The sequence below is a fragment of the Blennius ocellaris genome (genome assembly GCF_963422515.1).
Source record: "Blennius ocellaris genome assembly, chromosome: 19".
Lineage (NCBI taxonomy): Eukaryota > Metazoa > Chordata > Actinopteri > Blenniiformes > Blenniidae > Blennius > Blennius ocellaris.
In genome coordinates, this window is record NC_137668.1 from 23,242,984 (window position 1) to 23,309,390 (window position 66,407).

Below are 66,407 nucleotides of genomic sequence, written 5' to 3' on the forward strand. Positions count from 1 at the left end.
AGAAAAAAAAAAAAAAAAAAAGAAAGTTGTCCAGCTCACCCGCTCCGCCTGTGTCTGATGGCCTGGTTGTCCCTGATGGTCTGGTTGCTGGACAGGAGGTCTGGATGCTGCCCGTCGATCACTTCCAAGTAATTTCTGCTGCTCATTTCCACCTCCTTCGCCTTCTCCTCGAAGAGGACCTGACTGCTCAGCTTGTTGAACACGATGGTGTTCATCTTTGGCTCCAACAAGTCCACTGATTTCCCTCACGCGTAAAAAAAAATAAAAATATTTAAAAATAAAAAATAAAAAAAAGTACAAAAATAAATAAATAAAAAAAGATAGAGGAGGTTGAAAAAATAAAATCTCCAGGGATTTATCACAGTGTCCACCCGTCTCACCTGTGGGAGAAATGGGAATGTGTTACAAAGGACGTTTTATATATAGAATATCAATAAACCCCCCCCCCAAACAAAATGGACCTTTGGTCCGAGAGGATCCGCAGAGGAGAAAAATGTCAACAACTTTCATTCCTGGAGAATGAAAGAGCCACGACTTGGTCCTTGAAAACACGCAAAGAGTCGCAGATAACTGATAATTTCACCGTGATCTGTGGAATTAGTTTCTCTCTCTCTCTCTCTCTCTCTCGCTCTCTCTCTCTCTCTCTCTCTCTCACACACACACACACACACACACACACACACACACACACACACACACACACACACACACACACACACACACACACACACACACACACACACACACACACACACTCAGCCTGCAGGGTGACTGCAGCCGCAGCGCACCGTGCGTAACGGCGCTGTTGTGATGCGTCATTAGAGCGCAAACATCTCCATATCACAACAAAGGTTTACTTTCCCCCCACTCTCTCTCCAAAAGTGGTGCAGATGTGTGGCAGAAGTGAGCAAAAAATAAATAAAAAAAATTCCGATAGGTGCGTGAAAAACTTTCACTTTACTTGTGCGCAATAATTGCAAATCTTTATTCTCGTCTCATTTGTCTTTGTCGCTGAATTCCATTTAACGCAAATAAACTCGATTTTGCATAAACAAGAGACATCGGCGTGACTTTTTTTTTTTTTATTCCACGCTCCAGTAGAATTGAAGTGCGGATCAACCTTGAATATTCCTCCTCTGCTCTTCACTGACGCTTTATTCTAGTCGGTTGCTTTCACCAGCTTTTCTGGTGCGAAAACAAACAAGCCTGCAAAAAAAAAAAAGGCTCCAGAAAAAAAAAAAGTGACATGTTGTTTTTATTCCTGCCTGATTTTCACCTTCAATTTCGGACTCCCTCAATATTGAAGCTGTCACGGAGGGAAAAGGACGCACCGCGATGTGGTGCCATCTGCAGCGAGTTGGTGCAAAAAATAAAAAAAATAGAAAAATAAAAAAAAAAGAGCGATCAAGACAAGTAAACCCACGTTTTTTTCCCTGTTCTATTCCTCATTTTCTGTGTCAGATTAATGAGTCATGCAAACTCCCGTTCATTCAAAGCCCGACGTGTAATTCTTTCGGTAGAATCGTCCAGCGAGAGGAGAGAAAACGCGCAGCGGGCCGGTTTTACCTGTCGCGGGTCCCTCCTGCGTCTCTCTGCTGTGTGCAACGATAATCCCGTTTCCAGTGGCCCATTCCCTGCTCACATGTTCCCCTCCCGAGATCCAGAGCGCAAACCGCACGCGCCGCCGTCTCCTCCTCCGCTTTTATGCGGCGGCCGGCGCGGCGCCGCCCGGGACTCTGAATATCGCACCCTGCTCGTGTTTCCTAGCACGCGGCCCGAGCCTGCGAACATAGCGTGGATGGTTTACACCGGTTCCGGGGCGCCACGGGCAGGAGAGGGGAGGAGAGGGGAGGAGAGGGGGGGGGGGGGGAGAGGGGGGGGGGGAAGGCAGCGGGCTGCAGGGAAGTAGGCTGTCTGAGGCGGAGGGAGGCTGCAGGGAGGCTCGAGACCGACACCGGGTCACTAAACACCATATTTACTCTCTCGTTTACACAATGAAACAATAAAAACAATAAATATATAGTTCCAGATCAGAAACAATTAGATTACAGAGCATCTTCCTCCTCTGACACCAGTTTCTAGATCATCTTCATCACATTAACATTAGATTATAGAGCATCTTCCTCTTGTAACGTCTAGATTATAGAGCATCTTCCTCCTCTGACGTCAGTTTCTAGATCATCTTCATCACATTAACTTCCAGATTATAGAGCATCTTCCTCCTCTAACATCAGATTACAGAGCATCGTCCTCTAACATTAGATTATAGAGCATCTTCCTCCTCTAACATCAGATTACAGAGCATCTTCCTCCTCTAACATCAGTTTCTAGATCATCTTCATCACATTAACATCAGATTATAGAGCATCTTCCTCTTGTAACTTCTAGATTATAGAGCATCTTCCTCTTGTAACGTCTAGACTATAGAGCATCTTCCTCTTGTAACTTCTAGATTATAGAGCATCTTCCCCCTCTAACACCAGATTATAGAGCATCTTCCTCCTCTAACATCCAGATTATAGAACATTTCATCCCCAAAACATCCAGATTATAGAACATTTCCTCCCCAAAAACATCCAAGATTATAGAGCATCTTCCTCCTCGAACACCAGATTATAGAGCACCTTCCTCCTCTAACACCAGATTATAGAGCATCTTCCTCCTCTAACACCAGATTATAGAGCACCTTCCTCCTCTAACACCAGATTATAGAGCATCTTCCTCCTCTAACACCAGATTATAGAGCATCTTCCAGTTTCCCAATCCCTCCCAGTACAACACCCTGATGGACTGCGACGACCTCTGACCTCAGCTGACATGAGAAGAGGAGACAGTTGTTTACAAGAGAGCAGAAAATCGAACTCCTCCGCTGAACTGGACTCACAGTTTTACCCTGAAAGACAAAACTTGGATGAAAGAGTTGGACGGCCTCAGCAGAAAATAAACATTGGATTAAGACGAGGCGGTCTACACTTGTTCCAACCTCAAACCCCCCCCCCGCCCCTAACTGACTCTAATTACATCCTCAGAACTTCACTGCTAATTAAACCTGGTGTCTAAAACGAGGCCGTGAACATCGTCGTATACGTGTGATGTAAGGACGTTAAACTGCTTTGTCTGACGGCGGCCGTCCCTTTGATCTCTTATTTCGCCGGCGAGCATCGCGATGCTGGAAAAGCTCTCCGAACCCACTTAAACAATTACTAGACCTCAGTGGATAAATATACAAAGTTAGGACATTTGTGTTTGGTGGGCTATTTCTTTGTTGTCTGAACGTTTTTCTGGCAACTCGTGTAATTCTGCTGGAAACACTGTTTCAGTTCCTTCTTACATTTTGCTGCTTCATTTGTAGGGAACATGCATTTTTTTTTTTTGTTTCCCCGCCGTGCTCGGTTCTGATTACCAGAGTAAACACTGGGGTATCGAACAAACGGACGAGGGAGACGAGAAGAAAGGACCGAACACACTGCAAAAAGTCAAATCTACTCAAGATAATGTCTTAAATTTAGTGAAAAATGACCAATAAGTCATTTTTTTGCTTGAAACTAAATTGTCCGCTAAGATTCTTATTCTAGTTTTAAGATGATTATTACTTTATTTTCTTTTTAGCTAGACTGGTCTTGGCGTTGAGTATTAAAAACGTGTTATAAGTACTGTTTAAAACAAGCATTTTTCTAGTTTTAAGATCAATCAAAGGACCTGAACTAACATTTAATAAGCCCAATCTTCTTATTTTAAGATTTGAAAATAATAACACATGAAAACAAACCTTGTTTTCTCTTGACGCTGGGTCATATGGGGCTAGAATTATTTTTGAAAATCTTGTCAAGTAAAATTTTCTTGTTCTGTTGGAAGATCATTTTGCTTATTTTAAGTATTAATTTTCTTGTTTTAGTATTTATTTTTTTTCCGGAGGAATTTTTGCAGTGAATCTGCAAGAAGTTAAACGACGAAGTGCGTCGCTTTAAAGTCACCGGTGCTACAGTTTTTAAAAACTGTTCACACGAGCCACTGAAAATGCAACTTTTTGAAAACGCTCCGACTCGGGTCTCCGTGGAAACGAGGCAAAACGAAACTTTTGGAAAACACCGCTACTTGCACGTGTGCACCGCGGCCGTAGCAACTCGTTCTGCACATGCTCAGTAGACGTTTGTCTGGGTACTCAAAAAAACAAAACAAAACGAAAAAACAGCGCCACCTGGTGGCCTGGCATGTTAACTACACCGTTTTCAGAACTTCTTGTTGTTTCCCTATAAACGGACATTCTTTTCACAACGTTGTCGTGTAAAAGCAAAACTTTTCTGAAATGAAAACTTCCACATTTTATTTTATTTTTTGTTGTTTCGTTTTTTTTTTTCGTCATTCAACTGTACACCAGGCACAAATCGTGCGATTAGATTTGTAAAAGTAGAACAAAACAAAACAAAAACACAGTTAAAATCATTCAACACTCAAATATTTTGAGAAACGAAACTACAGGTCGTAGTCGAGTATCTTTAGTATATAGATTTCTGTTCGTAAATAAGCCATTAGATGAATTCTTTTGTTCTAAAGTGTAAGCTTAAAAAAAAACGATGCGTTTTTCTTGAAACGCCTCAAATTGTCGTTTAGCGGCCGTGAAGTAGACAAATGAGCCAAAAAGCAGAAATTTAAGCCTTTTATATAAACGACCAACTTACACATAACAGTGAATAACTCTTATAAAATGCTATTGTTTACTTCTGCGGCTAATGGTAAAGCTAGTCATTGAGGAAGAAAAACAGAGCGAGCGCTGCAGCTAACCTAAAACTGTAGGATTGTAAAAAAAAAAAAAAAAACGTAGCACCTGCTGAAATAGCGCTCCAGCATTGTAAATGTCCTCTTAATGAAATAATTATCTGTGGGCGTTGAGCTTTATGGTTGCAGGAGTGTAAACATCCAGACGGGAACGTCGTCACTCCGGGGTATTTGGTTGTGTTTTGTTTTTTTTTGTTTTTTTTACAGTCTGCGTTAAAAGCCGCTGTCTGCTGCAGACGCACTTTACAGTCCCGTAAACCTGTTGTTGACGCTCGTAAAGGGAGCGGCTCCACCGCTACATCGTCCTGTATCTGATGTCTTCATCTACGACGGGACGATATCGACCCAGAGAGAGAGAGAGAGAGAGAGAGAGAGAGAGAGAGAGAGAGAGAGAGAGAGAGAGAGAGAAAACACCAAAAAGAAAAAAGAAAAAGGGGTAAAGACACTACAGACTTATGGAGGCGGAGTCACTAAAATGCTCCCATTAACGTTCTTGCGTCGGCACATCTTTTCGAAAATGTCCTTACTCCATGTAAATAAGGGAAAACGCACGTTTTTGAATACGACTCCCATGGTGGAACTTTTCGAAAATGTTCTTACTGCATGTAAATGAGAGAAAATGCTACTTTTTGAATATGACTTGGGAAGTGGAACTTTTCAGAAACGTTCTTACTCCATGTGAATAAGGGGAAACACACATTTTTGAATACGACTCCCATGGTGGAACTTTTCGAAAATGTTCTTACTGCATGTAAATGAGAGAAAATGCTACTTTTTGAATATGACTTGGGAAGAGGAACTTTTCAGAAACGTTCTTACTCCATGTGAATAAGGGGAAACACACATTTTTGAATACGACTCCCATGGTGGAACTTTTCGAAAATGTTCTTACTGAATGTAAATGAGAGAAAATGCTACTTTTTGAATACCACTCTCATAGTGGAACTTTTCAGAAACGTTCTTACTCCATGTAAATAAGGGAAAATGCAACTTTTTGAATACGACTCCCATAGTGGAACTTTTCGAAAATGTTCTTACTGCATGTAAATGAGAGAAAATGCTACTTTTTGAATATGACTTGGGAAGAGGAACTTTTCAGAAACGTTCTTACTCCATGTGAATAAGGGGAAACACACATTTTTGAATACGACTCCCATGGTGGAACTTTTCGAAAATGTTCTTACTGAATGTAAATGAGAGAAAATGCTACTTTTTGAATACCACTCTCATAGTGGAACTTTTCAGAAACGTTCTTACTCCATGTAAATAAGGGAAAATGCAACTTTTTGAATACGACTCCCATAGTGGAACTTTTCGAAAATGTTCTTACTGCATGTAAATGAGAGAAAATGCAACTTTTTGAATACCACTCTCATAGTGGAACTTTTCACAAACGTTCTTGCTCCATGTAAATAAGGGAAAATGCAACTTTTTGAATATGACTTGTGAAGTGGAATTTTTCAATAACGTTCTTACGCCATATAAATAAGGGAAAATGCAACTTTTTGAATATGACTTGTGAAGTGGAACTTTTCAGAAATGTTCTTACGCCATGTGAATAAGGGAAAACGCAACGAGCAAGAGTATATAGACTGTATATAGCTGATCACCGCTGATGCACCCTCTCATTGACTTCCATTATAAACCTGTCACGTTGTGGCACCGTGACTCACTCGCCCTGAGGCACCCCGGCGGCCGGTTCCTCTGGGGTTTATCCAAGCCGGTGATTGGAGGGGACGTGACTAAGCAGCGGGAGCCGTATGGAGGGTGAGGGCCCTGTGTAATTATTGTTTATTTGTGCTTATTTTCATTTAACGGGGGAAGTTAACTTTCACTAACAGCTTGAGCAAACATGCCGTTGAAGGGCCCCGGTCATGTGACTTTAATTAAGGTCAAGTCGGGTTTATTTGCTCAGGAGCCACACAATGTGTAAGTTGGACTCCTTCGCCTCCTCTGACCTTCTCCGTCTTATTTAAACCTCCACATGACCGTCGCCGGGGAAACACAGGGGCTTGTCACTAATGATGCCGCTAAAGCCTTAATTAGTAATGCATTAATTAGTAACGCATTACTACTATCTCCAAACCAGTGATCAGATTAAAGTTACTTATCCAAGTGACTGTGTGTTAATACTGTAGCGTTACCATTGCAGCGTTACTCGTGTAGCGTTACCATTGTAGCGTTACTAGTGTAGCGTTACCATTGCAGCGTTACTCGTGTAGCGTTACCATTGTCGCGTTACTAGTGTAGCGTTACCATTGCAGCGTTACTCGTGTAGCGTTACCATTGTCGCGTTACTAGTGTAGCGTTACCATTGTAGCGTTACCATTGTAGCGTTACTAGTGTAGCGCTACCATTGTAACCTTACTATTGGAGACTTACCATTGTACATTGTAGCCTTATCATTGTAGTGTTACTATTGTAGCGTTACTAGTGTAGCGTTACCATTGTAGCCTTACTATTGGAGACTTACCATTGTACATTCTAGCCTTACCATTGTAGCGTTACCATTGTAGCGTTACTAGTGTAGCGTTACCATTGTAGCATTACTAGTGTAGCGTTACCATTGTAGCATTACTAGTGTAGCGTTACCATTGTAGCGTTACCATTGTAGCGTTACCATTGGAGACTTACCATTGTACATTGTAGCATTACCATTTTAGCCTTACCATTGTAGCCTTACCATTGTAGCATTACCATTGTAGCATTAGCATTGTAGCGTTACTATTGTAGCGTTACTATTGTAGCATTACCATTGTAGCATTACTACTGTAGCGTTACCGTTGTAACGTTATGATTGTAGCATTACCATTGTAGCATTACTATTGTAGCATTACTGTAGCGTTATTATTGCAGTATCGACTGAGTGCAACAACTCGCCAGCAGCTTGATTGCAGCCGATTCCCAGAACAACCTTGACGCTTCGCGCCGTTTTCCCCTTTTAACTGACGAAGCCGAGTCGATAACGCCGGCCTTGTTAGAAAGTGAAAATCTCCCGACCTTCGGACTCGCGAGCGGTGAAAAACGAAAGCGACTAAATCAATTGTGTTTGTTCTAAACACTCCAGAAGTCTTGAGATCTCTCTCAACATCTGGAGCTCAGTCTTCTCTCCGGACCGTGAAGGAAACGTTAGTTTAACGTTCCTTCCAAGACAATTTAAAGTGCATGTCATACGTCAGTGTAATTTTTCTTTTTGTGTGTGTGTGTGTAGGGGGGGAGGGGGTGGGGGGGTTCTGGACCGGCTTCAAATCTCTTGTTTTATATACAAACGTCACTCTATCTTGTATTGTTTTATATCACTTCAGTTCATTTGTACGTGGGTTTGGTCCGGGGGGGCTGCCAGAGCCGAGGTTTTTTTATTTCCTTTGCACTCATAACATTTGTTTTTCGCCTTAAAACTTCCAGTTTTCACTCAGATCCTTTTACGGAAAACACGCGACGCGTTCAGGCAGTAGAATTGCAACACTTTTCTACGTACCTTTTTTTTTTAGTGTCTTTTAAGCCAAGGGGCGTGAATAAGAAACCGTGAATCGAGCCGGGAACACCCTGTTTGAGGCGCGGCGTCCGTCATCGCTAACGTACTGAAGGATCCGACTGCGAAAAGGCGGCAATTACATGAAATCAGTGTTAACTTAATGTCAACACCTCGCACCATTACAAACCAAATTATTTTTTTTTTATTTTTTTTTTTTAACTCCCGCACACATAATCTGGCCCCTCATGCGAGGTGATGTTTTCACTCCAGACGGGGGGAACTTTAATTGCTCCATGTAAACCAGGTTGGAATTACATAGTGTGGCGACTTGTGAAAGCCACAGACGCAGTCGGCTTCAGTGGAAAGTGTGACGGATGAGAAAATTTGCAGGTTGTTTAAAAAGAAAAAAAAAGAAAAAAAAGAAAAAATGGCCCAATTGCTGTCTTCAGAGGAGGTTTTTTTTAAACATTTGGGACACTAATCAGTGAGGTGAGGCGTGTGCCGTCCACACGTCTGCTCAAAGTAATCCGGAGTCAAACCCAACGGCCATTATGAGTCTTTAAAATGTGTTACTGCCACTTGGCACACCCGATACTCTTCTGTAACATTTTTTGAAAAGTTCCACCTTGCAAATCGTATTCAAAAAGTTGTGTTTTCTCTTATTCACATGGAGTAAGAACATTTCGGAAAAGTTCCACTTCACAAGTCATATTCAAAAAGTTGTGTTTTCCCTTATTTACATAGCATAAGAACATTTCTGAAAAGTTCCACCTCACGAGTCGTAATTCAAAAAGTTAGACATTTTTGAAAAGTTCCACTATGAGAGTTGTATTTAAAAAGTTGCATTTTCCCTCACTTACATGCAGTAAGAACATTTTCAAAAAGATCCACCTCGTGAGTTGTATTAAAAAAGTTGCATTTTCTCTCATTTACATGCAGTAAGAACATTTTCGAAAAGTTCCACTATGGGAGTCGTATTCAAAAAGTTGCATTTTGCCTTTTCCCTTATTTATATGGAGTAAGAACGTTTTTGAAAAGTTCCACTTCACAAGTCATATTCAAAAAGTTGCATTTTCTCTCATTTACATGCAGTAAGAACATTTTCGAAAAGTTGCGCCATGGGAGTCGTATTCGAAAACGTGCGTTTTCCCTTATTTACATGGAGTAAGAACATATTCGAAAAGATGTGCCGGCGCGAGAACATTCATCGGAGCATTTTAGTGACTCCGCCTCCATAAGTCTGCAGTATCTTCACCCCTTTTTCTTTTTTTTTGGTGTTTTTTCGCTTTCTCTCTCTCCCTCCCTCTCTCTCTCTCTCTCTGGGCGAGGAGACTCTTGCAGAAGGGAGTACTTGGGCAACCTGACAGGAACCGGGGGTTATTTATGCATCGCGCAGAGGGAAAAGACATTTGTTATTGTCGGAACCAAAAGTGGGACAAAACACGGCGGAGGTCAGAGGGAAGGTGATCGGGGGAGGGGAAAAATGCACTTTTGAACGCCGGGCCTGGTCTCGACACAATATGGCCGTCGACCCTGCGTGAAGAAACCCAAGCCGCCGGCGTCCGGCAAAGGGTTTTTGTGCTCTCGTCTGGAAGTGTGCAATCAGTTACAGATTTAAAATAGGATGTTCCATAATGCCTTGCTGATGATTTGTTGATTTGGTGCTACCCCCCTCCCCCCCCCCTCGGGTCCACGGTTGTGATCGCTTGATGAAAAGGTCCTGATGAAAACTCTGGGATAATATCATTTTTGGTCGGGTGCCATGCAGAGCTCTCAGGTTGGTTTGGGTGGAGGGGTGTGTAGGGGGTGGGGGAGGGGGGGGGGGAGGAGGTTCTGGACGGAGCTTATGGTTCGCAGCTGTGCGGCCGGGAGCGCGTGCCAATTCATCACCGTCTGCCGTGTGGAGATCTTGGCACTTTGGAGCATCTTTACCGCGCCTCACCTTTTTTTTTTTTCGTGCGCAGACGAATCTCACCGCCCGCCGGCTGTCGGGAGCCTCGTCTTTGCGGTCGAGCGCCGCGGGAAAGTCACGCGAAAACAGCCTGCGAACACAAAGCTGAAAGACACAAGGAGCATCGAAAGGCTTGTCACATTTCAAAGACTAACTACAAACATGTTGTTCCTTTAAGAGGGGAAAAAAAAAAATGAAAATGCAGTTACCTCATGAGGCCAATCAGCCTTTTTTTTTTTTTCCTTCTTCAAAGTAGAGTCGTCCAAGTTTCATCAAATCAGAGCGGCGGTCTCTAAGATTTCACAATTTCCTCAATTTCAAGGTCAGGTAGAGGAAAAAAAGCGATGATCTGTTAATGCGGCTGACAGGCATATCGTTAAACCCCCCCCCCCCCCTTCCTCCACCTCGCCCCGGCTGCCGTGGACAGACGCGCAACAGATCCGGTCAGCGAGGACCGTTTCTGCTCGAAACGCATGGACGCTAAGTGCCGTAGCAGTTCCCGGTGATTGCTGCGCGAAGGGCCTCGTCCAGTCGGGATTCGTTTCTCCCATCTGCGGCGTGTCAGTGCTTGGAGACGTGGGAGGAAAAAGTGGCACTGTTAAACACATTACAAATCCAAAAAACTCCGAGGGCCCGATGGCCTCCGCGCACAAGGAAACAGAATTTCTTCTGCGCGTCTCAGTGCAAATGCAACATTTATCGCACCTTCAGATCCAGCGGGTTGAGAGTCGGGACGTCCAAGATCTGGTGGCAGGTGGAACCCTCGACCTCGCCGCACTACCCTTTTCTCTCTCTCTCTCGGAAGTCCTCGAGCCAAGAGCCAAAGAGCTCTCAGAGAGACGTCTTTCACTCTGGCCACAGACTCATTCCGAATAATTCTTAATCAATCATGCAAATGTGGACAAAATGATCTTCCAAGCGGTGTCGATTTCAAGCGAGAGAATTTGACGTGAAGAAGTCAGAAAGTTTTTTCCCTCACGATCTGCTCTAATAACTGTTGCAGGCCGGTCCTGGTGCTTACGATTAAAAAAAACGAAAATACCGTAGACTCTTCGGTGTTTGCGTGTCCGTCTCGTGCTCGGCATCTGGACGCGTCCAAAGATATGAAGCTCCAGCTTCCCCGAAAAACACCAAACGTGGCTGTGGTCGGGCATGGAAAATGGAGGGAACCTGTGTGGAAAACGATCCGTCTTGTCCTGAAGTCAATCCCCCGGTGGACGTTAAGGAAGGTCGTCCACAAAGGAAAGGTCTCAACAGATTAATGACTCGTAGGAGTGACAGCACACATGTTTAGGGCCGGAGAGGAACCTGAAATACGGTGCTGGGGAAATGGACAGAACCCTTTAGTTGAACTTTCAATCCAATCATCTTCAAACTAAATAAGTGGGAGTGATGATCCGAAGAAGACCGATCGGGTAGACCAGGCAAAAACTAGAAATCAGGAAGCAGATGTAGACGACTGGATCCAGATCTGAACAATCTTAACAAAATTTTGATTGAATACATGTCAGAAAGTTCAGTAGAATATAGAGAGCAGCAGATATTGACATTACATTTCCATCTATCGGTACTTTTCACTGTAATAACAGTCCAACATGTCCGCCGGAATGTCTGTGTTCTCCCGTTGTCAACGTTTATCCTGAACAACCAACAGCACCCACTAGTGGCCCGACATGCTAACTACATCGTTTTCAGCGCTTCTGCCATTATCTGTGGAGACGTTGCCTCGTGAATGTAAAAACGATGCGTTTTCAATTGAAATCCAAATCCAAGAAGTTGAGCCGATTTCAGTGAGCATTCGGTGGAACGTAGAAAATGCTTCGTCTGCATCTTTTGAAAGAGCAGGAGTCTAAAAAAAAACCCAAAACCAAAACAGGAGAACATGCAAACTCCACCGACAAAGACCTCGGCTTTGATGCCAAACAAGGTCCCCCCCCCCTCCCCCGATGACGCAAGAGGCCCAACCAACCCACCAGTACGCAGCCTAAACAAAAATACACAAGAAACTCGGGGGCAAAACTCCCTTCTGAAGCAGTTTATTTAGGGAAATTCCTGTGAGAAACCCCAAGATCCCGTTTGGTTCTGCTCAAGTATGATTTTGGCACAAATGTAAGGTTCTCTAGGTGCAAAATATAAAATACATCCTCAGAACGGCGACAGGGAATATTTCACAAAGGGCCTTTTCAAGAGCAGATCTAAACATTTTGCTTTGATCCTGCTGCCGGAAAAAAAAAAGCAAGCCCGACACTGGTAGCGAACTGACGTGACCGTCCCCCTGGTACCCCCCGGTCGCCACAGCTGCCACAACTGCCACATGCCCACGAGGACACTATTAATCATTTTCAAACCTTTAAATCCCAAAATCGCGCCCACGGCATTGAAATGTCACCCAGACGTTGCGGTTTACTTGCGCCACTCAATTTCCCTGTTTATTTATTGTCATGCCAGCTTGCTATTTACACACTTTATGGAAAGGAAACGTCAGGATTCATTAGCGTTGTTGAAAGGAAAAAAAAAAAAGAAAAAAGGTTCTCTGACGGCGAAGTGATATAGAAGCCGATTTACAGGTCGAGAACAGGAGCCGTGTTCACCCGGCTTGTTTGGACGGAGCTCTGAGGGGCCGTTGTGCTCGCGCGTGTTTTCGATGGCAGCGCGGAAAGCAAACCGCGCTGATGCTGTGCAACGGTTTGTGATTTAAAAAAAAAACATTTTTATATTAAAAGTGCTACTTTGGACACAGGAGGGGGAACGGAAAAGCCACTTCTGATATTTGGAACCGAGTTTTACTGTTCATTAGTTAGCTTGTATAAAATATGGCAGCGGTGGGGGGGGACGCCCGCGGAGATGTGGGATCCTTTTTAAAGTCGAAAGATCAAAGGGGAGAAAATTGCGTTCTAAAAACAATTGACTGAGTATCACAAACACACAGCGCGGATATATAGGGATATATATTTATTACTTCGTCCGCCCAAAATGTGGACAGATGACTTTCACAAGCGTTTCCACACATAAGTCTTGTGTAATGTGCAATAAAGCGCCGGCGTGCGGTCGCATCCATCACCCTGGGCCGGTGGGAAAACGGGAGTCTGGACGGGAGGTCAAGGTCGGGCCGCTGGTGAGACGTCCCAGCTGAGATCCAGGGGTGTGGCGCATGCCAGGGCCCACATGTTTCCCTCAACGACATCGGGGATATCCCTCCGCTGTTTTCCAATGCGATGGGAAGCACGGGGAGCTTGACTGGCGACCAGAAAACGGGCCGGGGCCGGACGTAATTGCGGCCCCCGCTGAGGCGTGGATGCAGAACCTCTAATTTCCCTTTGAATAATGTCCCCGCGTCGGACGCCGGGCCAAAGAAAGTGGCAGTTTCTTTTCTCAGAGGGTTTGAAGACGCAAGCTAATACGCTCTCTCTTGCTGTGGCTTTAAGACCGATGAGCCACGGAGGGCCGGGCTCCTGAAAACCCGAAGGCGCCGCTTCCTCCCGGTGAGGTTCAACGTGAAGCACCACTTCATCACACCAAAAAAAAAACAGAGCGTGTCAGTTCATGGACGTTCGTCGGCTGGAAATCTGGCTCCAGGTGTGTCCGAGGTGGAATTTCACCCTGTCGACTTGTCCCCAAACAAAACCCAGAAGCGTTGGCAAGGGCCTCGCGCTGCTGCCGGACGCCCGGCCAATGTTCTGCACCGACGGGCCCCGGGAGTCACGCCCTTCGTTCCGTCGTTCTCCGCGCCGGAGAAGGTTTGGGGGAGTTTTTGGCTAAAAGTTACAGTAGCAGAATTGTTTTGTTTTTTTTACATACTTTTATGGATAATACGTTAATACGTTGATCCACTGAAGGGTTCAGGCTGTTAAACTGCTGGCAGACAGACGCACATGTGGCCTGTGACACGTTGAGCTTGAAGACACAATAATGACTGAAAGAAAAGGGATCCACCTTTTGCTCAAGCGACGCTCATGAGAACAAGGTGACGCATACGTTTATGAGAAGTTGGCATTGACATGGCAACAACAATCGCCCATAAAAGCAAACGGACAGATTGAAATTCTGCTTGTCAAGTCCCACTTATCGAGACATCACTTCTACATGTGTGTAAATGCTGCAGTTTTAGTAGCTAGCGAACAGATTGTTTATGTACAGAGCGCGTTGTCAAGGATATACGCAGATACAGACACGTCGGAGGCACATCAGCCATCAAGAGTTATAAGAAACTTCCCACTTTACCACTGAGACGCTCCCAGTTTGACGCCTTTTCCCCTGCCAGAACTCGTGAATGCGTCGTAAGCTAACGCGAGAAAACGTACCGTCGCCGTACTAAAACCACGCAGATATTTTGTATTTCACGAATTGCTTCAGGTTAGCGCCGAGGCTACAATGAGAATAGCATGCTAACGGCAGCCACAGCCCGCCGTGTAGCCGTTCTTTTCGCGGTCAGGCTAAAGCTAGGCTAATCACTTGAGTGCAGGAGCTAACGGGAGGGGGACTGATCTCAATCAGAGGGTCAGGAGGCTAAGAGCTAAATTGAAGAGCTAAATATGCCAGTCTGAATAAAGGGAAGCCTAAACAGCCACTCGGGGAGAAAACAAATGTTTCCCCCTTTTTGTTTGTTTAAGAGCCGACGTGCTTTTTTTTTTCCTGTGAGCGTTTCCTGACAATCACTGGCGACGTCGGCCCACGCCGCCCAGCCCGCAAAGCTCGCAGCGTGGAATTAAAACATTAAAATTAACCGCTGCGACTTTCTTCCGCCGCGGGCGGTTTCAGAGACAGCGGCTGCCCTTCTTTCTTTTTCTTCTTCTTCTTCTTCTTCTTCTTCTTGAAGGAAGTCGCTTCTTTAGGTTTAATAAGCTCCCTCAGCCACTCTTTGCTCTCGCCGTGACCCCCGCCAGCAGCTGGGAACGTTTAGGCTTCAAAGAGTGATGAAGATTTTCAACCGCATTTTTTTTTTTTTTTGGGGGGGGGGGGGGGGGGGTGTTTTTGCTAATTTTCCTTTTTTTATTTTTGCCACGCGGCCTGATATTAACGATGAACGTCCCGTGAGATTTTTGCGGCGAGTCTTCCGCGGTCGAGTGGCGAGCATCTGAGGAGCTAACCGGGACCAGGACAGTGGGATTATACGGGGGGGGAACGGGGGGGGGGGGGATGGACACGGCCTGTTTGTAATAAACAGGAACAGAAGACGAAAGGATCAGGATCGCTCACCGTTACCACCGCCACCCTCACACTCCGCACCCGTAACTTAACAAAAACTACTTCTTCTCAGGAACCCCCCCCCCAAACTACACCCCCCCCCCCCCCCCCCCCCCACCCCCCCCATTAAATGCTTTTATAGCCGGCCCTGTACTTTGGTACTGACATGACCCCGGCCGGCCAAAAGCTCTGCAACATCTGAGCTTTTACAGACAAAAATAATGAGCCTGTTTATAAAAAAAAAAAAAAATCTGTTTTACTATCTATAATAAAGATCCCTACAAAAAACTCCGTAAGTAAACTGTGGAAAATCTAAATATCTGCGCCGGAGACACAGAACAACGCCATTGTCCCCCCCACCCCCCCCCCCCCCCCTCGCCGTACCAGACGTCTCTCGTACGCCAGCAGGGCCCTTGAATTTATGTGTTCACATTATTCGACGGTATTTATACAACAACACCGGCCAGTATTGTCGTGAAATATTCTGTTTACCTCAGACGTCTCATTTGCAGGTCGTGTGATTTGGGGGGGGGCTTGGTGGGGGGTGAGAGGAGGGGGGGGTATGGGGGAGTTACGGCTCGCGTAAGTATGGCAGTGTACACAATGGATAAGAGAGAGGTTGAGCAAGGCGAGCAGATGTGGGCGTTGTTTAGACGCCGCGGTCTCGCTTGGTTTGCTTAAAGAAGGTCTGTGCGCAGAAGGTGGCTGCAAACACTCCGGAGGACGAGGACGGGGGGGGGGAAACGGGGGGGTCGCTTTCATTTTTTATCGTAGCGGGGGAGGGGAAAATGTTTGTATGAGGCCACTGATGGAGACGAGGAGGCTCCGCCCCCTTTCGCTGCCGAAACATATACAAGGACAATGAAACGTGTGACGAGATAACACATTTTATTCTTTGACAGAACATATTCTGGTACTTTTTTTTTTTTTTTTTTATATTGAAAACTGCTACTAGCTTCTGAGGATGCGTCTTAACTTGATAGTGTCGTATAGGCTGTACTTGTAGGATTACATGCTTTTTATCTGACTCTTATTCATGAATAATGCATTGGAGTGTTTTTTTTTTTTCAACCAAACCTTGTAATTATTCATAAAAATAGACCAAAAAATTGCATTAAAATTGCAAAAAAAAACAGTTTTTATGCGCCGCAGATGGATCCATCGCAGTTCTCCTGTAAAAGCAAAAGGGGGTCAAACTTAAGGCCTGTTTGGCCAAAAGCAGCAAGAAAATGTAAACATTTCAAAGATTTGAAAGATTTGAAAAAAAAAAAATTACAAAAAAATTATATATATATGCATTTTCCCTACAAATGAAGCAGCATGACTTATGACTTATTAGTCAAAAACAAGTAATTTTTCACTTAATTTAAGAAATGTTTCTGTTTACAGTGCCCCCCCCCCCCCCCCCCCCCCCCCCCCCCCCCCCGGCCAGACTTACTGCTGCGACCGGCGGTTGTCAGTAAAATAACCGGGCCTTCCTGTTGGCGAGCGCCAGCAGGCGGATGTTGCGCACGCAGCCGGCCGCGGCCTCCTGGAGCGGCTCCACGTCGGCGGCCATGATGGCGATCAGCGGCTGTGGGGGAGCAGACGGAGGGCAGGGTTAAGTGTGTGTGTGTGTGTGTGTGTGTGTGTGTGTGTGTAAGTTTGCGCAGATGAAAGTGGCGTCGGGCATTAAAAAAAAAAGGGACCTGAGCGTGAACCACACCGCCCGACGGCCTCGCCGCCGCTCCAAAGGTCAGATTCTATCCGACTATTAGTGGCTTGTGTAATGGATCTCGTTAGATCTTATTGCAGAACAAGGTTTTGGAGTTCTCCCTCAAATCTCCACTTTTGGAAGATTTTGGTTATATAAAGCTCAACATATAAAAGAGGTTTCAAAGAGCTGTGAATACTGTCGACGGGGGGAAATAAAAACCAGCTCAGTGGATCGAGGGAATGCTACTGAGCGTGTTTTGTTTTTTTTTACCCGTTTTATCTGAAATCACTACATTATGTTTGTGGGCGGTTTGCAGGGGCCCCGAATCAAAATAAAAGTTAAATGTAAGCATAAATACGCCGGTGCAATGGATGCCTCGAAATCTGTTCAATGTGTGCCGTGTGGTAAAAATCCCCATGGTGTGCCACTGAGGTTTCCCCCGAGCCACACTCCACGCAATTATTCCGGATCGTCTTTGTTTACGTCGATAATGAACCGAAGGCAACATTACATCCCTCAACTGAGCACTTAAGGGCTCCCAAACACAACAGAGCTTTTAATAAACGCAGCGCGGAGAGCTCCGTAGATCAGGGTCTCGTCCTGCAGGGGGATTCAGGGGGACGAAGCTGCAGCAGGGCTGTTCCCTCGGTTTCCCCCCGCAACAATGTCACACCCCCGTTGATCCGCCGCCGCCGCTACCGCCGCCGCCCTCCGGCCCGTCGCTGTCGAGGGAAACCGTCCAAGAAGTTGAGCTCCGTGCAAGGAAACGGCTTCTCACCGGGTTCGTCCTTCAACACAGGAAGCGATAGGATTCCTTTGTTTTCTTTCGCCGTGCAAATAACATTCCGACTCGGATGGTTGTTTGACAACACGGGGTCACGACCCGCAGCGCGAAAGGCTGAGAGTTTGGTCCCTTGAGGTCACGGCGGTTTCGGGCGCGACGACAAACGGCGAGGGAGGAACGGCTCGTTTACAAGGCGATGTGTTCAAAAGGCAAAACTTTCACGGAGTTTTCGCAGAGCTGCAACTTTAAAAAAAAAAAAAAAACTGCTACTGGTCATCTGCACCACGGCTGTAGGAAATAGTTGTTCTGCACATGCTCAGTAGAGACGATAGTGACAACGTTTGCTCCAGAGTGTCGCGAGTCCCAGTCCATATTCTCCCGGGACTTTTATTTTGATAGTCACCAACTTGGTCGTCTGTTCTCCTCCCGTCGCTAATGTTTTATAGCGTGTTGTTCTCTGTATGTGTGCGTTTTCATTACAAAATCAACCCACGGCTGCATCGTTTCGAAAACCTTGCCAGAAAAGTTTCGCGTTTCCGCCTTTCATCTTTTACATTTTGGAAATCTTCACTGTCTCGCTTCAACTGCTGTATTCTGATAATTGTGTCCAATCAGGTTTACATGTTTTAAATCTAATGATGTGCACCTTTTGATCTCAATGGGTAAAAAAACAAACAAAAAAAAAAACAAAACTGGATTGTTTGTAGCTTCTTCGTGAAATTTGGGCCAACCCATCAGAAAAATGATGCGGTCTGACAGCCGAGCCTAACCATGTGATCGTTTAGTTCTTTGCTTAAAATTTTTTTATAAATAAATGAATAAACATTTTCTTCTTTGAGGACTGAGACTCTTTCATCTCAATCACTTACAAAGATAATGTGATTAATAAATATATATGTATTTCTCCACTCGACACCACCTTGTGCAGTGATTCCCAAGCTTTGTCTTTAGGGACACCAAGTATCATTACAGGATAAAAGTTGAAACGAAAAAATAAACACTACCCTTGTTTTATGTGCTTTGATTTTTCTCGTCACTGAGAGTTCGATGTGGCAGTGTTCGATGTGAACTGACGCTTCCTGTTAAAGACGTGTTCATTTTCCAGTATTCAGGTGAATTTCCTTCATTCGTTGTTTCTAGATTCATTGGAGAGTGAGAGGAGAGACGTTTCCGGGCATTTTCACGCAAACTCCTCATTCTTTTGTCCTTTGACGTACAGTCAAAGGACAAAAGATGAAAGATAGAATGAGGAGCCTGAAAGGGCCAGTGAGCCTCACAGCACCGGGCCGGCGAGAAACCGACAAACCAAAATCCTTCCTCCTGATTATAATCACAGCGTTTTTGTGGTAAAAAGGGCAGCGCGTCGTTCCAAGGCGCCCAGTGAGCCAGTGGCGAGGAGGATATGTGTAAAAAAAAAAAAAAAAAACGCTCTGGAGTTTTATGACATTCTTAAATAGCATCCAAAACACCTCCGAGAGCAAACTTACATCCACGGTTCCCCCAGAAAACATGCAGCTCACTTTAAACAAGTCTCTTTTGTGAAACCAGAGGATGCCTGACGAGTGCCAGCGGCGGCGCGGCGTTTGCCAGCCTCATAGCGTGTCATTCAGACGCCGCCAAATGCAGACTCCCGAAGTGCCTCGGCCCCGGCCGCCCGAGATAAGCGCGTCTCTCTTCGCCGCCTCGCTCTTTCCCTCCCAGCTGGGATCTGCGAGGAACATAATACGCCACTTGTTGGCCGCCCCCCACCCCCCTTACCGAACGGGGGAAACGCGAATGCTCGTGCCACGTTTGGGCGAGTGAGCGGCGAGGCCGAAAGCGAAAACGGGAAAAAAAGGGGGGAGGTCACGGAGCCACTGAAAACACAACTTTTTGAAAGCAGCGGCAACTCATGGCCCGGCGTGCTTGACCGAATCGTTTTTAAAAAGCTTTTCTGCAAAGAAAAACACAAAACGATGCGTTTTCCCTCGGTCCGAGTTTGGCGGGGGGAGACTGTCGCATGCTTCCTGCCACCCGAGGAGGCGTCGCGGTGTCAAGCGTGCCCGTTTCCCCCGGCGTGTTTGGTTCTGCACAAACGGACGTCAGTGTTTCAGCCGGCTGGAGGGAAGTCAAAAGGTAAACAACATCCCCCTGCAGCCTCCAGTGAGCGACGGCCCGTCCGGCGGGTTCCTCTGGGTCTCTGAAGGAAGGTGGGGGGGGGGGGGGGGGGGGGCGTTTTCATCCACGAGGCTCCGTGAGGAAGGTTTTGCCTGTTTTGACTCGAGGAACGGCTGAAGGAGTCCCGAACGTCGCGCTCCGCGGATGTGAACGACACGCTAGTCATAACAGAGCGCCTGCATCATCATCCGCTACGCCACCCGCCGCCGGCCCGAAGTCGCGTTTCACACAAGCCAGGAGGAAACTGAGGAAACGTCGTTCGCGTGACGTTTGTCAAACGTTTGCCAGTGAAAACAGAAACGCTTTGTCGTGTTTTGAGTGTCTGTTTAGACGACAACGGCGCTCGGAGCCACTGAAAACGCAGGTTTTCGAAAACGCCTCACAAAGGGGAACGTCCCTCACTCCGTCTCCATGGCAACGAGGGAGAAGGCAGCTTTTCGAAATAAGCTCGATGGCGAAAACACTGTTACCGTTCCTCTGCACAACACGGACAACGTTTTCCTGCAGACGCAATATTCTACTTTTATTTTGACAGTCACCGTAATAACAATCCAATTTCCATGGAAATGGGACATCGTTTTTGAAACCGCTGTCGCGTCAACGGGGGCTTTGATCCGCCTCATGAACTCCTCCAACTGGACAGATAGTAAATATGGAATGTTTTCCAGTTTTATAAGTAATAACATTTGAAAATGAAAACTGCAGCCTCACACAGACACTGTAGCAAATTAAAAGTTGTTGTCGAAACGCAAACTTGTGGGAAAAAAACCCGATGCGATTCCACTTGAAACATTGTCGCGGAAATGGCGCCTGGACCCGATTTGCATTTCTGTCGTTTCTGCTCCGACACACAGTCAAGCTGCACAATCACTCCTGAAGTATGTAAGAGAGAGAGAGAGAGAGAGAGAGCGAGAGAGAGAGAGAGAGAGAGAGAGAGAAAACATCAGCGCTAACACGCTCGGCGTGCCGGGGGCAGGAGTGCACTCATGGCAACAAAAGTGCAAACGTTTTTCCCATTTAGATTAGTTTAAAAGCCTAAAATACATACCAGGACCTGGCAGAGTCTGCCGGCCGGAATGCCTTCTGTTGAAAATTGCCAATAATTACCTTCTGCATTTTGCAATTTTCGTCAATTTGCGTTGCAGAGCTTTTCTTATGAAAGAGGCTTTTTTAATACAAATAGCCGGGCCGAAGCAGCGTCGACGGGGATTTATGGCTTCGGGAGGAAAAGGCCCGCCGATCCTGCGTGTGACGAGGGAAAAAAAAACGAAGCGCATCCGTATAAAACTGCGAGATACCAAGAGAGGATGTCAAATCAAACAGTGTGATTCATCTCTAAGGCCTTTAAAAAAAAAAAAAATTCTCCCTCTGAGTGAAAAGCAGCTGAATTCCTGATCGGATCCGACACATTCCTCAAACAAGTCGGGCCACAAAATCAAAGCACAAAAGCAGGTTTTGTCCAAAAACTATTATTATTAGAAATTTGGGCCAACCCATCAGAAAAATGATGCGGTCTGACAGCCGAGCTTAACCGTGTGATCGTTTAGTTCTTTGCTTTAAAATAAAAAAAGACAAAATAAACATTTTCTTCTTTGAGGACTGAGACTCTTTCATCTCAATCGCTTACAAAGATAATGTGATAATAACTATATATGTATTCATCTCAAAGGCTTTGTTTTTTTTTTTTCTTTTTAATTCTCCTCTGGGTGAAAAGCAGCTGAATTTCTTATCGGATCCGACACATTCCTCAAACAAGTCGGGTCACAATATCAAAGCACAAAAGCAGGTTTTGTCTGAAACAATAAAAAAAATTAAGCTGATTTATTTCAAGTGTTTAATGCTCCTAGCGGCGAAAAGCAAATAACTGGGGGGGGGGGGGGGGGGGGGTGGAGGGTGGATATAAAAAAATCGAATGTTTTGGTTAGGGCAGGATAAAAACACCAGGACGGGTCACTAATGTGTTTTCCAGTGTGAAATACTTTCTTTTCAATGCCTAATTTCCTCTGCGAACCTCGAGGGACTCGGGCCATGTACCATTAAACGTCCCCCCCCCCCCCCGGCAGCACATTTAAACCTGGACGCGACATGCCGGTGAGCGTGTTTGGAGAGATTCTCCAAGGCACGGGAACACGCTTTTGAAATACGATTGCGCAAACACGGGGGGGGGGTTTGACGGCGGGCCGTAAATTAGACCCGATTCGGTCCCGGATAAAACCCATTCGGAACCATTGAGGGGATATTGTTTTAACAAATTCTTCCACACGGGTGCCTGTATATCACCGGCGACTCCTCCTGGGGTGGGGGGGGGGGGGGGGGGGTGGAGCAGGTGAGGGTCCAGACCAGACCGAACAATGAGGCCGCCTGTGTTTTGTTTCTGCGGCTGAGATTAAGAACAAAAGCGCAACGCTGCTGCAGTTACGTGGCCCCTTTTTTTTTTTTTTTTTTTTCGGCGATTAAGCTCTTTAAAAGTCCAAAAATACATTATGGAGTCGCGTTGAGACTCTTAACTGGTACATTAATAAGGGCAAACACACAGAGGCAGATTAAAAAGGGTGGTATGCCTTGAATTCGCACACACACCCTTATTCTCTCGCAGAGAGAGAGAGAGCGACAGAGAGAGAGAGAGAGAGAGAGAGAGAAAGATCGTCCACTTTTTTTTGGTGTTTTTTTTGTCGTGGCTCAAACTACAAAAAGCATTCAGCTTAACGACTTTTTGCAAATTGGACATAACTCCTCTGGAACACCCAATGTTTGGTCCGGCGAACCAATTATGGCCGCCGTGGAACCGCATGCACTATAACAGCACATGAAGCTAAAGTGCAGCGTTTAATGAACATGGGAAAGAAAAGATCTGGCCGCGATGGGATAACCACTTCGTAATTTGTATCACAGTTGTTATTTAAAGGAAGGTGGGGGGAGGGGGAGGGGGAGTGACCACACACACACAAAAAAAACAAGATTTCTCATGTGAAAATCTGGTTGAATTGAAGCCGTGACAAGACACCGATTCCAGAGCTTCACATAAACAGTGTGTGGAAACACAAGACAATACTTGTTCCTCCGACTGCCAGCGTGAAGAAAGCAAAAAAAAAAAAAACTAACATTGTTGTAGTTTCCCACTGAATGAAGCCTATCCATTCCCATCTTCTTTATCCACATTGGTGGAAAATCCACAGGACCACTCGTAAAGTTTAACAGTTTACTTCTCAAAAGAAAACAAACAAAAGGGGTGGTACAGAAAAAAAAAAAAATGTCCAAAGGTGTTCCGAGTTACAGAAGTTGTCCGTTAAATCCGATCAGTATCATTCATACAAGGAAAAAGAGACAAAACAAAAAAGAAAAGGATAGAGAGAGAGAGTGGATAGAGCGTCAAGCTAAGGCTTCATTCAGTGGAAACTGCATTTTAGTAAAAAAAGAACGTGCGGCTCCACCCTCACCTGCCTGACTTCCTGTCACAGGTAATGCAAACGTTGCAAATAACGCAGAAATTTAACATTTTATACACTTAAATTAACCACAAGCATTTTAAATGATTAACTTATTACACTATTGCCCATATGAACTGAAATACCTGTAAATTATATTTACAGGTATTTCCTTCCAAATCAAATAACTTAAATTGCTGCAGTTTTAGATCAACTTAAATTATTAGTAACTTTTGTAATTCGGACGCCGCCGACAGTGGGCTAGGGTTAGGGTTAGCTCAGATAGCTCGCGACCGAGCATGCCCGTTAGCATGCTAACAAACATTGTCTGATTGAGCTGAAACTTGATAGATGGCCTAATGGGGATGCTGCGGTCACGAATCACTAGCTAATTAGCTGATTTTGACGCCGTTTTTTCAAAATAAGTCATTAAAAAAATATTTTTTTTAAAACTTACAAAATTATCATTAACTGGTCTGGAGGATCGTGGCCACCCTGGCGGACTTGAGCGAGGTCCCGGCCAACGCTGCTTGCAGCTTTAATTTATCTTTTTTTTAAATTTAAGGTAGTGCAGATAAACAATACAAAACAGTAAACAATTCCAATGATGTGTGAAAATGAACAATACATTCTATATACAAAAGTAATACAAACAAGTGCTACCTCAAATACTATTTACATAGTGTGTGTGAGCGTGTGTGTGCGTGCGTGCTTGTATATGAAATACTAAGTGTGACTTGGTTATGTTTGTGGAGGAAACAGAGGAGAAAGGAAATAGTTTGGAAACTAAAAAAAAAAGTGAATTTATCCATTTTGTAGAAATTGAATAAGTTTGTTTTGGAATTGACGGAGGTTCTATTGTCATAAATTCAGGGAGCGTCGACTGAGATTCTGTAATAATACAGTCAGACAGCAGATTTTTTCCATTGACGTCTACTGATATTATTTTTTGATTTCCAGTTTGTGAGGATGGTTTTCTTGGCGATGGGTTCGGGCGACAAGCAGTAGTTTAGTATGTGGCGAGTGGAGGGTGATCGTTGAGATATCTCCTCGTTTTAACCAACGTCAATGAACTGCATTTAGGCTCCTGCAATCGTTGTGCGCCGGCCGTCGGGCGGCCGCGACCCCCGCATTCTGCCCCGACGTCCAGGAACAGCCCGGAGCAACAGTTGCCCCCGGCGACGGCCCTTTGACTCGCGCCGTCATGGCATCCAGGGGTCTCGCCGTACAAATGGCACTTCGCACACACACTGGGGCTGTTTGCTTTCCCCAATTCCCATGACGGCTAGAAAGCGGAGTCATGTTTCCGCCGTCGGATAAAAAAAAAAACAAAAACCCACTTTGTTCCTGCTTCGCTCCGGTCAAAGGCTCCGAAAATAGTCGTCGCAGCCGTTTCAAGGTTTTTATTGCTCTGTGTTTTTTCACACTTCGTCCAAAAACAAGAGACCAAAGCGCCTTTTTTTTTTTTTTTTTTTTCCCTCCTCTGTGCAATTACCACAGATTTGGTCTTAATAGTACGAAATAAAGTAAGAAATAACTGCTGCAGTGGTCAGAGCGGATGTAAATTTAGATTCTCTTCTGCTTCTTTACTTAAAAAAAAGATTTTTTTCACACATTTCAGGAAGGCAGCTGGTTGTGTGTGTGTGTGTATGGGGCTTAGTGTACTCCTTCACCAAGTGCATGGAGAGTGTGGAAATAACAAAGGAAATATTAAATTGAACTTTTCAAGAGTTGTGTCCTCATGAGGTTTCATTGCGCACAATATTGCAATGAAAAAAAACACTGGAAATATTCCATATTTTGGCTCTAAGACGAGTTGTGCATGTCCAGTCGTAGTGTTTCAAACGGTTTCCATGGTGACGGGAGTTGGAGCATGTTCTAAAAGTTCCATTTTCAGCGTCTCTGAGCACCGTGGTGGTGTAAACGGAGACGCAAACCACAACGGAAGCTTTACGTTTTTCACTTTAAGTCGTTGTCTCCGTGGAAAACAGGGGAAAATGCAACTTTTGGAAAAACTACGACTGCACATGTGCTCGAGTAGATGGACAATCATAAAAAAAAAATGTTGTCCTTAAGAGGGTCATGACTTCCAATCCTTATTCTCCTGGGACTTGGTAGTTTTATTTTGAAACAACATATAACGGTTATATATATATATATCCCTTCGAAGGCCTGTGGACTTGTTACCTTGACCACTCCCTTCTCGTGCATGGTGATGCAGTTGTTGGGGTCCTTGGACAGCTGGTACAGGGCCGTGGCCGTGCTCCGGTGGACCGACGCGTCTCTGGACCTCAGGTAGCGAACCAGCGGCGCCACGGCGCCGGCCTCGCCGAACGCCGCCCTGTTGCTGCCCCACATGCAGCAGTGGCCGATGGCCTCGGCCAGGTGGCAACGCAGTGTGTCGTCAGTCTGTGGAGGGGGGGGGGGGGGGGGGGGGGGGGGAGAGGAGAGGAGAGGAGGGGAGGGGAGGAGAGGGGGGGAGGAGAGGAGAGCAGAGGAGGGGAGAGGAGAAGAGAGGAGGAGGGGAGGGGAGATGAGAGGACAGGAGAGGAGAGGAGAGGAGAGGAGAGGAGAGGAGAGGAGAGGAGAAGAGAAGAGAAGAGAAGAGAAGAGAGGCGAGGAGAGGAGAGGAGAGGAGAGGAGAGGAGATGAGGAGGTGAGGGGAGATGAGAGGACAGGAGAGGAGAGGAGAGGAGAGGAGAAGAGAGCAGAGGAGAGGAGAGGAGGAGGGGAGTGGAGAGGAAAGGAGGAGAGAGGAGAGGAGAGGAGGGGAGATGAGAGCAGAGGGGAGATGAGAGGAGAGGGGAGATGAGAGGAGGAGGGGAGATGAGAGGAGGAGGGGAGATGAGAGGAGGAGAGCAGAGGAGAGGAGAGGAGAGGAGAGGGGAGGAGAGAGGAGGAGAGATGAGGAGAGGTAAGGAGAGAGGAGAGGCGAGGAGAGGAGAGGAGAAGAGAGGAGAGGAGAGATGAGGAGAGGTAAGGAGAGAGGAGGAGAGGTGAGGAGAGGAGAGGAGGAGAGAGGAGAGCAGAGGAGAAGAGAGGAGAGCAGAGGAGAAGAGAGGAGAGGAGAGGAGAAGAGATGTTATTGGTGACCAGAGGCCTTTACAACCAGCTCAGCATGAGAGCCTTGGCAGTAAGCGAAGCTCTCCTCATTAGCTGGATTTACGCAGCAGCGACTCGGGAAAGACGGACTGTGTTTGCTGGGGTATTTTTTGTTGACAATAAGCACAGTGTTTGTGAATCGTAAAAAAAAAAAAAAAAAAAAAAAAAAAGCGAGAGCTGCTCTTACAGTGTTCGTCAGCTTGGCCAGCAGCGGCACGACCCCGTGGTCGGTGAGCACCGCCAGGTTCTCCTTGTCTTTGGCTATCTTAGCGACGGCGGCGCAGACGCTAGCCAGCACCCCGTCGCTCGTCGACTTCAGCAGATTGACGATCAGCTCCAGGCCGCCGACGAGGGAGCGCACCATCTCCCCCGAGTCCTGCAGAGGACGGGTGAGCCATGAGGAGACGGGGGGCAGGATAATGACAGAGGGAAGAGGTAAGACGAGAGGCTGGCGGGGCAGTCGAGGCGCTGCAGACAAGAAAAAATCCGAACGTGCGACGTTGCCACGGCGACGGGCCGAAGCGGAGGTTTGACGTCTCTGTCGACGTTCTTGTCATAATAAAGACGGAAACATGGAATTTAGAGCTTAGAGGCCACGTCTGAAACTTTTCTTGCCACCGGACCGACGCTGGAAACACACACACACAAGCTGGATGCCATGGCAACGGCGGGTACCGCGGGGCTCCGCGGGCGCCCTACCGAAAACCCACAAACGGCGACCGCGGCGGAAGGGCTGGCGACGACAGGCCGCGGTTTAAAAAAAAATCGGCCAGAACACATAGGAGTTCACCCGGTGTCCCAGTGGCTTTTTGAAAAATAGAATAGAAACGTGGGGGGGCACGCAATTAACGGACAGATGCTTCGCAAATGACAAAGCGCGCTTGATTTGAGTCCGTCGTGAGATCAGATTAGATTTACTTAAATTATTAGGGACCTCGCAAAAACGGCAGGTCCCTTTTGTAATTCGTACGCCGCCGACAGTGGGTTAGGGCTAGGGTTAGGGTTAGCTCGGATAGCTCGCGGCATAGCATGCCCATTAGCATGCTAACAAACATTGTCCGATTGAGCTGAAATTTGATAGGTGGCCTAATGGGGGCGCTGCGGTCACGAATCACTAGCTAATTAGCTGGTTTTGACGCCGTTTTTTCAAAATAAAAGTCATTAAAAAATTTCTTCTTCTCTGTATGTTTCAAAAATCTTTTGTTTATATTTGTATTTGAACAGGTTGATGTTTGGACATTGTTTCAACTCCATCTCCAATTTGTTCCACAATTGAACACCATTAACTGTCGGGCTAAAACTTTTCAGGGTTGTGTTTATGTTTCTGAGTCCTAAAGTTTAATTCCTCACGTATTTCATAACGACCAGTACGATCTGGGAACCTTCTTTGTATTTGGCTTGGTAACGATTTGTAACTGGCTTTATATAACATCTGTACTGCTTGGAAATATAAATAGAAACAAAAGATTTTTGAAATGTACAGAGATGAAGAAACGCATTGAAGAAGTAGGATCAACGTATATGTGCATGTGTGTGTGAGTGTGTGTTGTAAAGTTTGGTCCGTGTCGATATGGTCGTTTGAAATGTGGGGGGTTGTTTTTTTGTTGATGTTTTGTTCTTTCTATTTCTATGTTTCTGAGTTTGGGGGTGGGTGCTCAGAAGCTTCGTGCTTCAGCCCACTCCTTTTGAGCAGAAGGTATGCTGCAGGTATAAACAAATAAAAAAATATCTAAAGTGCAGGCGATGTGAGGGGGGGGGACCAACACACAGGAAGCTCTTCCTGGGGAATACAGATGACTGGCCCGGGAGTCCCTGCGACAGAGGAAGCTCTCTCAAGCCACCAGCTGCGACAGACTAGCCAGAATCTCTTTCATGGCCCGGGCCGGGCCCCCACATCTGAAAACCGCCGCATTATGAGGCTGCACACGGAAAAAGGCCTCTCTCTCCCCCGTCCCCCCCCTCATCCCCCCCCCCCCCCCCCCCCGCCCCCTCTCTTACCCAGGATGAGATGAAATAGAAAACACATTATCTGCCGAGCGTGATCCGAGGGGTCCTCCGGGTTCTGTGACGGCCGCCGTCACGCACATGGCGGAGTGACCTGGAGCCCGTTTCCACGGCAACGTTTAAAGTGAAAACGCAACATTGTGTGCATGTTTTCATTTCAGAAAACTTTCACATTTACATGGAAATAGAAGAAACGCCGAAAACAATGCATGCTGGGTCACGAGTGCATTGTTGTTTTGTTGTGGGGGTTTTTTTTTTAATTATTACTGTGAAACCACACAAATGCAGATAAGAATACGATGCAAACGTTAACGACGGGACATTTGCAGGGACAGATTTTGATTGTTCTTACAGTGATTGTCAAAATAAAACCACCAAGCCCCAGGACAATACGGAGTCTTGACAGTAGAGCAGGTGGAAACATCTGTCCGTCTACTGAGCATGTGCAGAACAACTCGTTACTAAAGTTTGAAAACGCGATCTTGTAAGCGCGGGAAAGAAAAAAAAGCTATGACAAGTAGCTTTTATGCTACTGAGCGAACTGAAACCGTGGACTGAAATCCAGGAGTACAGTATGGAGCCTCCGGTGGACGCATTGATGCCGCGGCTCTTTTCATAAACCCACTATGGAACTGCTAACTGGAACCACATGGGATTTTTTTTTTTTTTTAATCTAAATAACGGCTGCACATGAAGCGGCTGTATCAGGTTCCTCCCGTCGACGGGCAGAGAGCACCATTCAAGCTCTTGTCGTTCAGAGAAATCACCCCCAAAAAGCATGTTCGTGAATTTCCCCCCCGAAATTGGCACGCTGACGTCCAGACAAACACTGTCAAACTCTGTTAGCGCTCAATAGTGGCTCCACAGTCTCCCTCCATATGGCTGCCATGCATCCTTTTTTCGCTGCACTTCTGGGGCCGGAGAAATTCCAGCCAGTGAGGAAAAAAAAAATAAAAAATAGAGCTTCACCCTGAAGACACCTGTCTGGGCCCCAATATATCTGTTTAAACTTATCCAGATCGTTCTGCTGACAAGCTGTTTACCTTAATCACAGTGATAATCTAATAGAACAACATTACGTCTGGGGCTGGAAACGATGCGCGCGTCCGCGTGATCAAAGGGCCGCCGACGTCCGACTCAAATTACCGCTGATTGACAACAGCGCCGCGGAGCAGCCTGCTGACAATCTCAAACAATAACACAGAGGTGCACGCTTTTGGAAAAAAAAAAAGAAAAGAGCGCAGCGCGGATCCTGCGCCGCGCTGGTCTGATGACAGAGGAAAGTCGGGGTGACCGTCTTTGTGCGGTGGAGACAAAGGCGGAGTCGCTTTGATCCTCAGCGACAAAGTCCAACTGCAGAAGTGGTTTCGGTGTGAAACTGGTCGGAATTGAAGCAAAACCAAGTCGGAAACTCTAATGAAGGTGGTTCAAATCCAGGTCAGAATCAAGTCTCAGGTGTGAAGCTAATAGAAAAGTCCATTGATAATGACCTGAAGACTATTTTAAACTGAGTTGTAAAGCTCGGATGAAGCTCATGGCTGAAAATAGAGAGCAAAGAATAAAATTAAAAAAAATAATATATATATATATTTTTTTAAGTTAGAATAACTCGATAAAACTTGTATATATTTTTTAAGTTAGAATAACTCGATTAAACGTATATATATATTTTTTAAGTCAGAATACCTCGATAAAACTTATATTTTTTTAAGTTAGAATAACTCGATAAAATGTATATTTTTTTTAAGTTAGAATAACTCGATAAAACTTTTTTTTATTATTTTTTTTTTTTAAGTTAATATAACTTGATAAAACTTAAATCCGTCTCGCAAAACAGCTAAAAAAAAGAAATGTCAATGCAGCTTGAGTTCTACTATCTACTACGGCCCAAACGTTTCAAGCGAAACATCATTCTGCATTTTCTTTTCGGAAAACTTTCCGCGGCAAAGTTTTGAAAACGATGTTCGGCTGAAACGCTGAAAACTCAGTAGTTGATTTTGTTGTTTGTTTTTTGTAATGAATCTACAAACAGACGGGCGTTGAAAACAATACACTATGACAAAGGCAGAATTCTAGTGGACAGACGACCAAGTTGTCATTGTGGTGACTGTCAAAATAAAAGCACCAAGTCCCGAGAGAATATGGACTGGGAGTCGCGACACCGTCGACTGAGCATGTGCAGAACAACTAGTTGGTGCACATGTGCAGTAGAAAAGTTTCGTTCTTGGTTCCACCTGGTGGCTGTTTTCAAAAAGTTGTGTTTTCATTGCGTGTGTGTTTAACATTGCAAAGTTTTGCGACTCTGCTTTAAAGCAGAGGCTTCGTTTCACTTTTTTTTTTTATCCCAGAATTGCGACCTCCTTTATGTTTTCTCCTCATCGGTTCCCAAAAAAATGAAGCCGCATAATTCGCTTTTTTAATTCCACTAACTCTCTTTCTTCTATTTTTTTCTTGTCCTCCCCCAACTTTCACACTTGCAGCCTTTTAAACCGACGGAGACGCGACTCGGGGAAGTTTTATAAGACGTTCCACAGCCTCAGTGCGGAGCCACAAAAGCTTTACACAACATTGTTTGCGTACAATAAACAAACTGCGAGGGAGCCGCAAAGAAAACATGCCGAGTTTGTTTCTCAGTGGAACCGGGGAGGGGGGGGGGGGGGGGGCGTTATGTAAGGGGCGTTTGGGGGTGGGAGATGTTCAGACGCCGTTTGGTTCGGGGGGGGCCCGGGTCCGATTGGGGGAGGGGGGGGGAGGGGGGATAGTTCAGCCGGGAAATCACAGGATATTACTCAGTCTTTCTCCCGATTCGCCGATCCCGGCGTGCCCGGGCTCCTCTGCTTCATATTAGCCCAGAGTTCATGTAAGCCTCCTCCGACACGGCTCTGCCCCCGCTAACCCCCCCCCCCCCCCCCCGGCGGCGGCGGCAGGTTTTTGGGGGCGAGAGCTTAAGGGGGTGATATAAGCAGGCTTCTGGGGGGTTTTTTTGTGTGTGAGGGGGGGGGGGGGGGATAACCCCTCCGTGCCGAAACGACAAAGTCGGCAGACCTCTTTGATTTACGGCCGACCTGTGCGCTCCGCCCGCACGGAACGACAAGACAAATGTTTTTTTTTTCCAAACCACAGTTGAACCTTTGCGTTCTCGATGCAGGGGCAGAGGGCCCACGCCGCGCTGGACTGCACATCTGCACCGGGGTTTTTCAGCAGCGACCACACGAGGCGGACTCCGTCGAGCTGGTCGATGATTCTGGAGAGAGAGAGAGAGAGAGAGAGAGAGAGAGAGAGAGAGAGAGAGAGAGAGGGGGAAATAAGCAAAAAAAATCTTGAAGTCTCTCTCAGTTTCATGCTTGAGAAAATCTATTTTTTCTTTTCTTTTTCTTCTCACTTCTGTTGCGCCGCCTGGCCTGCAGCAGGTTCGGGACATTAAAATCACGTGCACACACACACACACACACACACACACACACACACACACACACACACACACAAAATCCTGAAAGCAACTCTATCTGTCTGCTGCTTATCAGCATATTGATCTGAAGGAGCTTCACCAAATCCGAGGCAGGTTTGCTCCCGGAGACTTTAGGACCTTCATTACCAAAAGGGATTATGTGGGGAGAAGCTGTGAGCTAAAGCAAAAAACAAACAAAAAAAACCCATGAGTACTTCAAAACTGCAAGTGGGTACAACGTGTGCAGGGTAGATATCAATCTGAACTAATATATCCTGCATAGGTTCATGCAGTTTCTAAACAAACGGGATCAAAAGAGCCAATCGTAAACTGGCAAGAATTGACCCTCACATCGACCCAACGTGTGACAGGTGTAAATCCAAGGAAGCCACCTTAATACACATGTTTTGGCTTTGTCCCAAAACACGACAGTATTGGGAGGGTATTTGTGAAGCACTGTCTTGTGTTCCCGGTGTTAAGGTAACACTGAATCCCCTCCTGCTCCTCTTCGGGGTCACTGGTGAGGGGTCAGAGGTCAGGACTACCCGTCGGGGGTCGGAAGCTCATTGCTTTTTCAACTCTGTTGGCCGCTTGATCCTCTTGAAATGGAAAGATGCTGCCCCGCCTACCGTCTCACATCGGGTGAGAGACGTATTGTATCATTTAAAACGGGAGAAAATTAGATTTGTGTTGAGGGGTTCTGAAAAGAAGTTCTATCAGGTATGGGGGCCTTTGCTAACTTTTTTTTAACAATCCATCGACAAAGGTGCAGGAGGGATTCTTTGCTCAGTATTCTGGCTGTACGACTCACTGAACGTCTATAATATGTGTGTTTTACAGGTTGTTTTTTGGTATAAGTGACACTAGGGGCAAGGAGTTTGTTGTTTGTGTGGGGTGGAGCTTTTTGTCTTTGTCTTTTCATATAGAACTGTGAAAATTTGTAAGTGTTGTTTCGATATTTCTGTACAAAAGTTAATCAAACATATTGAACACTAAAAGAGCCAATCGATTGCAGCAAGCGGCTTTTCATCGCGACTCATCTCTGATCCCCCCCCTGGTTCTCGCCCCCCCCCCCCCCCCCATTCAAACCCACCCACTGTCTGCTCACTGGAATCGCCCTCCACAGAGGAGCTCAGCCACGCCGGCGGGCCAGAGGTTAACTCGCATACATCTGCGTGCGGCGCTCCCTGCAGCCGACTTATAAATAGAACGCGGGACAAACTTACACTTTATGTTTGGTGGCTTGTTTTTTAAGCCAGAGAGAGAGAGCGAGAGCGAGAGAGAGAGAGAGAGAGAGAGAGAGAGAGAGAGAGAGAGAGAGGAGACCCTCTTCCAAATCAAACAGAGCCAGAGACAGGTCGCTCTATATTTCATAGAGTCTGAGTGAGGTTTACTTAAGCGCCGAGCGGTATTTCATGTCGTACACATGACCGTTTTCAGAACTTGCAGTCAAGGGGTCTGAGAACTGGGAGCATTACACCACAGTGCACCCGTTGTCTGGTATAAATAACATGTAACGTGTTCCCCATGTGTGCTTCCACCAACAAGGCCGACATTGAACGCTGTCATAATTACTTAAACACTCCCTAATCACGGTATCTCCGTGACTGGCAACGAGCGAACGCTCGTCGGGGAGGGACGTCCCCTGCGCCGTCCGTCTTCCCTTTGCACATAAATCAGTCTGGGGGGATCATAACATCAGATCCCGGGTCTGCGGGGGCCTCTTAAAATCCAGGGGCCGAAAAAAAAAAACCCCTCCAAAAACACACACACAAAAAAAAAAACCGCGAGAGCGTCACATCGTCGGCCAGAACAGCTCCGTCTTCCACCCGCGAGAGGCAGGTATGAAACAGATTAGCGACGTAGCGGCGGACGACAGTGATGGATTAGCGGAGGAGACCGCGGACCTGAGAGGCGTTAAACAACGTTGTGTTCGCCCGTGTAGCTACACGGGACGGCGTGGAGGAAGCGCTATGTCATCGACCGCACGCCGCCCGCTGGCTGGGAAGGAAAGGAAGCATGCGAGTTTTTCACAAGAAACTTGAAAGAGTTTTTCACGAGGAACTTGAAAGCGATCGCTGTCAGTTGTGGATGAGCTGAGCCGGGGGAGGGGGGGGGGGCGAGAGAATGATGGCGGCGGCGAACAGAAGGTGGCGTTTCGAGTGCATGAAGTCACGCTAACTGACGGGAGTGCCGTAAGGCCGACGTACGCGCGGCGTCGCGCGTACCTTCGTTTGCCCCAAAAAACGCCGTCCGTTCAGAAAACAGGCCCCGGCTTGTGTTTCGGCGGTGGAACGGGAAGCAATCAAACCCCCACAAGTTATGCTAATTGCTCGGCAAACTTAACACATAACGGGGGAGGGTGGGGGGGGCTCTCAAAATAACTCACCGCTGCAACATGAAATGAAATCTTTGTGTCGACGGCGACGTGTGAAAGCTGACCGAAATATTCATATCGTGAGAAAACATGGAGAGCATGTTCAAACATGGAGAAACATCCACCCCTCTAACCCCCCCCACCCCTCCTCCCCCCACCCCTCCTCCCCCCACCCCTCCCCCACCGCCGACTGTGTGAAGTTCACCCACAGTTGCTGACTGCAGTTTTCTGATTCGCTCACAAACAATCGTTGCAAACAATGAAAAGGCTGCGACGCGGCGTTTTGGTGTCCAGTGCTAACGAAGAGGCCTCTCGTCGTCCACAGCGGCCTTGTAAAAGGCAATGAGGCACAGCTGGAAGTCTTCTGCAGTGTTGGAGGAGAGAGAGAGAAAGAAAGAAGAAGAAAGAAGAAGAAAGCTCTGGACTTGTTTTCCCATGCAGCCTTGCACGAGGGGGTAGGGCGTGAGGTATGCCGGTCCGACCAGCCCAGCTCCTGACGCCGACCGCAACAGTCACAGTAAAACACCGGGAATTCAACCACAACCATATTTAACACAGCAGGTACAATAAACAAAGCTTTTATAATCTGTCATTAAGCCGGGAGGAGGGAGGGGGGAGGGGGGGGGGGGATAAAAGAGATCCGGCTACCTGCGCCCTCGCACGTTCAACGAGCGGTAAATTTTAACTTTATAAGCGTCGGCCCGGCGACAGGTTAATGACACGTGTGCTCGTGTGGCGGGAAACCGAGTGACGTCGAGATGAAGACGTGTTTGGAGATCGTCCCGCGAGGACGGCGAGCTTATTTTAGGAAGGCGAAGCGTCGGGCGAACGGAGGGGGGAAGCAAAGGCGGCAAAGGTTGGGAGGTTTTCCCTCGACGTCGGGAGTCTGAGGCCCCGTTTCCACGGCGACGTTTTGACAACCTTTTGAAACTTCTGTCGCGTTGTTTTTTGCTTGTTAAGTTTAAAACCACGAAAGCAAAACTTTTCCAAAACGTTGCCACACGGAACAGTTTTTTTTCCTGCACATACCAGCATGTCTGTTTGATTCCGTCACAAAAACAACCAACAGCGCCAACTCGTGGCCTTCGATTTCAGAACTGACCCGCGTAAACGGACGTAGCTTTCAAAACCTTGCTGTGTGACTCACGCCATGTTTTCTTTATCCGTCGCACAGGCGCCCACCGCCTTGGTGACGTTGACGAGCAGCGCCTGGCGAAACGACAAGAGGCACAACCGTGAGATCAGTCCCGGGAAGGCGTTATTGAAAAAAAAAAAAATAGAACACGGATACATCAAACCCACCTGGTTGGTTCCGGTGAGCAGGTTCACCAGCGGCTTGATGCCGCCGCACCGGCGGATGGCGGCTCTGTTGGCGGGCGCCTGGGCGAACTCCCCCAGCGCCCCCGCCACGTTCACCAGCACCTCCTCGGGCTGGTCGCTCAGCAGGCGGACCAGCGTCTCCAGAGACATGAACTCCTGGAACCTTCGGCGGGAAACATCAAAGACAAGTGACACATCAAAGACGAGTGACCACCAGATAAAAAACACAAAATAGGATTTTTTAAAAAACATTTTCTTGAAAAGGTGTGTTTTTTTAACTGTTGGAGGTTGTTGGAGCTTAAATGTCATCATTGTGGTTCATATTAGCGTCACAGTATTAAATGCCTCTCACCTTTACAGACTTTCTTTTATGTGACGTTCACCTTTATTTTTTAACTTGTTTTTATGTTCCATTGATTTTTTTTTACTCCAAATTATGCCCCATTTATTCTATATTATGTTCTCGGTTTTTAGCCGCCCAGGCCTCTGGGGTGTTGCCATCTGTAATTTTTGTGTGTCGTTTCATTTCATGCTTGTCTCGTCACGTCTCGTCTGACTTTTTTTTTTTTTTAATGTTTGTGTGTTTTTACTGTGAAAGCACTTTTTGAACAACTGTACTTTCACTCACAAACAAGTGCTATATTATTATTATTATTATTATGAATAATAATAATAATGCAACTGTCAAAAGCTTTTATTTTGACACACTACAGCGTGTTACCATGGCAGGACGACATCAAACACACAAGACTCGTCAGTCACGGTCATGACAACTTAATAAACTAAAGTAAACTAACTGGGTTTACTAAAACACAAAAATAGAAAAAAACACAACAATAAATAAGAATAATAAGAATAACAACAACAACACCATTATTATAATTATTATGAATAATAATAATAATAATAATAATAATAATAATAATGGTGTTGTTGTTGTTATTATTCTTATTATGAATAATAATAATTAAGTTGTCATGACCGTGTTTGACGTCGTCCTGCCACGGTGACACGCTGTAGTGTGTCAAAATAAAAGCTTCTGACGGTTGCAGTCTGCATAAAAGACCGAAGCGCAATGATTCTTCAAAGTATTATAACGTTTACTCAGCGGTATTATTCGATAAATAGAAGCACCTCGCAGAAGAAAAGAACAAAATGTGACTTTCATTACTACATTATTACATTAATTCAGACGCTAAATCGCCGACTCTCAGTTGTGCATTGTGCAGAAGCCCGAGAAGCCCTTGATCCACAGGTACAAGTCGGCCACATAAGCGCCGGACGGGTTCCGCAGCCGCTTCTGCCGGCAACTTTTCCCACGGCTCCTCGCAGTTTGTCCCCGGTACTTACTTTGCATCACCCGAGGCTTTGCTGTGGCTTTGGACGCCGCTCCTCCCTCTTTAGCCGTGAGTCTGACTTGTTTGCCAGTGCGACGGAGTGGTAAACTACAGTAAACATTTAAAAGGGATATAATGCGGTTTTCGCAGAGGAGAAAAAAAAAAACCTCAACAGAACCTCTGATGTACAGTTTGAGTCCCGCCACTGTTTTTTTTATTCACAGTTACGGTTGCTGGCACCGCCGGCCCCCGCCGGGCCATTGTCGAGGGCCAAGGTCATTTGGTTTCTTGGTCGCCGTCCATCGGGAGGCGGCCTATTCTTGCGAGTGAAAACACTGCTAATGAACGGAGGCACATGCCAAAGTTAACATCGGAGAAATTCACCATATCGCGAAACCCCCCCACCCCAAAAAAAACCAACAACAATGGCTCGCCTGTGTCATCGCCGGAGCGTCACCGGCAGAATTATGTAGTCATCGCACGTTTGATAAATGAACATCCAGTCATGTCTATTTTTGTTAGGCGGGGGCCCGGTGAGGTAATTACGAGAGTGTCGTTACAGAAGGCTGCACAATACTGGAAGCCTCTGAAAGGCCGTGTGACGGAACCACAGCTTCTGTAAGGCACTTTTCTTTCTTTTCTTTTCTTTCTTTTTTTTTTTTAATGATTGATTGTCTGCATTTTCCTTTCCTCTCTATCCGTCCGCACTCGTCACACATCCGGCTGAGTGCGGAAAGATTCAATGCTGCGCGGCGGCGAGTAAAAGAGAAGTCCTGGCCACGTTTCATCAGATTAAATTAGTTTCTATCGGTATATAACTTGCATTTACAAACAAAAAAACGGGACCTTGTATTGCATTAATTTGCTTTTTTTTGTTTGTTTGTTTTTGGAGGGGAAATTCTAATGTTTCTCACTATGTTAGCTCCATTTATCCATTTAACCTGGTTCAACTTTCTCTATCCAGCCATTTTCCAGCTTTTAACACAATTTATTTACTCTTCTTTTCCAAATATCTAATATACAGTAAACCAGCATTGTTTGCAAAGACTAAAAATGAGTCTGTCCAGTTATTATTATTTAATTTAAATGTCTCATTTGCCACATTGAACTGCAACTTAATATATTCTCATACCAAATAAAGATGAGCTTTAAAAAAATAGTTGGTTTTTTTCCCTCATATTTAGTGAAAACACTTCACAAGAGGCTCTAATCCGGCCAAACCTCCAAAGCAAATGGCAAATTTTTTTAAAGAAATCTTGGATTTCCTCAGGTTCTTTAAGAGCAGCAGACACAACACAACCTTTCTGAGTAGGGGGGGGGTTAAGATGTCATTTTAGAGATATTTCGCACATGGCGGGGGCTGGAGGCGAGGTGAAGTCGAGCCTCGCAATCTCGACCTCAAACATTACTCAAACGCAGCTCCCGAGACTTGGCCGCCGTCGCTTTTCCATTGCAAAGCCGCTCTTTTGTTAAAAAAACATTTATTTATTTATTTTATTTATTCTGTGTCCGTAACACCTACAGACTCCAGAGGACTGCATGACGACGCATCTATAAACCTGCACTAAATACTGTCCCTGTGTTTCCAGCGCTGCTGAGGTCCCCCCCCCAGACACACACACACACACACACACACACACACACACACACACACACACACACACACACACACACACACACACTGGCCTTGGCCCAGGTATAATGGAAGTCCTATGAAAAACACAAGCTTGTGACAATGTGGCCTTTAAACAAACACCCCTCGTGTTATGAGTGTAATTATATTTCTAGCCATTGCTAAAAAAAAAAATGGCTAACATGTGCAGCTACCTGTCTTGAATGCACCCCCCCCCCCCCCACCAGGACTATACTGTCCAGACCACACAAACCATCAGTCACATAAAAGAGAGGGAAAAAAAAACCCTGTTGTGGCCTTTTTCATTTGACCGTGAACTCAGTGAAAGGAAAGAGCGAGGAGAAAATAGAGAGAGGGAGAAAAAAAAAGAAAAAAAGAAGGTCCACTCTCTGCCTGCCATTATTGCAAAAAAAAGATATATATTCCAAAAATGATTTTCATTTCGGTCCAGCGCTCGGCTCGTGATTGATTCTGAAACGAGCGCATGCCCCTTAAAACCCCGTTACCATTAGCCGCCGCTCCGTCCTGACAGTAATGGCTCGGCCCCTCCGTTCCAAGCTGCTTCTCTTCTTCTTTTTTTTTTTTTTTTTTTTGCCTGACCTAGACATTTTAAGTGATTCAAATAAGCCCGAGAGAGCCCGAGAAAACAGATCCGCTTACACATTCAAGTGGGCATTAAAAACGTTTGCCGAGCATCGCGCCGGCTTCCTCCCGGAGAGGAGGGCCAATTTCACCTTCCTTCACACCCAACGGGGCGCGGGGGGGGGGAAACCCACAAAATGAGCACTTTATTCATAATGCAGTCTCTCTGAGATAGCGCCGTGACTTTTAAAAGCTTAGAGACGAGCGAAAGTGTTTGTAAATGACGTGTCACTAAACGTGGCTCGGGCGTGATTAATGGCGTCGTCATAATTATGTCTATTGCCGCCATTATCAGCGGCTCCACAGAGCAACGGTGTGACAGGCCATTAAGCGTGTGTTGAGCTGCCATATTACTTGTTTTACCAGCAGGGAGGAAGAAGAATTTATTTATTTTTTAACTAAAATAACCAATTCTTGTATAAAACGGACAATATTCTTTGAGCATCCCAGAAAAATCCAGGAACCACAACACCAACCTTATATACCAGTGTTTTTCAACCACTGCGCCGCGGCACACTGGTGTTTCCGCGAGATCTCGTCAGCTGAGCCGTGGGAAATTATCCAATTTCACATTTTTTTAATAAAAAACACATTTGCTCTCACAGCCTCAGTGTGTTCCAGAGTAATCATGTATAAATACTCTTCACCACTAGAGGGCAGCACAGAACTTTGCCGGTGAAATGTAAAGTGACAGACGTCAGTGTGGTTCATCTCCACCTCCTGCTACCATCTTGTATCAAAGTACTGTGTCAGTGACAGTGATGGAGAAGTTTTTGAAAACCAGGATCTCAGCTCTTCATCCATCAGGTCCAGGTTTCACACTGAGGGAGTCAAGAACATTTTTTCTGTATTTATTTGATTCCTGTTGATACAACTTTGATGAGAAAGACTTTATATTGTTAATAGAGGCTACAGAGTTTAAAAGTTTTTACATTTTCGGGTGGCGGTGTGCCTCGAGATTTTTCCAAAGAAAAAAGTGTTCCTTGGCTCAAAAATGGTTTAAAAACACTGTTATTTACTAATTAATAGGGGAAAATCCGAATTTTTTGATATATAGCAACTTTTTTTTTAACAGTAACGGAAATAGTTACTTTTCTTGGTATTCAGTTACTTTTATTATAGAGTAATTCAATTACTAACTCTTCATTACTTACATTTTGGAACTAGTAGTGAGTAACTATAACTAATTGCTTTTTTTAAGGTAACGTTCCCAACATGGTGTGCATCGAAAGGGTAAGGGGGGGGGATCAAACTAGAGCAGACCTGGACGTTACTCTTGTTGGTTTCTTAATCATGTTTTTGGCCTGTGTGGGTTTTCCCACATGAAAAGAACCTATATAAACATATATGTTTTAATATAGGTTTTGATATATGTGACATATATAAAATTGGCCATTTTCCTATATTAGATGTACCTAAATGCACATATATGTACATATATACGTGCATACAGGTACCTATATAGGTACATATATGCACGTATATATGTGTGCATATATGCACCTATATGTTCTTCTTGTATAAATGTTTTTTAGTTAGTTCTTAGTTATTGCCTTGATAATGTATGACAGCTGCCAAAGTGAGATATAGGCTATATATATGTGGAAATAAAGAAGCAGTACAGGAGACCTATATGGCCTGTATATTCACATATATGCACCTCAATTTTACCTATATGTGGCATATACACGCAGATATGTGCATATAAACTGCTTATAGGTTTCATATATGCGCATATATCCTCGTATAGGTTCTTTCCATGTGGGTTACAAGAAGCGGGGGGGGGGGGGGGGGGGGTTGATCCACTGAGTAACAGCCAGGCTACCGTACTTGATTTCACGACGCGCTCTAAGGAGACACAGATCTGCCCGTCCTCACTTTAAAGCAAGGCCGCTGTCGCGCTGCCGGCCCCGCGCTGAAGGAATCCTCACTTAACTGGATGTGGCAGCAGACGCTCAGTTCCAGTCGGGAGGATTTAACATAGACCTTAAATGTAGGATATCATCCTGTCACTTGTGATCTATGGAGTGAGGAGAGATCGGCGCGAGTTGCTACCGAGTCCTTCTCCTTGTTATTTCTTGGAAATCCGCTGCAATTTAAAAGGCTTTAAGGACCGTAAACCTCACAGTCTCCACGCAGTAGAAATCAAAACGGACAATGCCTCATTAGTTTATTGGCGACTTTGGGAGTTGAAGGGTTTGAATTGCCAAGTATGTTACTAAGGTATTAAATCCATGCATGTGGGCTATATATATATATATATTGCACTGTTGGCCTCGTGCATGAAGAAGAAAATAAATACGGTTAAGTCACTCTTTTTTTTCACTGGTGGAACTGCATGAGGCTGCCAGGGCACGGGTTCTGGGCATTATTTATTTTAGAGGGGAAATTACGGAGTCAAAACTCATCTGACGCTGAAGCACAAGTCATAAATCCCTTCCAGAAATGTCACGGCAGACGAACCCCCCCCCCCCCCCCCCCCCCCCCAAACCCCCCCCCTGGCTGAATGACACTTAAATAAACCGCTGCCTTACATGAAGGATGATTAAAGGTCGCCGTCGTCTGCCATTAGAAAATCACAATCTGCAGGCTGATTCTTTCAGCGTGGCCCACGTTTTGGTTCAGACCGTCGAGAAAGTCGGCTCGTTCGCTCGACCCTCTGTTAACGGGCGGGGAAGGAAAAAAAAAAAAAAAAAAAAAAATCGCAAAGCAAAACAGCCTCGTAAAAAGATCAGCGCCGAAGGAAACCGTACGAAAACTTTACACTTTTACAGCAAATAATCACTTCAACCAGACACGACGGTTAAAAAAAAAAAGAAAGGGAAGCGGAGATACGAGGGGGGGGGGAAGATCGCGAGCGGAAAAAGTGACGCAGCTCGTCCGGAACGAGCGAGAACCGCCACCGCATCCAGTAAAAGTCACATATGATGGCATGGCGATGCTCATGCACGCAACAGGCACGAAAGAAAAAGAATAATAGAAGAAGAAATAAAGATTATGGCCATTGATGTGTTGATATCGTGCAGCTGTGTTGGTAAAAAAGCATCAGCTGGAGAGAGTTTAGACGTACATGCTATTGATGTTTCATTTACACTGAGAGTCATTAAATGTTTTTCACCGCGGATGATAAATGTCGAGTTTCCCCGCTTCGGAAATCCAGGAAAAGAAATGAGAAACTCATCTGGTTCCTCCCCACCCGACCGAGCCGAGAAAACTGGATGGCTGTTGTAAATGATATCTTTCAGATGGAGAGGCTGACGTCTTCAATTCACCTGCAAACGTACAAATTCTCAAAGAAATGGTCAAAATGGACTTTGTATGTCGATACGTCACAACAACTGGAAGTTTGGAATTTCGACGATCTGTGACTGAAACAGTGTTTATCATGGTGTTTTTCTTTTCCTTTTAATTGTGTCACTTTCCATCACAACTGTACTCTGTTCCCTGCTATAAAAGTGTATCCCTTGTTCTTGTTCGTAAAAAAAAAAAATACTGAGAATGGAAAAATCTGTGATCGCAGACTGCTGATATTGTGACTAAGAGAATGACTTTGTAACAACTGTATTTTTCTCAACATTTAAAAATAAAGTTTAAATTAAAAAAAATAATAATAATAACCGTAACTGTAACTCTAATTTTCAATAAAAAAAAGACACTAATTGTGTGAAAAGCTGGAAAAAAACAACAAAAAACATCTCGTTTTGGCTTCAAACTAGTTAATCTGTGTGTTTGAGAAGTGGACCGAACCTGTAATTATGACAAAACTGGATAAAACGAGTTTCAAACAGCTAAAGTACATTAAAAATTAAACTTTTCAGTTGAAAAATTCAAAATTCAACATAAAAAATGCATGAAGCGTGATGTTTATTTTCCAAAAAAACTGAACTGAAAGTCATCCCTTTGCATCCAACGTACGACAACAGATTGAAACTCTTGTATCGTGAGACGAGTGACCAAATAACGAAGCGACTGTCGTACTTGACCACGTTCTCGGGGCTGATGGAACACTTCCAAACGGCTCCGGCGGCGGCGGCCAGAAGCCGCTTGTTGTCCGCTCTGCCCAGCAGCGACACCAGAGGCTTCAGGCCTTTGTATTGACGCACCAAGTCCCGGGTCTGCTTGTCTTCCGCACACTGAAGCACAAACAAGAGTCCACGTCGAGACGGATTCTGTTCTCGCAAACATATTGATAAACAAGAAGCAGTTGGAGAGTCTGGAAGCGTTCTGCAGGCGGGTCACCTTGAAGATGGCGCTGGCGCAGTGCATCTGCAGCTCCTCGTCGGCGCTGCTGAGGTTTTTCACCAAATCCTGGATCATGCCCTCAGACTGGATGGCGAGCCTGTAGCTTTCCTGCAGCTCACAACGTCGCCGGGGAGATTTGAAGCGGCGGGGTTAGCGCAACGTCGCTCATTAGTTTTAACTGCTCAGTGGCTCGGGGGAGGTTTTACTTGGGAGTCGTACTACGTGCTTACGCGCTAAAGCGTTTCGGGGCTCATACAGCAGCGACGCTACAAGAAAATTCCACCTCCAAAACACTCTGGCTGTCGCTTCTCGGGACATTTTTTCATGCTAACTGGCCGAAGGGTAAAATGTTAAAACACGGCAATCTGCGAGAAAATAGCCGATAAACGGCGCTATTTCCTCTGCTGGGCGGAGCTTCTGACAATAATAGAGTGATGTCACGAGTTGTGCACACGCCCAAGTTGTGTTTACATTATGGAGGATCAGAGTTTTGACGACGAAGAGGCTGAATTTAACGATATTTCATCATCATCATCATTTCAAACCCAGTGATTGATGAAGAAGACACAGAATGGGTCATACTCCCGCTAGCCGCCAGCCGCGCGAGCTAGCGGCTCCCGCCGCCCGTGCTCCTTTTCTCCTCTCTCGGTCTCTTCCAGGCTCAATCTTTCATCAAGGCTCATAAAACGCCGACTATAACTTCAAAACACTGTAAAAACTTTGATATTTAAGAGGAAACAAGCCGATATAAACACAACAGATGGAGATCTGCACAACTCGTGATGTCACGAAGAAGGATTCCCCCGACTTCGTCGGCCGGAGATTCAAAATTCAAATAACTTTGTTATGCGACAACAGTGGTGGGGCAGAGTCGGAGGAACCTTAGAAGTAGAACCCCAACTATCGTTTTTTGCAAAGTAGTGTTTTACATTTCACTGGGACTTTAAGCGTCGGCGTGCAAAGGTACGGGCTTGTGCTCGTCCTTAAACAAAGTGGTGTTGGTGCGTCAGACAGACAGCCCCCCCCCCCCCCCCTCACCTCGGAGGCACACTCCTGCAGGGTCCCCACCACGGGGATGAGCATGTTCTCGTGCGGAGACTTGAGCAGGCGTCCCAGCAGGGGGACGCCGCCGGCCCTGCGGATGGCCTCCTTGTTCCTGGCGCTCCTGCTGCAGCTCCAGAGCGCCAGGGCGCCGCAGCGGGCCACCTCCACGTCCTTCTCCTGCTCCGCCGTCAGGTCGGCCGAATGGGGGACGCAGTCCAGCAGCTTCACCTGGCGAGACGCAACGTCGATGTGGCGGTCAATGTGGCGGTGTGACGAACAAACTGCTGGACATTGTGGACGATACCGGGATACCAGCCACCCTCTGCACGCCGTTATCAGCAACCAGAGGAGCCTGATTAGTGACAGACTGCTACTCCCCGAAATGTCGTACAAACAGACTAAAGAACTCCTTTGTCAGGCCATCAAGCTGTACAACTCCTCACTCGGGGGGGGGGGGGTCTGAGGGGTCAGAGGAGTCAGAGGACGGAAGGGAAGTAGCAGCTACGCTACCCAACTCAGTCGCCTGACTGTAATCACACTGTATTTTTAATGTCACCTGTCACTTTATATTTTATTTGGAGTTCGTATTCTTTTCGCTATTTCTACTCCGTTAAGGTTAGTGAAGAGTCTACGTCATATCGTACATAATTATTTATCTTATTTTATCATTTGATTTTATTCTTTTGGGCTTATCCTACTTTATTTCTTTTTCTATTCTTTGCTCTCTGTGTGCTGTTCCTTGTCCTGTTAAAGCTGCTGGAACTCGAATTTCCCCGAGGGAGTCATCGCAAGGGATCAATAAAGTGAATCTGAATCTGAATCTGAAGTTTGGACTCCTGAACGTACGTGCATGCGCGGCGGCAGAAAACTCGGTGAACCTGCCATGAATCCAAGAGCTCAACACAAACGCCCCGCTCGCAGGACCGGGTGCGATAATGGATGGCTCCAGATGGGAACGGCACGTTTTTTTTGGCCATGATTAAGGGCGTAATTAAAATTCTATTACCACCGAGTCTTGCGAGGACGAAAACGCCAGAGATGCCGGCAGTGGAAAACCGTCGGGATGGATGTTGACGTTCAGGCCCGAGACGCTTCCGTGGCCGTCGTTCGGGGGTTCTGATCCGCGGCTCCCGGCCCGCTGAGCCAGAGCAGAGCGAAGCTATTACGACACACCGCGCAGTTCAAAGGTGGTCTCCCATGCACGGCGTGAAATCAATCTGCCTCCGTGAGTGGACTCGCACACGAGAACATCCGACTCGGGGCCCGGGGAAAATATACAAGGCTCGGAGGCTTTAATCACAGGTCCTTCTGTCAACAAACATGAATGCAGGTCAGAGGAGGCAGGAGACATTCTATCTGCTTTCTGCAGGCGCCCACGACACAGCTCTCGGGGAGGAAGAAGAAGAAGAAGAAGAAGAAGAAGAAGAAGAACTATAGAGAAGAAGAAGAAGAAGAACTATAGAGAAGAAGAACTATAGAGAAGAAGAAGAAGAACTATAGAGAAGAAGAAGAAGAAGAACTATAGAGAAGAAGAAGAAGAAGAACTATAGAGAAGAAGAAGAAGAACTATAGAGAAGAAGAAGAAGAACTATAGAGAAGAAGAAGAAGAACTATAGAGAAGAAGAACTATAGAGAAGAAGAAGAAGAAGAACTATAGAGAGGAAGAACTATAGAGAAGAAGAAGAAGAAGAACTATAGAGAAGAACTATAGAGAAGAAGAAGAAGAAAAACTATAGAGAAGAAGAAGAAGAACTATAGAGAAGAAGAAGAAGAAGAACTATAGAGAAGAAGAAGATCTATAGAGAAGAAGAACTATAGAGTAGAAGAAGAAGAAGAAGAACTATAGAGAAGAAGAAGAAGAACTATAGAGAAGAAGAACTATAGAGAAGAAGAAGAAGAAGAACTATAGAGAAGAAGAAGAAGAACTATAGAGAAGAAGAACTATAGAGAAGAAGAAGAAGAAGAACTATAGAGAAGAAGAAGAAGAACTATAGAGAAGAAGAACTATAGAGAAGAAGAAGAAGAAGAACTATAGAGAAGAAGAAGAAGAACTATAGAGAAGAAGAACTATAGAGAAGAAGAAGAAGAAGAACTGTAGAGAGGAAGAAGAACTATAGAGAAGAAGAACTATAGAGAAGAAGAAGAAGAAGAAGAACTGTAGAGAAGAAGAAGATCTATAGAGAAGAAGAACTATAGAGTAGAAGAAGAAGAAGAAGAACTATAGAGAAGAAGAAGAAGAAGAAGAACTATAGAGAAGAAGAAGAAGAAGAAGAACTATAGAGAAGAAGAACTGTAGAGAGGAAGAAGAACTATAGAGAAGAAGAAGAAGAAGAACTATAGAGAAGAAGATCTATAGAGAAGAAGAACTATAGAGTAGAAGAAGAAGAAGAAGAACTATAGAGAAGAAGAAGAAGAAGAAGAACTATAGAGAAGAAGAAGAAGAACTATAGAGAAGAAGAACTATAGAGAAGAAGAAGAAGAAGAACTATAGAGAGGAAGAAGAACTATAGAGAAGAAGAAGAAGAAGAACTATAGAGAAGAAGAAGAAGAAGAACTATAGAGAGGAAGAAGAACTATAGAGAAGAAGAAGAAGAAGAACTATAGAGAAGAAGAAGAACTATAGAGAAGAAGAAGAAGAAGAAGAAGAAGAAGAAGAAGAAGAAGAAGAAGAAGAAGAAGAAGAAGAAGAAGAAGAAGAAGAAGAAGAAGAAGCAGAGGAAAAAAAAGGTTGGGCCACCGTCTGGCATCCAGCATGAATGTCTAATTGATTTGCACGACTTCTACACGTTTTAAAAAGGCTTGAATGTATGTCAGGATCTCGTCGGAGTGAGACGCCGTGCTGTTGTTTTCTTTTAACTTCTTTTCTTCCAAGTTTCCAAGGTGTCTGTGGTCGAGCGCCGAAAGGTTTGCGCCGAATCGCAAACGAGCCGACACACGCATGAACATCAAGCTGTATTCATGGAAACTCTATTCCAGTGGTGCCAGCGCTGACAGATCAGGGCTCCGGGATCATTTGATGCAATTCAATCATGCATGACCCCCCCCCCCCCTTGAACCTTGAAAAAAAAGCAATCAGAAAGCACTGAATGTGTAGCTTTAGTGTATGTACTAAATACGCATATGTTCATAAAACCAAACCATTACGACAGAAAATGACTACAGTCTCAATTTGAAGCAAATTCTAATGGAACCTTCTGGTGCAAAACACAGTCGAAATGTTTAAAAAGCTTCTCCTATCCTCAGATAATTCACATTCGATCCTTTAAAAGTCCAGAATTAGCAATAAACTGCATATATTAAAATACATGATGACTTTGTACCCATCAAAACGACACTATCCGGTTTTGGTAGTAAGTAATTGAGTTAAAATAGATTTATTTTTAAAATACCAAAATGAATTACTGAGAAGCAACATTCATGGGCTGAAAATCAAAAACATGTTGCGGCCAGAATGTCATCCGAAAACACATCTGACTGAGCTGAGCTACATTTAGCCTCCAAGGAAAACATTAAATTCTCCCACATTTAAAAAGGCAGAGTGCAGTCGCAGTGCAACATGTTGACATGGTCTCTTTCTTTCTGCTCTTTGATACTTGAGGTGCTGAATCGAGAGGTTTATTCAAAATGCCCACGTCTTACTCGCGGAGAAATGTATTTTTACACAAATATCTAGAGTTATTTAACTTTAAAGTTACAACCGGTAAAAAAAAAAACCCCAACTATGATGGCGGCCATTGATGAAAATGAGCTAGAATATGAGTTCCACACAGTGAGTTGGTTGAAAATAGAGAGAGAAGATAGAAAAGAGAAATGAAAGAGCAAGTAGTGATTAATCGACAATGAATCAACCCACCAGCTTCTTGATGCCGCCGTACTGCCGCACGGTCCGCCGCGCTCTGCAGAACCTGGCCAAGTTGGCGATGGTCTCGGCCGCCAAGGCCTTCAGGTCCTTCACCGGCGAGTCCAGGAACTTGACGATGGTCTGCAGGCCCCCCATGTCCACGATGGTCCGGCGGATTTGCACGTTGTCGCTGATTGTCTTGATGATTTTCAGAGAGCCGATCTGACGACAGAAATGAGCGAGTTGAGCAAAGGGAGGCGACGGCGCCGAAAGGAGGGTTTTGTCGACGTTCGCTGACGGCAGACTGGACAAAAAAAATTGCCAAAAAAGTCAGATTATTGAGCTTTTCGACACTTTCACGTGGTCTCATTGGTCCAAAAACCTTGAATTCAAAGTTTCTCGCTTCTCATTGATTCTCCTCCATTTGAATATTAGATCCTCGGAGCTACATTCAGAATCTGCTGTGTCTGTGTGAGCTGGACTGGCTCCACCCACACACGCCCATCTATGGCTAAGAGGAAGGAAGTACTTCCTCTTGTGGTGCCATGTGCCAGAGCAGAGCTGCCTAGATTGTGGGAGGAGCCTACCTTGACTGTGATTGGCTAAACCCCCCCCCCGATGACACTATATAGGGTTTGATTTCTGATTGGCTGCTTGGAGCAACACACTTTTTAAAACCTGGAACAAGCCAGGGAGAGAGAGAGGACACACTTTCTTCACTTCTGAGGCGTCACTCCAGGTGGAGGGACACAAATTACTGCAGGAAAACTACTAGAAAGCGAATCCAGCATAATATGACCCCTCGAAGCGAACTGGAGGATAATTGCAACCCCGTGTCTTTACAGGCTGGCACACGGCCGGCTGTTGTTCGTGCCCAGCGGGGCCCGGTCCAGGTCCGGCTCTGGCAACGGCCAACTCAACTTTGCATTTGACTTCATCCGTGTCCAGGAGGTTAACGAGGACTTCGAGGCCGCCGACGTCCCGGATGGCCAGTTGGCAGGTCTCCTGCGTCAGATTGAAGTCCATTATGATGCAGAGGGTGAGCACGGTGCCCGTCTGGTTGCCTCCCTGAAAAAGAAGGGAAAAAAACCCCAGAGAAAACAATGATGCCAAACAAAAGTAAAGAGAGGGAGAGAAAATTGAACCGGGAGCAGACATTTGGAAGAGGGTGGAGGTTTATAACCCCCCCCCCCTCCCTCCACCATGCGTAACCCTGCTGGGGTTGTTTTGTTTACGCCACAGTACTGTACATGTTTAGCTTTATGGTGGTAGAGAGACATTACATGCTAGAACAAGACTGAGCTCTGGAGGCCAGAAACCAGAACATTAAAAAAAACAACAACTGTGAGCACAGAACGGCAAAATCGAATGAGGAGTTTCAAAGGACCCGATTCTGTTTTGACAGTTGCTTTTAATCATTTTTAAAACCGCACGGCCCATAAACTTCTGGCCTTAAAGATGTTATTAGGACTATTTTCAATCGCAGCTGCAATTGAAATTCGGTTATGAGACAATATACATGAATCCGCAATATGTTCTCATAGCGGACAGATGATTATAGCACTTAGAGCATCAACCCAACGATTCAACTGGCGGGCTATTCAACTCGGGCCAAAGCCTTGCGCTTGACTCCGTCCTGCACTATGAGAGTGAACAGTTCCTCCATTAAAGGCCATTACGATACAAGGGATCTGCGATAAACTGTTCCGGGAAAAACAAACGGCTGCATCCAGTTCCCAAAGTCTTCTGGTTAAAACACTAGTTAGGCACACAGCTACATTTTTTTGTTTTACTTTGTATGATATGTAATTGCTTAACCAACTTTGTTGACATGCAACTGGTTTTAATCAGACGGAAGGGGGGGGAAAAAAAAAAAGAAATCAGTAGTCAGAAAAAAAAACAGAAGTTCGTGGCACAGGAACGGAACGGTTAGCCGTCGTAATACCAGACATGTGCCACGGCTTTGATATGCGACACCGAAACGTCGGCTCCAGAATCATCTGGCGGGCGAACAATCAGATGTTATTCCCTTCTTTGTTTGCGCCGGGGTGAAAAAAAAAAACCCGCCGCAGACGAGATCCTCATTTTCACCCGATCCAAGGCCGCTTTGACCGTTCCCAGCTTCACGGGGGCCGCTATTAGCCGCACGCTTCAACAAACGACTTCAGACTTCAGGGACCGTCCGACATAGATTATATCAGCCGAGCACCAGAATGTATCGCGTCCTGCTCACGGCTGCTATAAGTAGAAAATAGCCCGTCGCTATATTGCGCGAAGGCCGTGCCAATAATGCGTTTCGTGCAGCTGTTGGAGGGGGGGGGGGGGGGGGGGCTCATCAGCGTTGGGCCTGTACCGCAGTCTCGAGTGGTGTTTGATCATATCTCCCTCGCGGAGCAGCGCTCCGGCGCAGCGGGAGAACGGCCACATGTGTTCTCCATATCGTGACGCCGGACTCAAAATGTGAACCATTTGCCCATTAACAGCACTGGATCTACCGCTTCCTTTGTCTCCTCCGTTCTCGCTCTTCAAAGGGACGTGGCCGGCGTGGCTTCGTACCTTGTAAAAACAACCCCCCCCCCCCCCCCCTCCAAAAAGAAAAGAAAAAAAAAAAGAAAGAAGAAGCTATGTGAGTGATAGCTGGGGGAACAGAAAACAGATCATATGCTTTCATTTTTGTCAGCTTCGCTCTTGAAGGATTGTCGACATTCTTTAAAACATTGACAACATCTGACCAACTTTTATGGCGAAAGATCTCCGAGACTCTCTCTCTCTCTCTCTCTCGCTCTCTCTATCTCTCTCTCTCTCCAGGCAACAGTGGGGGCAGATGCTCAACATGGATCGAATTCAGCCACCAGTCGATCTCCCGAACAAGGACTTGAGAGCGGTTCAAGTAGTTTAATAACTGCAGCTTGGAAGTGCGGCTGAACAGTGTCCTTTCGTGTGTCGGGTTCGACTGGTTCACGTCGGAACAAGCGTCGGGCACGAGGTCAAGATGTGAAATATCGAGAGGGAAAGATAGAGAGAGAGAGAGAGACAGAGAGAGAAAGAGCCGTCAATGAATCCATATAATCATCACACTTTATCTTGGAAAAATAAAAGTTTAAAGCCGTCGGAGGCCAGTGTGAAGATGTTTTACTCAAATCCAAAAGCCGTCAACCTTGAAATTCCACTTCAGAGGAGATTAGGCGTCGCCAAAGACAACAGGGTTTCCTTCTGTCTGCGCCATAAACCTTGAACTGATGTGAACCGGACCTATGTAAGTCGACTCAACATATACTAGGGTCTCGTCCAACAATACTTTGGGAGCAATCATTTTAATGGCTTTCAGAAGGTTTCACTCGCCCACTTTCAATCCCGGCGAAGTTCAAGCCGGGATCACCGTCTCAGCTTGTCCTGGTTTAAAAACAACGTCCCTCACAGGTCAAACACAACAACAAACATCTTCCCTTCCGACGCCACGGCCCGATCCCGTCCTCCCCACAACCTCCCGAAGCCCCCGGCAGAGCCTCCGTCCACGACTGTCGATGAGCGTTTCATTTATTTGATCAAGGTCCGGCTGGAAGTGGTTGAGCGTCCGCCATTCCGCAAAGGCCCGTAATTGTGCCCCCCTGGTACTCATCCTCCCCCTCCTTTGCTGGCACAACAAACGAGAAGCAGGAACCACCGGGAGACTTCTGAGAGCCGCGATACGAGTGGCGCTGGACGTGGGACGTGCGGGAGGAAGCCGGAGTACACAAAGATACACAAAAATACCCAACGGGGGCAAAGGGAAACACTGAAAGGTGGAGGCACAGACCTGAATCAAGGGGTGTCAGAGTCACATTCAACCCAATTCTACCTTGAGTGTTAGAACAGTGCCAGTAGAACCTTTACATTTTGTACGTTAAAGCAGTGTTTTTCAACCACTGTGCCGTTTCCGCGAGATCTAGTCAGGTGTGCCGTGGGAAATTATCCAATTTGACATTTTTTTCTAAAAAAAACATTTGCTCTCACAGCCGTTGTCGGCTGTGAGAGCAGTGTAATCATCTATAAATACTCTTCGCCAGTAGATACAGGCAATAGGCGGCACAGCGCTTTGAGACAAGACGTTGGGGTGTGCCGGTGAAATCGAAACTGACAGACGTCAGTGTCGTTAACCTCCACCACCTGCGGCTGCTACCATCTTGTATCAAAGTACTGTGTCAGTGACGGTGATGGAGAAGTTTTTGAAAAGGATTTGAACTCCGAACTAGACATGTTGGTGTTTGTCTATCTTCTAAGAAATTGGGAAATTTTTTCTGTATTTACTTGATTCATGTTGATAAAACTTTGCTGAGAATGACTTTAGATTGTTAATAGAGGCTGCAGAGTTTCCAATTTTTTTTACATTTTCAGGTGATGGTGTGCCTTGAGATTTTTACAAAGAAAAAAGTGTCCCTTGGCTCAAAAATGGTTGAAAACACTGCATTAAAGCAACCGACTGTGGTTCTGTCGGGGTCCGCGATGTCCAGAAGTGTCCTCGTGTTTGACGCGTTTGTCCCACCCTGCACCACATTTGCTGCGCGAACGATTGCGCGCGAAAACGTGACGATAAGAAATCATGCTGTATAATTAAAGGACTGTACTAACTGAGCCAGCATGGATACAAACTCCACATAAAGACGCCGTTGGCTGCAGGTTGTCGGAGCTTCGGGAAACAGGATGGACGTCTTATTCCGGTGTTGTTTTTTTCCCCCACAAGCGGGCCGCCGGGTCAACGGGGCCGCCGGAGATTTTCCCCGGTGACCTCAGGCACCTTCGCCTTCGGTCCGATCGCGCCTGCGAGGGACGCTGCCAGCCCTGCAGATTAGCTGCAGGGCTTTGGATACTTAAAAAGAGAGAGTGTGTGGACGCAGAGCTCAGTGGAAGAGAGGAGTGTTGTGTCTTGGCAGAGGCGGCGGCACAGAGGACGCAGGACTTCTCACACTCGTCTGCAGGAGCAACTAACGGCAAGAGCAAATTTCAAACTCCTGGCGTGGAAAACCTTCTGTAGGGACGCAATTAATGATTAACACTCCTTTTTTTTTTTTGCTGCATTCTGGACATGGGATCTCCTATAATGTAAAACTTGATCGTTTAATAGGTCTGGCAGTCGTAAACAACACGCTGAGCAAACGTCTAGTCGGGCCCGTGCAGTTGAAAAGTTTCTCGACTCGCGGGGACGCAGCAATTAGGCCCGTTAGAGGGATTCGGCATTACGAGCACTTAAAGAGTAAATGTTTTCGGTATTAAAAGTGCTTAACTCCTCACAGCGCGACTTAATTAGGTGCGGGTCGACTTCTGTTGGGGAAAACGAGCTGGTACTGGCATCGTGCACGCCGGAGACTGGATTAGTCTTTAGTGCCGCAATTAAGAAGGATGACTCTCTGGAGAGGAGGAGGAGAGGAGGGGAGAGGAGAGGAGAGGAGAGGAGAGGAGAGGAGAGGAGAGGAGAGGAGAGGAGAGGAGAGGAGGGGAGGGGAGAGCGGCAGTACCGGGACTGGCCAGCAGAGGGAGGGCAACTTTAATGAGGATTCTAAGGGAGGATCAGCATGGTCTGATAACACTGCAACACAATAGACACCATCAAAACATTTTTTTTTAAATTAAAATAAAAAAAAGAAGAAGAGACGTGTATTTTTGGAGCTGTTACACATAAATTGGAATATTTCCTCATAAGACAATATTTCGACGACAGATTTTATTTATCACTCTCAACATCTATGTAAAGAAATCACCTTTCATTGTAATTCTATCTATTTTTTAAAATCCTCTCCAGCTTTGTGACACTTTTTTAGCTGCCGTTAAAAAGCTTGATCTGGGGTTAACAGATCCGTCTTTCCCTTTAGAGAAGAAGAAAATTGACTTTGCTTGAGGGGGGAGTTAAAAAAAAAAAAGGGGGCCAATTATGAAAATGTTTACAGGGCAAATTTTCTGACTTTGTTTACCTGCTAACTGGTAACATATTGTACATCAGACAAAATATTTATATCTGTGAGAATATAAAAATTGTTTTGTGTTTAGAGAGCCACTAACTGACAGCAGCTGCTGCGCTCCGGCTTTATTTAAACGCGGGCAAAAAAATCCTCAAATTATATTTCTTGGCGCGCTTGCTAAATTTACCATGTGAAGCCGTTTAATGTTGTTTAGTCGTGACTCGCCGGGTGACCCCTCGCCCCCCCCACCCGGCACAGTTGTTCCTCAGTTCGCCTCGTTTCCACAATCCACTGCAGACCCATGCTGTAACCGTGCGGTCGTATCTGCAGGGCGCACGGCGTCGCGGGCTGGAACCGGGCCTGCAAAATTATGCCGAGGCTCCTTTTCCATGTCAGTGTGTTACGGAGACGGACGTGCCCACACACACACACACACACACACACACACACACACACACACACACAGGCACGCCTCAATCTGCATCCTGCTGGATGTGTTACACTCATAATATGTGCAGCTTCCCCAATCGTACGGGCATTTTAAAAAACAAACACGTAGCAAAAAGAAAAAACCCATTTGGGCAAATATCAAAATGTGGTATATAAATACCATTTAAAACACAAAACAGAGCGTCCATGTGTCGCTTTATGAACGTGTTAAACTTCCTCGAGTACAAACGGCTGTCTATAGTGTGAGGGGTGAAGGAGGAGGAGGAGGAGGAGGAGGAGGAGGAGGGGGGAGGAAAGATCTCCTCCTAAAATAAAACAGATATTTAACTTGGCTCACGGTGAGTTTCAGCGTCTGATGGTAACGATATTATAAAATGACTACTGGACAAAACCCCCCCCCCATAAATAACTGCGCCGTGTGGTTTCCAGACAGATAGAAGACGGCTGGGGCGCGTTGGTTACGGCACCGCCGCATCTTGTAGAGGCGGGAACACACACACACACACACACACACACACACACACACACACACACACACTGAAAAGTACAAAATACACAAACCAATGTCTTGTTTTGTTTCCTCCCCTATCTCAATTCTTGTTTTTCGTATCATTAACATCTTTTTTTTAGTCTGGAAAGGCACCAGAGTGGGAATTTCCTTCCATTACAATCTACTTTCAAAGCTAAAAATACTTGAACTTCCCTATAAAAGATTTACTTGGAACTCAAAAGCCAAATTAGTAAGAGGAGGAAATCCCGCAGAGGGTAAAAAAAAAAAAAAAAAAAAGTGAAATTATATAATATTACTCACTGAAATAACAAGCGGAATGGCATTTTGAGAAGGTAAAATAAAATGGGATAGCTTAGCAGCGCGCGACAAAGCGGATTCCTGTCGAAATGAAGGAAAAATTGTGGGTTTTTTTCCCCCCGCGGGAGCCGTCGGCGTGACGCAGTCCAGATAGAGAGATAATGGGTAGCGCCTGACGGGAGGAGCGGTGATCATCTGAAGTCAAGTGGTCGGAGGTATTCCCAGCCAGTCTGGGTCGGCCTTCCGTGTTTTGACACATTAATATTCACCATATGCCCCGTCGGGCCTCGTCACAGGCACTGCGGTGTGGGTAGAACAGCGCGTACAGCTGCTGCCATCAGACGGATCTTTTATTTTATTTTTGATTTTTTTGATTTTTTTTCCTTTGGCTCGCCGGGCCCCGTGTCAGGAACCAGGAATCCACCGGCACCAGCCAACCACTTCAACGACACCGTCTTCCTGTGCGAGCAGCGCTTCCAAACGGGAGCGTGGCGTGGGGGGGGGGGGGGGGTTGGGGGGGGCGACCTACACAATTCTGTCAGCTGGACGTGACTCCGTTCGGGAGGCGGTACAAAGGCAGGTTTCGGGGATTATGTCATCGGAAAATTACCTGCGGTGATACGGAGTTTTCCCGGCTAAATGTGATTTTCCACACACTTCACTTCTGACGGGGATTTAGAAAATGGACTGCTGATTCGGGTCAGCGTCCAAAAAAAATCCCTGCATGGTCGACAGGTTTTCTGTAGCTGCGGCCTGTTGGACTTGTCCACCGGTGAGGAGGGGGGGGGGGGGGGGGGGGCGTTGTCATACCTTGAGGTACTTGACCAGCTTCTGGATCTGCCAGTATTCCGGAGGCAGGTCAGTGTTGCTCTCCGGACGGCGCTCTGGCTGCTCCTCTTCCTCGTCGCTCTCGCTGGAGCCGGAGCTGAAACCTTCCCCTGGCATGGCTCCGGCTGAGGACTTACTGAGGGAGGAAGGAAGGGGGGGGGGGGGTGTAGGGTGTATGGGGGGGGGGGGATAAACAGAGCAGACAGAGGACAGTGGGATGCAGGTTTTTCGAGACAGACAATACAAATCCAGACAAAAAGAAGGGGATGGAATTCGACGTCGCTCGATGGCTTTTTTTCCGACGTTTTTTTTTTTTTCTGGATGGGAAAAGCAGCCGGGCCGTCCCACACGAGGAGCCCCCGCTAAGAAGTCCGACAGTTTCGGGTTTGAACTTCCTCGACGGGAGAATACGGCGGCCGCAACGGCGTCACGAGACGACGGCGACGCGCCGAACCGCAGATGGCTTCTTAAAACTTCGCGTCACGTAAATTGGGCACAGCGGAGCAATGAAATTTGGTCCACGATCAAATGTGTGTGTGTGGGGGGGGGGGGGGCGTCCGCACGTACGTGCAAATGGCATTTCCAGGGGAGCGCAGCATCGTCGGAGGGGAGTCAGCCGATATCGGGGAGTGATTTCCAGGATGCGGCGCGATAAACGACTATTTTCCTTTTTCTCTTTCCTACAAAACTGCTGGCACCGGCGGCGTCCGACGTGGGTGTGAGGTGATGAGCGTGACTGAGTGAACGCACTCCCGGGCTATCAGCGAAGAAAATGGGGGGGGGGGGGGCCACAATCAAGCTTTGTTGACTCGCTGCACCTCGCGGCCTGTGTACATTGGCAGGTCGGAGTATGCAGACAGCTGAACGGCGTGTAACTGCCAAGAGAAGGAGGGGAGGTGGGGGGGGGGGGTGGGGGGTTGACGTTAGGCTCTTGTACAGAACAATGTGAGCAATGTTTCCACTACAGACTTCAACCCCAGCTGAAGCGACACCCAATATCCACCGCTCATGGCACCCGGCGAACGGCACCGGTATCAATAAAACTGCTCCAGTGTTTTATTCCGTCTCCGCCGGGGGAGAGACTCTCTGCCATTCTTCACACCTGATTATTTTCATGTTTTCTTCCCCGGGCGAGTCGGGAGAGACACTTGGCCACGTCGACTTCCACCCCCCCCTTTTTTTTTCTCCGAACACTTCGCTCTGATTGTTGCGTTTGAGATCTCTGTCGGAACAAAGAGGGAGGAAAAAAGTTCCACGACCGACGTCCTGGGCCTAAATACCTCGCAGATTTACTAGAATATGAAACATCCAGACCCCCCGAGGTCTTCAGGAAGAGGTTAATAAGAATCTGATCCCAGATTCAGAAGAGACCAGGTGAAGCAGCTTCACCTGTGGAACAAACTTTCCTGCTGCTTTAAACCAGAACTTAAAACTACATTATTTGCTCAGGCTTTCCATTAAAAGTTTTTACTTTATTTCTACCTTTCCTAATAGAATTGTTTTAATTTTATCATCTTAGTCGCGAAATATTAAGATTGTTGATCACCTTTGATGTATTAAATTACTCTGTAAACCTCTGTTAATTGCCTTGTTTCTGAACGGTGCTATAAAAATAAATATAACCTTGTCTAAACTCTGAATAAAAGCAAAATGGAGACGAACTCCCTGCAATGCAGCCCAAAGCTGATGGGCACATTATTATTCGGAAAGTTGTATTTCTGACGATTAATTTCATTTCCCCACAGCTGCGGCAAATCTCACTCAATCCAAAATGTTAATAAAGCTGAAAACTAAAGAAATGTTTCCCGTTATTCCGCGACATTTTCAACCCGTTTCACACGTTTCTCTCGACAACGTGGACTTTTTCTAGCAAGACGTTTGGTAATTTGATCGCGACCCGATGCCTTTACAATTTCACGTGTGCTGTAATTTATTTTATAATTTTTTATAAATTTTCTCTTCACTCAGATCTCCTTTTTTTTAAAGAGATAACTAAGCACACCTTGATGTCGGATGTTGAATTCCTGAGGACGCGCCGTCCCTCATTACGTCACAACGCAAATATATTAAAGCTATAAGTTGAGAAAATGTGCATAAAAGTGATATAACACTCACTTGCCTAATAACAGTTTACAGCTCTGTGCCTCTACTCTCCTCTTGAACGATCTGCAATTAAATAAATCTTAAATTGGCCACAGTTTTGAATGTGAGTGTTTGTCTCTGTGTGTCAGACAACGTTTCCCGAACTGTTTTGATACTCAGCCGCATCACGTCACTGCTATCAGGCGTTGCTAACGTGGTTCTGTCTTCGCCGTGGAAGCAGAAGAGTTCTACCTTTACTTGAAGTTGGATTCTGTGGCCTGTATTCTCAATGGAACCCAACTCGCTAATCCCAACTTCTTTAGACCTTCCTTCTGATACCAACGAAGACACGAAACCCGACGATCGGTACGCTTACATCTTGAGCGAGGAAACGTGTCCCGGCAGCGAAGACGCCGAAAACTCCGCCTTCGTCTTGCTCCTGGCTCCCGCCCTCGCCCTTTTCTTCTCCTCTCCGGGGCTCCTGCCGGCTTTCTTTTCCTCCGACTCTCTGTCGGGACGAGAAGTCGGAGTCATTATGCCAACTTCCATTTTCAAAACTGTTATTTTTTTCCCCAAACATAATCATTACTTAACAATTGGAGACAAGGGTTCAAAAGGCATTTTCTTTTAAAGCAACCCAGAGGCCCTCATCCTGATCCAATTCCCTCTCAAATGGGTGGACTGATCATGAGGTACATCTGCAAAAGCTCAGCTCTCGAGAGATCTATTTATCAATCAAACACCATATGTGACAGATCTCGATGGGAATCCCCCCCCTCCCCCCCCCTCCCCCCCCTCCCCAAGTCATGGTTCTGTAATTAGAGGGAGTGGGGTTTCCATACTTTGAGGCTACCCCTTAAGTCAGATCGTTGCGTATTGAGGAATACTCGCACTTTCCCCCCGAAAGTTTCTAACCCATACAAGCGTCTCTTTATAACGCGCAACTGCCGGCGGAGCCGCCGAGCACATGTGGCGCCGGCCTGGCATCCGCCGTCGACCGACGCTTCATCTGCTCCACGGGCGAGATGGCGGGCGCGCTTGGCGCGAACGCGCCCGGCGGTATTTCAGGACCCGTCCTTTTTTTTTTTTTTTTTTTGCGAAAGGGGGTGGGAATCGTCACGTACCCGCCCGCAGACAGGAGGCCGAGATTCCTCCACCTTGGACACGGCTCGTATTTCTTCCCGCCGCCCGCCTCGTTCGGCGCGTGTCGTCGTCTCGCCCTCTCATGCACATTCTTTTCCCGTTGCTCGTCAGACCTCCGGGCTTGGCCCCGTTCCTCCCCGTCAACCGGTTCCACATGCCGGGCCCTTTGTGTTGATGGAAGCGCTCCGACTGCGAAATCGTGCTGTCGGGGGAGGACAAAGAGCTTGAAGAGCGAGGAAAATGGAGGAGAATTTAAACGGTAAAAGTTTGGATTGTCGCAGTTCGGCTTAATCCGCTTGCACAATTCCTCCAGAACGATCTCTATTAAATTAAACAATCATCCCGGTGTTCATTTGTTACTGCTCGCGGAGCCCTGCGCTGGATTTTCCAGGCATCTTCCGCAATGGCGCCTCCTCTCTTATGATCCATATTCATTTCTGACACGGTGTTGGCCACGCCGGCACAGTGAACCCGCGGTTCTGGTCACATCAAGAATACACTGCCTCCATTCATCCTTTACCGAGCAGAATGTGCATGTTCTTCCTGTGCGTGGTTGAAATTCAAACAATTCGAGGACACGCTCTCTTGAGCGATTGAGCGACTTCAAACTGCCCTTGTTGTTAAGAGAGAACCACACCCATCGATCTGATATGGCGAAAATAGGCAGGAATTATCCTCCACCAGGGGGCGTACCACTTGCCAGGCCACTAAAATAACGTACTAACAACCTTTAATATTAAACTTTAGGATTATTCCGAGTTGCGGTGCAGAGAACACGTGATGAAAATGTCTATATTTTCACAAAAAAACAAGTATTTACTATGTAAAATGACAACAATCTCAACATGAAGCCAATTTCAATGATGCAAAATAGAGCAAAAGGCCTGTTTTTTTACAAAATCACCCTGACAACACGGCTTTGAGGTTGATTCCATAGCTTCCACGGCAGCGTCACCGACGTCTCAGGCCTTGCCTTCCTTGGGTTGATCGATTTTAACTGTTTCCTTGGTGGTTTGTTGGGCCGGATTGCAGCTGGGATTCCTCTTAAATGTGCATTCCAGGTCAACTGTTGTTGCGTGTCTCTCTGTGGATGAGCGAAACTGAATTCTCCGACTTGGATGAAGCGGTAAAGAAGGTGAATGGATGTTGGCTGTGGATTTAAAATGAAGAACATTCAATAAGCAAATGAAAAGTACAACACTGGGGCTTGTATGAGAGCCCAGTCTTTATTGAGGCGTTGGAGTGGAGGAGAACTTTCCCCCCGGCTCTAGTCAGAAGAGGTCCCTGTTTGTTAATTGGCCGAACAATATCTAAAAAAGTTTATTGTTTCTCGACATCTGCCGAAAACCGTACAGGCTTGGCTCGGGGTAAGTAACGCCTTTGTGTCCCTGTTATTCAGGTATGATTAGGTTTTTTTTTTTTTTTTTTTTCTCATTTCGAGCTTTCAAGGTCTTTATACCGAACTTTACAACGCACACACCGACGCCAATAAGACACATATGAATGGTTTGCAGGCAGGAGCGTTTTTAATCACAGACACCTGCTTTTGCGCACACAGTTCAGGCTGTCATTGGCTGTTAAGGGTTGGGCATTCTTTTTTTTTTTTTGAAGGGGAAGGGGAAAAAGAATTAAGGCGTATTTCTATGGGTTGTGTTCGCCCACACGGCCGAGCCAAGCGTGCCCAATCGCTTTTCCAAAAGGCTTGTTTTTCATAAAAACACAAAGTGACCTGCTATTGGAAACATACAAGTCAATTCGCCCGACCGCAGAGCCACAGTCTGACTTTATTAGGCAAAGCAAACCCTCCTTTAATTCTATTATATGTGAAATGGACAAAGTCCATGTGCTTTGCGCAGACGGGAGCCCTCCAAACGTCTCGACATGCCAAAGCGAAAAAAAAAAAAGTCCCATTACAGGTGCCGCTCTGCATCTCGAAGCGCAGAGACAAATGCTATGTGAAGCTGGGCCGACGCCCGAGATCAGGACTCGGGGAGCTTTTATGGAAACTGACGTTCGATCATTAGCGCTTGTTGTGGACTTTAATTGAAATTCCTTTTTACGAGGCTTTGACTTTCTGAGAGCTCGACCCCCAACTATATTTACATGTGTTTCAGTGGGGGGGGGGGGGACTCGATGGAAAACCCGGCTTCAAGCGAGCTGAAGTGGTTGTGACAGCAAATTCATTTGGGGATGGGAATAACAGAAAGCGGCTCCCAATCCCAGGCATTTCTTCGTGCGCCTCAGCGAGCATCTCGAGCATGCAAATGCGCGGCATATCCGATTTCCCATCGCGCTTGTGAAGTCGAAATGAATCCACAAGGAGAGAGAGCCTTCGTCCTGAACGGAACGGTGTGAGTGCGAAGACACGTTGGAAGATTCCTTGTTGTTATCTTTGGCGATCGCCCTCCAGGTTCGGACTTTTGATCGGGGGGGAAACTCTCGAATTAAAAGTGGAATGAAGCACGGTCCCCGCGGGAAACGACCCGCAATCACTCGCAGCGTTTGATTGCCGTCGTCACAAATCAATCAAACGGGTTTCAAAGAGCTGCATTTTCTAACCCCCCCCCCCCCCCCCCGCCACATGTAACGGATGAGATCAAAGCGAAGTCACGGCGACGCTGCACAAATCAAAGGGAGCTCAAGAACCTGAGAGACAAAGACTCTGACGGTGATTTGTGTTACGACCAACTCGCTGTCCGTCATTTTTAAACGGTTCAGACTCGAGGCACGGTTCTTCACGAACCACTCATAAAACATAAAAGACTGAATGTCTGGGGTTTTTTTGGGGGGGGGGGGGGGGGGGGGGGGGGGGTTGTACACGACACTGCCTGGCACTGCTCAGTGGTTTATTGAAGTCTTCACTAACCCCAAAGAAGCTTACTGTGGCACCTTGAGATCCATCACCCTCCTCTTGGACAACCACAGTTTCACAAATACGAGAAAAGTGCTATGAGGACTTAATGTAATGTTATGGTAAAAAAAAAAATCACCACTCCCTATATTATAAACAGCAGTTTGGAGCCTTTAAGTGAGATTTCAGAAGCGTCTGAGTCATCATTTATGTGTCCGTACTGACAGGTGTCGCGTTACAGATAGTTTGGCCTTCACGAAACAAGCGGGTGAATCTGTGCCGAAGACGGATGGATGGAAAACGCGCACGGCAATTATGCGAGTTGCGAGTCGCGAGGCGATGCGGCATTCCGCAGACGCGGCTCCTCCGCGAGAAACTGTGGGAATTTTTGAGGGCACCGTGTGGTACGAGGAACGTCCCCCCCGCTTTGCCAATTAAATTAAACGGCGGCGGGTAAATTTAGCACAGGGTGCTACTGTAACGCTGGAGCGATTGGTGGTGGTGGTGGTGGGGGGGGTTGTGAGGAGGCCACGATGGACACGGCCATCTTTTTTTGTTTTAAAAAAAAGCAGTCGGGTCCCAGTTTCAGACTATTTCAAAGCAAGGAAGATTTGGTCGTGGCTTTTTAAAAAAAATAAGATGTGGTTAGGCGTGTTGGTGACGCCATCGATGCCTTTCTGTTTACGAGACGCCTCGCCGTGATGTCACTTCCTTGGAAAAATCCAGTCGATCGCAAACGTATGGAGACGTCCTGTAAAGACGCTCTTTCTGTCCGTCTGTTGTTGGACGGTCAAAAATCTCCCATCTCGTTCTCTGTTATTATTATTGTGTGTTTAGTCTTGTGCTCTTCCGTCGTGTTTACTAGCCCCTGGTTGTGCCCAGCTGTGTCTTGTTTTCTCCCCATACCAGTAAGAGTACACAAGTCTTGATTCTTTCTTATTGCCTTTGTCTTGCAACATTATCAATCCCGGTTCCTGTTGGAATCGTTCTGCCTCCCAGGTTTTGTGGGTTTCGCTTGTTATTTTGTTTAACGGTGACTTTGCGCTGCACTTTCCACTTCTAGGACATCGAAATGGAAATTTTTTTTCCATCTAATAAAGATCTCTTTGTTTTTTGTTTTTTGTATCTGGCCACACTGGATCCTGAAATCCTGACACAAATTGCTCTCCTGTAGCGAAACAAAGAAAAAAACCCACTGAGCAACTAAAACTAATGTACTTGATACACATCGGTTTCAGGAAATGGAGTTACAGTGGATGTTTTCAGTTGTTTACGAGTCTTTCCCCGGGGTTTACGAAAAAAAAAACCCCACACAACTTATAAATGACAGACGACGAATCAGAATCAATGATAATGCGTTTTTTGGTGTTTTTTTTTTAAATCCTTCAGTTTATCCATTACTCTGTTTACTCTCCAGGAAACCCACCATCTTTAGTGCCACTTCCTCACTCATAGGAATCAAATTAGGTTGTAGAAAAGATGTGGAAAATATCAGCAGGACTGGCTTTTCTACAGTAATTAAAGAAAAAATTACTCCTTGAGGCGATCGGGTCCTCAGGCCCCATTTTCCACCATGAAGTTTTGCATCGTTTTGATTCAACACGATGACGTCTGTGTATAAACCGACACACCGAAACCCTGCGGAAGTTTTCGGTTTGTCCTGGGCTGCACCTCAGTCGATGTACGAATATTTAATGAGGAATATTTCAGTCATAAAGGCAGAATGTAGCACAGGTTTTGGCCCAAAAATGTTAAAATGGATGAAAAATATCTTAAAGTCCTAGTGAAATGAAAATTCAACCTCCAAAACACTCTGGCTGTCGCTTCTCGGGACATTTTTTATGCTAACTGGCTGAAGGGTAAAACGTTAAAACACGGCAATCTGCAAGAAAATAGCCGATAAACGGCGCTATTTCCTCTGCTGGGCGGAGCTTCTGACAATAATAGAGTGACATCACGAGTTGTGCACACGCCCAAGTTGTGTTTACATTATGGAGGATCAGAGTTTTGACCACGAAGAGGCTGAATTTAACCATATTTCATCATCATTGGGCGTTTCAAGTCCAGTGATTGATGAAGAAGACACAGAAGGGTCGTTCTGCCATCGGTGACCCCGTCATTGGCTATCCGCTAACCACGCGAGCTAGTAGCTAGCTGCTCCCGCCGCCTGTGCTCCTTTTCTCCTCTCGGGTCTCTTCCATGTACAATCTTTCATCAAGGCTCATAAAACGCCGACTATAACTTCAAAAAACTGTAAAAACTTGGATATTTAAGAGGGAAACAAGCCGATATAAACACAACAGATGGAGATCTGCACAACTCTTGACATCACGCCCACGAAGAAGGATTCCCCCGACTTCCTCGGCTGGAGATTAAAAATTCAAATAACTTTGTTATGCGACAACTGTGGTGGGGCAGAGTCGGAGGAACCTTAGAAGTAGAACCCCAACTATCGTTTTTTTGCAAAGTCGTGCATTGCATTTCACTTGGCCTTTAAATAACAGAGCTGCAGAACTGGACTTTCACTCTTCTGGCTTATTCAGATCAAATTGTGTTTCTTGCTCCTTTTTAACAAACGAGAAGTGATTTCCCTCCGATGAGGTCGCGATGATGCCGCATTTTCCAACAAACATCAGTGAGAAAGAAGAACGTTCGTCTTTGAAAATGACGAACGGACTCCCGAGGGCACATGGAAGTCATTGTCGAGCCGATTCGTTATGTCGTCACGTTGCTAAAGCAGGAAACGGCACTACTGGATAAATCACACGTATGTCAATGTCTGGAAGTGAGCCTGTGTGTGTGTGTGTGTGTGTGTGTGTGTTGCTGTTTCGCTGTCGGAGGAGGCAGATTCAGAAATGTTTCAACACAGTGACACCCAGACACTCGCTCACTGGCGCGGAGGACGCTGATTGCACAAACCCGACACTGTTTGCGATGGTGAGTCACCGGCGTCGCAGGTTCATGGCGAGGAAGAACCTTGTTCGCCGGACAAAGAGGCGCTTCAGCGCCCAACGCGTCTCTGAAACCTGAGGCTGAAGAGGCGGCGGCTCTTTATTCCACCGTACCCGTTTGTTGATGGCCTCGGCGAAACGTGGGGATCTGCTCTTCAGGAGCGTCACTAAGTCGTCATATGTGTCGCTCGCCCGCTCGTACTCGCTCTCCTCTTCATCCTCCTCCTGCTTGACGCCCTGTGACAGGAAGCAAAGGTGGAGCTCAATCAAACACTCCTCGTGGAGAAAAGACGTTAGATTCCAGAACAGCGGCTCCTCCACTCTTACCCGGTTCAGGAAGACGCCGTCACTGCTGCAGGTGACGTGGAGGACGTCGGTGTCCCACGGCTCCACCAGCAGGTAGCAGACCTCACCGCGGAGCTGCCTCCACGGGGGGGAGCGGCAGCCGTTCGGAAACTCGAAATCTGGACGGAAAAGCGACGTTTACGTTGAAAAGAAATCAGAAGGTGACGCGAGGATCCAGGGATTCTGGGCTGTTGTGTGCATATTGATGGGATTCCTTCCTTTTTGGCCTTCTTATGGATCAATCGTTTATTTATTTATTTATTTGTTCATGTTATGTCCTGCCATTTCACAATATATTTGTCATCCGTACATGAACAAAAAGGAACAGAGAGAAGATTAATCTTGTGTTTTCTGTTCCTATTAGCAACTTTACAACAAAATCAAATCAATTGGATCAATGTAGCAATGTAACAAGTGCATTTCTCCATTGTGAGATAAGCTAAGCTAAGCTAAGCTAAGCTAAGATAAGATAAGATAAGATAAGATAAGATAAGATAAGATAAGATAAGATAAGATAAGATAAGATAAGATAAGATAAGCTAAGCTAAGCTAAGCTAAGATAAGCTAAGCTAAGCTAA

The 66,407-nt window shown here is 46.1% G+C and overlaps 2 protein-coding genes across 2 annotated transcripts in view; both read right to left on the reverse strand.

Annotated features, from left to right (window-relative positions):
- mkxa (mohawk homeobox a) overlaps positions 1-215 on the reverse strand; it is a gene marked incomplete at both ends in the record, with an annotated part of 26,475 nt that extends 26,260 nt beyond the window's left edge. Inside the window, one exon of the mRNA XM_080515147.1 lies at positions 40-215. Coding sequence (XP_080371273.1) covers positions 40-215 — 176 coding nt within the window. The remainder of the gene's footprint in view (positions 1-39) is intronic.
- A 16,226-nt stretch (positions 216-16,441) lies between these two features.
- Positions 16,442-57,053, reverse strand: odad2 (outer dynein arm docking complex subunit 2). The gene is made up of 14 exons (XM_080515146.1): positions 57,025-57,053; positions 56,440-56,593; positions 49,360-49,506; positions 48,451-48,660; positions 44,592-44,825; positions 43,551-43,661; positions 43,290-43,444; positions 35,682-35,862; positions 35,527-35,588; positions 31,684-31,798; positions 26,738-26,926; positions 25,636-25,857; positions 16,825-16,959; positions 16,442-16,558 (listed from the first exon to the last, which is right to left on the reverse strand). Exons 2-13 carry the CDS (start codon positions 56,572-56,574, stop codon positions 16,843-16,845), a joined length of 1,878 nt encoding a protein of 625 aa, XP_080371272.1. The 5' UTR covers positions 56,575-56,593; positions 57,025-57,053; the 3' UTR covers positions 16,442-16,558; positions 16,825-16,842.
- Positions 57,054-66,407: the final 9,354 nt, after the last annotated feature.

Coding starts and splice junctions, on each gene's coding strand:
- odad2 (XM_080515146.1), bottom strand. CDS start 56,574: ATGCCAGGGGAAGGTTTCAGCTCCGGCTCCAGCGAGAGCGACGAGGAA. Junction 35,589..35,681: donor TGCTCACCGGAACCAACCAG/GTGGGTTTGATG, acceptor TCGTTTCGCCAG/GCGCTGCTCGTCAACGTCAC. Junction 16,960..25,635: donor ACGAGAAGGGAGTGGTCAAG/GTAACAAGTCCA, acceptor GCTCCCCCACAG/CCGCTGATCGCCATCATGGC.